Source organism: Euleptes europaea, chromosome 5 (genome assembly GCF_029931775.1).
Source record: "Euleptes europaea isolate rEulEur1 chromosome 5, rEulEur1.hap1, whole genome shotgun sequence".
Lineage (NCBI taxonomy): Eukaryota > Metazoa > Chordata > Lepidosauria > Squamata > Sphaerodactylidae > Euleptes > Euleptes europaea.
Genome location: NC_079316.1, coordinates 40,159,516 through 40,231,604, shown reverse-complemented (window position 1 = coordinate 40,231,604; position 72,089 = coordinate 40,159,516). Strand labels below are relative to the sequence as shown.

At 41.6% G+C, this 72,089-nt stretch overlaps 1 protein-coding gene across 2 annotated transcripts; it reads left to right on the top strand.

The window, feature by feature from the left end:
• The first annotated feature begins 17,479 nt into the window (after window positions 1-17,479).
• Window positions 17,480-61,457, top strand: PXYLP1 (2-phosphoxylose phosphatase 1). Of its 2 annotated transcripts, none has more exons than XM_056849682.1 (5): window positions 17,480-17,611; window positions 45,579-45,740; window positions 47,030-47,156; window positions 57,969-58,111; window positions 60,525-61,457. In XM_056849682.1, exons 1-5 carry the CDS (start codon window positions 17,533-17,535, stop codon window positions 61,454-61,456), a joined length of 1,443 nt encoding a protein of 480 aa, XP_056705660.1. In that variant the 5' UTR covers window positions 17,480-17,532; the 3' UTR covers window position 61,457. The 2 variants fall into 2 exon arrangements, with proteins under 2 accessions (XP_056705660.1, XP_056705661.1); XM_056849683.1 differs by lacking the exon at window positions 17,480-17,611 and adding an exon at window positions 44,290-44,336.
• Window positions 61,458-72,089: the final 10,632 nt, after the last annotated feature.

Sequence of the window (72,089 nt, the reverse complement as noted above, 5' to 3'; positions counted from 1 at the left end):
TAGCCATCACTACTTTCTCTGGCAATGAATTCCACATTGTAATCATTGGTTGAGTAAAGAAGTATTTCATTTTGTCCGTCCTACTGCCTGTCAACTTCATTGGATGCCTTTGAGTTCTAGTATTTTGGGAGAGGGATAAAAAGTTCTCTCTGACTGCTCTTTCGACCTCTTGCATAATTGTATAACCCTCTATCATATCCTCTCTTACTCATCTCTTTTCTAAATTGAAAAGTCCCAGACTCTTCAGCCTTTCCTTACTTGAAAGGTGCTCCAACTCATTAATCATCTTGGTTGCCCTCTTCTGTACTTTTTCCACCTCTGCAATGTCTTTTTTGAGATACAGTGACCCTGGATGGATTTGATTTACATCAAATTGATTTAAATCACAATTTAAAACACAATTTAAATCACTAGTTAGTAAGACTAGATTTTCACGATTCAAATCAGTAGCCAGTAAGACTAGATTTAAATAATAGTTTTCTACATAAACAGCACTTATCATGATGTTGTTTCATTTGGGCCACCAGGCCTTGCATTTCTTTGTTGCAGTGTTGCATTTTGCACACATCCTTACCACCCATAGGTAGAGGAACTTCATTAAAATATTCCCAAACTGGGTCTCTTTTACAGCCTGCTGCCATTATAGGTTTTCTCCACCACTCAAAGTTTATACACCCAAAGACTTGTGGAGAATTCTGCTCAAAATGTTTCACTATCATATTTATTGCTTGCCCCTCCTTCACACTTGGCTCCTTGTGCAGATCTATTCCATTCCAATTAGTCTTCTATTAATTGAACTTCTTGAAATTTACCACCTAAGATGTGAGGAGTTGATTCTGTGTACATAGATTTGCAAAGATCTTTTTCTCAACTCTGTATGTTTATTTTATAACATTTTTGCCATGAAGAAGAGGCGTATTATCTCTGCAGACCCTAATCCACAGTTTTGAGAACTGCAAAACCAAGCATCTGTATCTTCTAGATAGAAAAACTGCCCCCAAAATCTTACAGAAACCTCTGGAAGAGCATGACATTGTGAATGGATTAATGGAATTAATTTACCAAAAAATGTAAACATTGCATAATTATACAGCCTCATGCTACATAATTAAAAACTAATCCTTATTTCATGATGAATAACCTTTGGACTATAATGTTTGTTAATTAGATTACTAAACTTTAGGTAGCTTTTTCCTCAAAAAGCGTGTTGTTTAAAAAAAATTTTTTTTATTTAAATAAGAAAATCATTTTAAAAATCATTAATTTTTATCCCCCATGCGGTGACCAGAACAGCACACAGTATTCCAAATGAGGCCACACATACAAGGACATTATAATGTTGACATTTTACTTTCAATCCCTTTCCTATAATCTTCTGCATAACATTTGCCGTTTTCATCACTACAGCACACTGGGTTGACGTTTTCATTGAGCTAGCAGCCACGATCCCAAGTTCTTGTTCCCTCTCGGTCGCCGCAAATTCAGACCCCATTAGTGTATGTGTAAAGTTGGCATTTTTGTTTCAGTGTGCTTACCTACTTAAACTTACCTACTTTGAACTTCATTTGCCACATTGTTGCCCGCTTCCAATTTGTGGAGATCCTCCTCGAGCTCTTTATAGTCGGCCTTGGTTTTCACCACCCTGAATAATTACAGTTTTTACTAATTTGCCTGGGACAGACATTAGGCCAACTGGCTTGTAATTTAGGATGTAGATAAATACCAAAAGGTGTATGTGGTGCCATATATAATCTGAAACCTATAGTGTTCTCTATTTGTCTTATTTGACCTTAAACTGATTGACATCGATAACATTTTGTGTATATGTGACGAACATTCCTTTTAAATCACTAGAACGCAAATCTGTTTCACTGCAGTGTACATGTAGGCCTAAAAAAACTTATCAATTTGACATACATAAGGAAGAAGTGATATTTTAGGAACAGAACAATCCTTTAACTCCAAATAAAATTAGATACTGCGCTGCTGTTGGCATTTGGAGGGGACTCACTGACCATTACATTTTGGGAGGAGGAAAAGAAATGATGAAATGATCTGTGTTTTTGGGGTGGGTGTACACAGTTGAATTTGCTCCTCTGTTCTTGATAAGTCTCTTACTTTTCACAAGAGATAAAGAAAACTTTGTAACTGTTGCCTAAATGTTTGGCTGCTGTGAAATTGCATTTAGAGCAAAGGGTAACCTAACAGATAAGAAATGTTTGTCCGTATTTGTTATGACCTTGGTTTTCAGAAGGCGTTGTTTGTTAGAGCATTTGTCTAAATCCTCCTTTTCTACCAATGGTGACACTGATGATGAAACACAAAGCTTTAAAAAACAGTTTAAAACTAAAACGATGCCTTTAATAATAATAACATTGGAACTATAATGAGCTCAAGCTGCTACTCTTCCTTGTTACTGAAAACTGGCTGGTGAGGCACAGGGCTGACAGAAGACCTTGTACCAGTCCTCAGATGTGAGTGTGAAAACTGGGTGAACTTACTCTCCCTCCCATATAGTTACCAAGACACTTAAGCAAACAGGTTGCCAGAGACTTGGGGGTGCTCCCCGGGGAAGACACAGTTTGGAGAAGGAAGTTCAATTTTATGGCATCACAATTGCACTGAAGGTGCCACTTCCTCCAAGGGGACAGGCTGTAGTCTGGAGATCAGTTGTAATTCTGGGAGAACTCCAGCCCCCCCCCCCTTGAGATTGATAAACCTGTCAGCAATGGATGTCTCACTGTGGGGTGGGTCTTCTCTCCAGCAACCTTCTTTAAAGCAGCCTCATCAGTTCCTGTTTGTTCTGTAAGGTTACTAGGGAGGAAAGCTGAAGAAGACCTCCTAGTGTCATGGCTGCTGTTTCATTAGGGACTAAAATGATCAAGGCAAATGTAGCCCCCCATTGTGTTTTTCAAAGAGTAAGTCAATGCTAAATTGCACTACTGGACCTTAGCAAATTGTACAAGGGCTTTTGATGGACCTTGTGTCCTATGGACCATGGGTTACCCTAAGTCGTCTCCTTGAGAATTGGGATTAGCTTGGAGACTGAGCAAGAGACTGTGTGAGAAGGGGTAACCAAGATCAAAAAACCAATGTTTACCAACTCTCTGAATAAACCAGGCTGATGTTCGACCGAAAAAAACTTTATTGGAGAAAAAGATGGGCAGAGTGGCAGACAAACATAAATGCATACAAGAGCAAACTAAGGCAATAAGGAAGAGCTGGAATAGCATTAGGAGACGGGGTGATATTTACCAGTCCTGAAGACGATGTCCATGAAAGCAGAGCTGAAGAGAGAAAATGAGGGGAAGCCCTCAGAACAGAGTGGGGGTGTATGATAGATCCAAGAACAAACACACATAATAGGGCCAAAGGAACCCTAACATGGGTCCTGAGGCAGTATGAGGTATTCTGGCAGAAAGCCTGAAAACAAAGAATTGATTGCTTTTCTGGGATTTTGACAAAAAGGATACTAGAAACTTAATAGTTTATTAACTGTTCGGCTGGTAGGGTGTGGTTCCAAGGGAATGCCTGGACCGTTTCCTTCAATGCCGATTGATTAGAGGGATGGGTGCAGAAAGGGTGACTAATGGTCTGCTCAGAGCGCTGATTAAATCATCTTAAGGTGACACAGTGGGGTCTAGCTGGTCCCATTGTTAAGACAGGCACACCTTTAGGTTAAGGAAATAAAATGGTTGCCAGTCTCTAAGGAGAATCCATTTTGGAAAACAGTGCCCTACTTTGATGCCAAGCTTAGAGGCCCCCTTGTCTCCTCGAAGCCCTTAACAGGAGGAGGGGTCTAGCTGCTAACACATGGGCCATTGTCTTGTTTAATGTGGTGCAAGGTCAGTGAAATGGAGTGGCCTTAACCTTTCTAAAAAAATTATTGTTATCCAGCGACTGAGATATTTTGCATTTATACTACTGGAAGACATCTATTTATTTATAACAAAATCATATTTCCCTGAGGCACTGATAGCAAGTCAGAAGAAGGCCATGAGCCTAATCAAGCTACTGTTTATCTGGCTCCTGGTGGCCCGATTACATTACAATCAAGGTACAGTGAAATGCTTGCCCACAGTTTTCTTTTAAGAAAGAAATGCTTTTAAGGTATAAGAGATATCCTATACTTAAATGTTTGGGTTTTTATATATAAAATGTATCTTGCCTAGCAGAGTGAGGGGGCAGTTTGTGAGGCAGAATACCTTTCTGGCCCCTGGCTAGAGACTAGGGCTTCCAGACCAGTGAGGGGGACTTAAAGTCAGTGGGTGGAGGTCTAATTTTTACCCAAATACCAGAGCTTCCCTGCATTGCCAGTGATGCAGTGATGTTACTTCCGATGCAAGCGGAAATTATGTTGCCATGATGCTAGCATAGCCATCCCCTTGCTCCTGGTAAGTTCCCCCCCCTGGCCAGTTGCCAGGAGGGACCTGACAATCCTAATAGAGTGGCCACATCAGGACAGACCTTTGCTATGCCTGGCCTAAAGGATGATGGAAAACTGACATTCAAGTGTAATCCCTCCTGCTCTAGACCCGTTAGCTTTGCTGTCTGTTTCTGCTACTGCACTCAAATATACATAAAAATAGAAGAGCCTTGCTGGATCAGACCAGTGGTCCATCTAGTCCAGCATCCTGTGTCACACTGTGGCCAACGAGGTCCTCTGAAGGTCCCACAACAGGGCATAGAGGCCAAGTCCTTCCACTGATGTTGCCTTCTGGCACTGGAATTCAGAGGCCGACTGCCTCTGAACGTGGAGGTTCTCTTTAATCACCATGGCTAGTAGCCACTGATAGACCTATCCTCCATGAATCTATCTAATCAATCCCCTTTTAAAGCTGTCTGTGCCTGTGGCCTTCACTACATCCTCTGGCAGTGAATTCCACATTTTACTCACTTTCTGTGTAAAGAAGTATTTTGTTTTGTCCATCCTGAATCTACTGCCCATCAGCTTCATTGGATGCCCTCAATTTCTGGTATTTTGAGAGACTGGGAAAATCTCTCTTTGTCAGTTCTTTCAATCCAATGCATAATACCCCCTCCCCCAAATAATCTTGGTTGCCTTCTTGTGTCCTTTTTCCAGCTCTGCAATGTCCTTTTTGAGATTAGGTGACCAGAACTGCGCACAGTGTTCCATTTACAAATGAGGCCGCACCATAGATTAGGGTTGCCAACAGCTAGGTACTAGCTGGAGATCTTCTGCCGATAGAGATCAGTTCACCTGGAGAAAATTGACACTTTGGCAATTGGACTCTATGGGACTGAAGCCCCTCCCCTCCCCAAACCCCACCCTCCTCAGGCTCCACCCCAAAAATATCCTGCTGGTGGCAAAGAGGGACCTGGCAACCCTACTATAGATACAAAGGCATTATAATATCGGCTGTTTTATTTTTAATCCCTTTCCTAATAATTCCTAACATAAAGTAACATACTTCTTTTAAAATGTTCTAGCCAATCCTCAAGTTAGTTGCCTGTCATAATGATGAGGTGTTGACTTCAAAGGGCTCGCTAAGGCTGCTTCATTCTATTTAGTGAGCAAAAACCTTGGAAGAAATAGGTATTTAAAGTATAGTGTAAATAATGAGCTTCGCTGCAAGGTGAGGAAAACAGCTTGTTTGTATAGAACTTTTTCTGGATTCTGGATCATTAATGTACAGAGATGAGAACTGCTTTTGGTTTTCACGACAGACTATGAAACTAGCTTTGGTAATTTCAAAGGTTTTCACTTGTCAGTAAATTCTAAAACTGTGTCAGTAAAATGCATCTTAAATTAACTTCTAAATAGCAAAAAATAGGGGACCAAGGAGAACAAATGAGTATTTTGGCATGAATGTATTTGGATAGACAACAGTGAAAAGATTGCTTTTAGAACTACCTGCAGTTTTACATAAGAGAAATAATTATACACCTGTACAAAAGATCTAAAGTTATGCAGAAAATTCCTGCTTCCATGGCCAACGCATCAGAGTTTGGTCTAGCATAAACTCTTGAAATTACTGAAATGATTTCATAGCACATTACTCATGTGTATTTAGCACAGTAGGTTTGTAAATGTACAAATTATACTCACACTGGCCTTGGGGAGGATAAATAATGAAAAAGGGTTGAAGAAGCAAACCTGTCAAGGCCAAAATAAGCCCAGGGCCAGTGCAAATGAGCTAAAGGGTGGTCAGTCCTCCACTCAAATCTACTCCGAACCAGCAGGATTTCTCCCCAGAGGTGAGGAAGTGAGACAGAGAGGAAACCAGGCAGTAAGTTCTTGAATACAGAAGTAATGTTTATTAAGCTCCCAGCAAAGACATTCAAAAGCACCTAATTGCATTCCGCTCATACACAGACTTGCCTCCATACTCACCTAGTCTGGTTTTAGATGCAGCTGATACAATCTGAATTGGAGAATTCCGACAGGTGGTGAAGGCGATTTTGCCCTCCCTCTTTGCTGGCTTTATACACCTTTGAGTCTCAGGCCCCTGTGTGGTTTGCACTCGCCTCCTTTCTAGGAACGGTGGGAATTAGGCAAATCCAGGTGGGTGCTGCAACAGTTTTCTTGGGAAAATTGACCTTCTGTTTGGGACAGCCTGGTGAAAACTTATTCTTTCCCTCTTTTCAGAAAGTTTTGGTGGGCTGATTCTGGCAACTTGGTGAAGCCTAATCTAGTAGTGTCTAGAGTATCGTGACCAGCGGTTGCCTGGCACAGTAGCCAAGAGGCCACTATCAAAGGGCTGAAGTGGGGAAGGCAGTCACACACACAGTATCCCTTTGAGTTCACTGCAAACTGGAAAAGTATCTTCTGCTTTTTGTAGCTTTTCTTCGTGTGGCCTTCAAGTGGACACAATCACACCCAGCCACAGTCACGCACATGTTTATGCTTTCAGTCTAGCATTTCATAAAACAAAGATTATCATAAGAAACAATTATCATAAGAAACACTAATATAGCACATTTTTTTAAAAAGAAAGCATAATTAAATCAATCATGAATAATTTCAAAAGACATGAATTCGGTGTGCCCTCAGTTCAAAACTCTTTCTAGTTTCTCAAAAAGCTGGGTTGGACATGGCAAAATGAAATGGAGAAAAGTACTTATTGGTCCTTCTGTTGAGCTGGAGGACAAAACTTCTGTAGAGTCTTTGGCTAGGAAATTGGGGAAATGCGGCACATCCTTGGGGGAGAAAATCTGTGATCCTCCTAACTGACCTGAATTCTGTAGACACATGTGAAAGAGGCACTTTCAGGTACACTGGGAGTTAGAAACAGATTGCCCCTTCCCCCCAATAAATTTGGAACTCAAGAAAAGTACTCATACTTCTGAATAATATCTGCCACTAAAAAGGATGAGCACGGCAGTCCTTGAAGTCAATGGGCTTAGAAGGGTGTAACTGTGTAGGATTGCACTGTAAGGCTTAGATCCAGCTGAGCGATGCACAAGCAAAAAAGTAAATGGATTTAGTGAAGTTCTGTTTGCACAAGATCTTGTGCAGCACCTACCACATCCATCAAGTGGAGACAAGAAACTTGTGGAGATAGGTGGGCAGAGGTTCCCCTCCAACATTCCCTGCCCCCCAACGACACTGTGCTGTGCTGCTGCTGCTCACAATCTGGTGGGGGGGATTCAACCCCCTGACTTGTTTTTGTTTTTACTTTCTAGATTTTTCTGCAGGCCTACAGGGTCCCTCAAATGTGCAGAAACATCTGTTCTGAGTGAGTGTGACCCCCTATCTTCTGTTTTAGGTATCTGCAGATAGGGGATACACTTGGGAATTAGATATATAGATAGCACCCAGAAATTGGCTGCACAAGATCTTTTTCTGACATTTCCTCTTTCATGAGAGCTCTAGCACAAGTAGAAATTTTGTTCTACATCCAAACTTAAGTCGTTCCTACTCTACGGGCAAGGTTCCTACAGATATGGAATAATATTGTCCAGTAGTCAGTATTATTAACTAGGGACGGATTGGCCATTAAAGCCACTGGGAAAAGTCCTGGTGGGCTGATGGCCTGGGGACCGCCTCCTGCTAGGGCCACCCTTTGTCTGTACTCTCCACTTGAGCCACCCTTACTCCAAGGGGATGGGGACAAGGCACAGGGATGGAGGTCTGGCCCAGCCTTGCTTTCATGGTGGCTTGTTCTCTCCCTTGCTTTCACAGTGGCCAAGGTGGGAAGGACTCTTTTCCAGGGCTGTTTTTGCCCCCTTCCAGTCTGCTCCGGTTATTAACTCTTATTTTGTGTCACAAAAAGAATGTTTAAAGTTATTTTTTTAAGTAAGGGAATTATTATTATGATAATTAATTTTTTTACCGGCTGGTTAATTACAGTATTTTTTTTTCAAGGATATGAATTCACAGTGACTAGATACCTCAAGTTTCAAAGAGAGAGTTTAAAACCTGTCTTTCCTTCAGTATTGCAATAGTCAGTTCTTCCCCTGAAACCTGAAATGTTGGCTGTGTTAAAAGCCAGCAATTTAGTTTTGGGATTTTACACCCTATAATCTAGTCTACTTTATTTGGATACATGTATTTCCTAACATATACTTACTTCTGGTCATGTTGAAGAATATGTCCTGTATTCTGTTTTAGGTTCCTTCTACAACAATTTACCAGACAAATGTTGTCAAGTACATTTATTTATTTTTCTTATGTATATCTATGTTTGTGTATTGAAATAAAAAAATCTAATTAACAACAACAACAACAATTTACCAGTCAAGGCAATGGCAAATGGAAAGAAATGGCTCTTTGTGACAGCCCATTTTGGGCCCATCTTTCAGTTTTGTCGACAAACATAAAATGAGACAATGATACTTGCAAAAAAGAAAAATGTGTACCATAATGGGCAAAAACCAATAGCTGAAGAGTTGGCGACGAAGTAGTAAAGACAATGGGAATGCACCACATGTTCTAGGAGTTTGGGGACAGAGGTAGATGGGAAATTGGATGGTGGTTGGGAAGCGAGGATGGGTCAAGTGGTGGCTTTTTTAGAGCCGAGAAAATGGTGTGGTTTGTTTGAATACAATAGGAAAGAAGGCAGCAGAGGGAGCCAGCATGTATTTGATTGTGTGGTAGAGAGAATGGAAAAGGCTTATGATAGATTTCATATGCATTTTTCATAGCCTTCATTTAAAACCCTCCATAAAAGATTTTCATTAAAAAAAAAAACAATTTTGCATAAGGGTGCTTGAATTTCAATTAAAGCAATTTCTTGAGCAACAGAAAGGTACACAACTGTACATGCAGCACAGCTGGAAATGTAGGACTGAGCCAGTGCATTGCTATAATTGAGTTTTGAAAGTCCTCCTTTGTGCTTTTCATCATCTTTTTACAAAATTGTACTATGAATATACTATTCATGCTCTTGCTTGGAGCCTCTTTTTATCTTTTGCTTCCATTTCAGAACACGCACCAGAACTGTGTTCTGTTACAACACAGCTGACCTAATTCCAGCACCAGGTCCCCCCCCCCCCCATGTATGTTTGTAGGTAGCTAAATGCTAATCCAGGAATGTTTCCCATCTGTTTTATACGGATTCTGTCTCTGGCAAAGCTGTGGCAGCATCCATAGGATTTCTTTTTGTTTGGCTTCAATGTAAAAAGAGCATTTATGCATTTGGAGTCTTGAAAGGCACCAGGGACCTCTTGACTTCAACTCTGCTATTGGCCTCTTGGGGTGCATCAGTGAGAGAAGGAGCAACTTCTGTCACAATGCAAAGCTGTGCTGGCGTGTGCATTGCTGGGGGGGGGGAAGGATAAGGATGCTGTACAGATGCCTTTGTGCTTCCACTATCTGCATTGGTCACCGGGCTCTGTTTATAACTCCAGCTTTTGTTGAATACTGTGCTTTCCTTCTTACAATGGTGACTGTTCCTGTCTGCTGTCTCACTCACTCGTATCGTGGCAGTTTGTATCATTCTGATCTCCCACACCAGATACGTACAGTAATTTCACAGAGGCAGACTTTGAAGAGTGCTATTGATTATTATGGAGACAAGACATTTTAATCAATTCATTTAAGCTGTCGCAGTGATTCAGTGTAATGATGTGTTTACTCTCTACACGAGACAGGAGGCTGACTTTCTAAAGTGATGGTAAAATGGGCTGATTCTAGGGATATAGCTCCCTGTGGAACTAGCCAGACACTGGTGCTTAAAGTCTAAAAACTACTTACCCAGTACTTTGACTTAATTTTGTGGGGATTGTGCTTGCTGAGCTGCATAGACCTGGAGAGCGCTTTCAGGAAGTCTATTCATGTGATGAAGTCAGACTGCATTTTGGCTTTCAAACCTTTGTACTGCAATGTGGAGTTCCACAATACAGAAGAGATTTTTGGCTGTCTCTTCATGGGGCTGGAACACATGGAACATGCCTGACTATACAGGTCACTTTTGCCTCAATTAAAAAATCCTCTAAAATAATTTGATTAGACGAAAGCAGAGATTCTCCAAAAATAATTTATTGGTTTTGAACGACCTAAATGGTTTGTTTCCTGTCCACAGAACAGAAGTTCTTTACTTTGCTGTAACATTATCTAAAGCTGACATTCATTGTTGCAGTATGCACAGTGCTTCGTTTGTTTGGTTTTAAAAGGTACCAGTTGCCATATATAAGGTTGCAATGATTTTCCCAATTCCCTTCTCCCTCTGCAGATCACCACTAGGCTGTCCCTCAGGGTCCACTCCCTTTCTCTGGCTAAGTGGGATAGCCCACGCACATGGATCAGTATTTGGGAGAGCCCTGAAAAAAGTGGCAGTAGTTTTTCCATTGGAAGATACCAGAGGTGTTGCAAGATCCTGAATTATTCATGGAAAAGTAGGAGTCCGCAAGTAGCACAGATAAGTAGGAGCAGTTTTTGTCACTGCTGAATAACATAGTGATGTCACAAAACAGGAGTCTGTATAAATTTTACAGGAGACTTAAAGACCAATCCTATGGCCCAGTTGAAGGATTTTTGAACACCTAACAGGAATTTTCACAAACAAGCAGCACCCCTGCCAAGCAAAAGCCTTCCTCCTTGCTTTCCAGTTCTCACTCTCCCCTTCCAAAGCACTGCCATACTTTTGCAGAGGAGTGGGAAACTGGAAGCAAGAAATTTCATTACACGCTGGTATTTATTTAAATATTCATTTCCTGCCTTCCCTTGTGGAAATTATGATCTACATTATGTCGGGATTATGGGGTTCATGTTGCCAGTTGATAGTAGATTCTGTATCTAATCAGCATTCCTCCTCCCCTTTCACAAATGTTTGTCAAGGTGTGTGTGTGGGGGGGGGGAATAGCAAGACAAGGCTTTGTAGTGGTGAGGGAGGGAAGGAGGAGCGAAACTTGTTTTTAGTCAGGCTAAAACTTGAAATGGGGTCTAGGTTCAACTCACTTTTTTTTTAAGCTGTAAGGTTCATGTTATGAGCATTCCACTTTTAAATTTGGTACATACTAACAGCTACTCCTCAGTCTCTGGAAACTGTTCCACGGGGTAGCATCCTATCCTGCATGCTCTTCAATCTTTATGTAAGGCCAAATCGTTTGTAGTTTTGGGATTGGCTTTCATCAATATGCAGATGATACACAGCTCCAACCATTCATCCATCTCCTTATCCAAATATCTTGGTGCTGTAGTAAAGGTTCAATAGCCACGGTCTGGCAGCTGTGGTAAAATGGTTAAGAGTGAACAAATTGAAACTAAATTCTAGAAAGACAGAAGTTAATGCAGTTGCAAGAAATACTTCATTCCAAGTCAGCCTAGCTCGAAAAAGGACCCCTTACCTTGGTATGGTTGATCTGGCGACCTGGATCCATGCCATGGTGACTTCAAAACTAGACTACTGTAAGGCACTGTACATTGGTCTCCCCTCAAAATCAGTTTGGAAACTCCAGTTGGTGTAGAATGCTGTGGCCTGGCTATTATTGGGAGCTGGATGGAGCATGCATATTACTCCCGTTCTGCAGTAACTCCATTGGCTACCCATCAGTTACCAGGCTCAATTTAAAGTACTGGCTATCCCATATAAAACCCTTCATGGCTTTGTATCCTCGTGTCAGCGAGACCATCTCTCCCCCTATGCTCTGCCACAATAGTTTTGCTCATCTGAGCAAGGCCTTCTGCAGGTATCAACCTGCAAATAGGCAAAACCAACAAGTGCCCACACACGTGCATTCTCCATTCTGGCCCCCACCTTGTGGAATGGCCTGCCTGAGAAGGTCAAAAAGGCTCCTTATCTCCTGGTTCTCTGCAGACTGTTCAAAACTGAATTATTCAAGAGGGTTTTTCTATGCAGGCAATAGGGTAGCACTGATACAAAAGGCTTTGCAAAGTTACTTGGATAAATTATTGGGGACTGTGGTCTGTTCTACTGTGTATAGTTTGTTGTGGGTTGGCTCTCATATGATTCTGCATAATTTAATGTGCTATGTTAACACTTATGCTTTGCTTCAGTTCTGTTTTTTAGACTTCTGGTTGGATCTACAACCCAAATCCTATTTCATTGTTTATTGAATGTCCCATCTTGTTGATTTTATTGACTCACTCTGTGTAATCTACCTTGAGTCCTAGTGAGAAAGGTGGACTGTAAATAATGTAGATAAATAAATATCTACAGTGTTGCCCTGGATTATGTACCTGATTTAGGCTGCAATCCAAAGAACACTTTCTGGGAATTAACATTGCTGATTGTTCAGTGGCTAGACTGTGCATTGTTTGCAGGTCTCAGCCCCCCCCTCTCCCCACCCCCATTCTGAAGGCAGCTCAGATGAGTAGCACGTAGGGTTAGAGGTTTCCTTTCTGCCAGCCACCATGAGAACAGAAAGAAAAGCTGGGAGCAGTCACAGTTTTTATTAAACAGAATCAGAAATTAAATGTACTGTATGTCAGATGTTGAGATAAAACTGGTATAAAATGTATTTTAGATGGTATATAACACCTAAAGACTTAGCAAAGGCTAACAAAGGTTTTGAAGGGAAATGTTGGAAATGCCAAAATACTGATGCAACATTCTATCATATGTGGTGGACTTGTAAAAAGGCAAGGCATTGGAAAATGATACATAATGAAATGAAAAGAATACTGAAAAGTAAGTTTGTGCTAGATCTAAAAAGTGTTTGTTTATTTAACTTTTACCCCGCCCTCCACCCCGAAGGCTGGGCTCGTGGCAGCTCACATACAGAATTACACTAAAAACAGTAAAATATTAAAATACAATTTAAAATACACTTTAAAATAGCCTGATCCATTTAAGTAATAGGGCAATAATGCCCCTGATGGTGCTAGAATAAAAATATAACTGTCTGCGGTAGGGCAATTAGGTGTAATCACCTCCAAGTTGTTGTTAAATATCTTGCCAGATAATATGGCACAAATATATATTTAAATATTTAAGTATATGATGACAGCGGCAAGAGTGGCGTACTCAAGAAAGTGGAAAGCAGAAGCTTACCCAGATGTAATTGAATGGTCAAAGTAGCAGAATATGCAACTGTGGCTAAATTAACACCTTTAGTGCATAACAGATCAACCTCTGAGTTCTATGAAAAATGGAAAGTATTCTTTCATTATATAAAAGTAAAGTTCCCCTGTGCAAGCACTGGGTCATTCCTGACCCATGGGGTGACGTCACATCCCGACGTTTACTAGGCAGACTTTGTTTACTGGGTGGTTTGCCAGTGCCTTCCTCAGTCATCTTCCCTTTACCTTCAGCAAGCTGGGTACTCATTTTACCGACTTCAGAAGGATGGAAGGCTGAGTCAACCTTGAACCAGCTACCTGAAACCGACTTCCATTGGGATCGAACTCAGGTTATGAGCAGAGCTTCGACTGCAGTACTGCAGCTTCCCACTCTGCACCACGGGGCTGGTAACTAATAAAAATAATAGAATGTAAGAATTTAAGTGAGGAAATGCATTGGCAGATATGCAAATATAATTACTTAAAGAAGGTATAATTGAATTGCAATTATAAAGTAAGTTCGAGTACAATGTAAGAATTTGGTGTCTATGTTTGTATGTTTTGTTTTGTTCGTTTGGAAAAAAGGAAAAAAGAGAATCACTGGCTGCAGAGGTAATGCTCTTCTGACATAAATCCAGTACAGCAGTATAATCCAGAGTTTAGGAGCCAGTTAGGTCCCTGATTGGCACATGTAATTCACGGATAACATTGTTCCATTAATGTATGGGTGATCTGCTAGTTTAAAATCAGTGTAGCTATAGGAAGAGGTTTAAAATGTATTCTGCTTTTTAGTACCTTCGGCTTTTGTGATGTATCACAACCTCTGTCCATATATGCTTCAGCAGAGTTTATTTTCTATCATGATTCCATGATTCTATGTAAGAAAGTTGGGTTTTATTAGAGGCCCAGTATGGCGAACATTGAAATATGGAAAAATGGGGGGAGGGTTTCATGCAAATATTCCTTTTAAACCTTTTTCGTTGTTGTTTTCATTTTTCAACCCTTCCTCCTTTTGCCCACTTCCCAAACACTATAGGAAAGTATCTTAGGGTCCAGCAGTTTTCATCTTCAATTCTAACCATGGGTATCACTTTTAACCATTATGATTCTGAATCATGACCCAGGAAAGTACAATTCAAAAAATAAATATTGACATCTGGAAATTTAAAACTGTTGAGCGGAGATAACACAGCAATGGCATGCCCTGTACTCTGAACCCATAATGTGATAGAAGAAAGATCAATAAGCATCAAGCTTTCGCCCTAGTGAGGTATAATTTCTAGGATTATAATATTTCAAGTACTGAAATCTTATAACTATAGACACACTTCTCGGTGGGCTAGTACAAATAAAATGCTGTCCATTCTCTTAACCATTGTGAAGGGACTAAAAATGAGCTGTGAGACTATGTGATAGAGATGGTTGGTAGAGGATTGTATTCTCTCATTCCCTTCCCTCATAAATTTCTTAAGGTTTCTCTGTGCATGGTTGACATTGCATTGACTTGGCTCAGATGTAACACAGGACCATGGTTTAAACTGGTTGATCATTTGAGTGCAGGACACTCTCTGACTGTGGTTAGCTAGAATATATCAAATCAGAATCCAACACTGAGATCTGAAATTGGTTAATCTGAACTGGTTTCGTGGAACATATGAATATGAAACCCTAGCTTAATCTTGATGTTCTTCCTGCTGCCTCCCTGCCTTCATCCTGATTGCAGAGGCACCTTGTAAGAATTCTATGAAAACAAAACCTCTCTCTTTCTCCCCCCCCCTTTTCCAAATTTGCTAGAAGTTTTCCAGTCACACCCTTGGATCCTACAATGCTAGGCAAAAGCTGCACCAAGAGCAGTCAAAGATTCTCCTGGAGGACTTCCTACCTTCACGGAGTGGCTGGCTGACAGTAAGGGAGCTGGTGATGCTGAGAGACATTGACCCTTGAATGAGAACCTCAGTCTAGCAGCTGGGTCTCTGTGGGGTAGGTGGGGGGAAAGTGCAAAGATGGTTGAAAAACAGGATTTAGGTGGTCATTTAACAGCAACAGCTGGTTTCACAAACTAATTATAATTAAAATAATCCATGCTTTTGCTCTGCATTTGAACCAGCTTGTTTCTTTAATTCATCCTAACTTAAGCTTGTAACTAGCTTCTAACCATGATTTCAGACCCTGGTTAGAAGTGAACCATGGTTAGATTGACACCTGTTAATTATCTCTGCCAGCATAACTCTTAATCATATTTAAGGACAGTAGAAATAATGTGTGAGGGGGAGGAGCTGGGGAATAGGAACATACGACCTTGTGGCATCATTTTTTGGCTGTCAAGTGGAAGCTGATTTTTTGCGACCCTTCAAGATGAGATGTTCAGAAGTGGTTTGCCATTGTCTGCTTCTTCATAGCAACCCTAGACTTTCTTGGTGATTTCCCATCCAAGTTCTAACCAGGACTGACCCACTTAGCTTCAGAGATCTAACAACATGATACCAATCCTTAAAACGCAGATATGGGGAAAGTGTTGTTGCATCTGCAGTAGCCCTACAACTTGTCTGCCTGGCATTTTAAGTTTCTGAAGATTCCCCCACCCCACCCCCAGTTGCAGTAGATTAGGAAAGCTTGAAAGAGCTAATTTGATTTGAATACCTAGGCACTATGTCACTTTGGTCTCTTGTACATAAATAACTTTTATTGTGCCATTATTCTGCAGTTGTTTCATATTATGGTAGCACTGACACCTGATCGTATGAAAACTAATATAAAGTGACATTTGAAAACAAATTGTATGGCAGCCTTTATTTAGCATAGTTGCTCATTGGGAGCAATACCAAAGCAATCACGGATGGTGTAATTACTTTTATTTGTTAGCATGCCAGATTTCATTCAAAATGCAATTTCTGCCTTGCTGCACTATTTTAAGCTATTTAAACACTTAATTGGGCAAAACCAGAATTCATCCTTTTCCAATATACTTTCAGATCAATTTTTGCTTTTTTTTTTTATTATTATTTGGCACTTTGGATTTATCTACCATAATATTATTTAATAACCCTTCTAACTTGGGAGAAAGACTAGGTACCTGTGATATCAACAAATAGGGGATTGTCTAAAATTTGCATCCAGGTTTGTTATGTAAAGTAATTGGTATGTTTCTTATTTCTCTCACAGCTAAAAACATGGGAAGGGGAGTGAGACACACTTAAATAAAACTGCTGCTTTCCATCTTGTCTTTACAAGGTGCCCTGCCTCATAATCGCATCTGTCTGCCTTTTCCTTCTTCTTTAGGTACCTTTCTCCTTTCTAAAAAGTTGTACAACAAAAAATAGAATTGCTAATTCCTCCAAAACATTTTTCTTTTTTTTGCCCAATTAACTGCAGTTCTGAAGGGGGGGGTAAAATGGGTGAGGAGGAGGCATGACCCATATGGCATGGACACTGGCGCAGGGGAACATACTGGCATGGACACTGCCACAGGGGAGCTGCCTGGCAGCACTAACCATGGGTGCAGTGCAACCTCGCTAGCAGCGTATCTGCGGTGCAAAGGCTTATGCCGGCGCCAAAGGAAGCATTCCTGGGGGCGGAACTGCCTTGAGGCAGCCTCCAAAGCCCATTTGGCCTGAGAACATCCCTTTTTTTGCAGGCACTTAGTTACACCTGCAAAAAGGCTTTCATGTTGTTGTTTTTAATACCATTTTTGACTTGCTGTGCCCGGCAGCAAACTGATCAGGGGACGGCATGGCTGTGCCGTCCCATGGCACGACACAACTACCTGACACTGTGTTTCCTAATTTTAAGACGGGCAAGTATTTGCCCTAATTTACTTGCACAAGATTTTCAAGGTTTTTTAGAATGGTAGTCCTCAGTTCCAGACAATGAATATGATTTTGATATGATTTTGATTATTGCTGAATATTCTGATTTGATAACTTACCTGACAAAACACTGTGCTTCCTATTGAATTCCTATTGAATTTGTCTGTTTTTTTTGTTTGTTTTTTTGAAGGTTGCTTAATATATTGAGGTTCATCTCTGATGAATGTTCTACATTCTGTGTTGACAGGAAAGATTTGACTATGGAGATGAAACCATGAAGAAATAACAGAAAGAATAATAATGTTTTTCCGAAATCGTTTTCTGTTGTTGTTGGCCTTGGCAGCCTTATTAGCCTTTCTGAGCCTTAGCCTACAATTCTGTAAGTATATCTCATTCTTTTTAAAAAATATACTTTGTGAGAATTTAAAGCCATTTGGCTCTGTCTTTGCCATTTACAAGGTTGCTATTCATTAGGCCCACTTTGTGTTTGGCTCCAAACTTCGTAGGCCATATGCAGTTTAAAGGAAGTGCCAAGCTCTATAGGAATAACATCAGAAATTCTTTCCACTTTCATTATTTTCTAGTTCTTTGAGAGAGATCTGTAACAACAAACTTCAACCAAACTAATTACTTATTTATGACTTTTATATCCTACCTACCTTCGGTAGAGCTGAAGGTTATGTGCATGGTGTTCCTAGGAGGTACTGATCAGACCCAGACTTGCTGAATTTCACCAAGGTTTCTGCATTAGCTTTCAGACTATGAGCTGTCATCAAGTGCCATGATAATGATGTGAAGAAAGGATTACTGACACAGTGTCTGTTCTGTTTGCGTGCTTGTGGATTGACCACTTACATTTGACATAGTAATTCTCAGATTAGAAAGACCCTCTCTTCCCACATCCCATGACCTGCAGTATGATATGGCATAATGAAAGCTCTATAGTGGGATCTTTAAAGCAGTTTAAGAATATCTGTTTATGTTCTGAATAAAGACTAATTCTATAAATATGATTGTTTACATTTAAGAGCATTCAACTATCTAAGAAAAAAAATGAAATTTCCATATTATTCTCCAATACCTGTGTATTTTTGCAGACTGGAATAACAGTAAATGTGAAAGCACATATATAGGAAAAGTGTATCCAGAATGCTCTTATTAACTGCCATCACCAAGAAGCAGCAACCTCTCAGCTACCGTACTCCTGCATCTTCAGGAATGTACACACATCACTCCTGCTTTGCCAGCCAGCCAGCTTGATGCCTCTGACTATTGCTAGACTTCTGCCAGCTGGAGCTGCCCGCTATAATGTCATCCTTGGTTGCCCCCTTCCCACTCAACCTACCTTGAGCTTTTGGAAGCCTACTCTTCCAGAGGGCTCCCAACACTCGCCATTTGCATGCCTGCTGTGCATGGTAGTTCCATGGCTCGGGTGGAAGGGTCCTGCCAGTCATGAGAGCTGTCACTGTAGATTCCTCTGGGTAGACGGTGGAGGCAAAGTAATAATCTTCAGTATCTGGCACATTTGATTAACCAACAACCTCTATTTTTCATGAATCCTAGATCAGGGCTTCTTAAACCTTTTCCACTCGCAACCCCTTTTCACCCGAGAAAGTTTTATGTAATCCTAGGTATATAGGTATATAAACTACCGTATATACTCGTGTATAAGCCGAGTTTTTCAGCCCCCAAAAAAGGCTGAAAAATCCCAACTCGGCTTATACACGGGTCAATACGGTAATTGGGCAGTTTCTCCTTCGGAGCCGCCTGAATCGCACTCCCTCCGGCCAGCTGATTCCCCACCCCACCCCCCCAGCGCGCTCCAGCTGACCAGCGCGCTCCCCCCCACCCCCCCAGCGCGCTCCCCCCCACCCCCAGCACGCTCCAGCGCGCTCCAGCTGATACCCACCCCCCCAGCACGCTCCCCCCAACAGCTGATTCCCCCCCACCCAGCGCGTTCCAGCGCGCTCCAGCTGATTCCCACCCCCCCACCCCACCAGCGTGCTCCAGCCGACCAGCGCGCTCCCCCCACCCCCCAGCGCGCTCCCCCCACCCCCCCAGCGCGCTCCCCCCACCCCCCCAGCGTGCTCCAGCTCACTCCAGCTGATTCTCCACCCCACCCCTACCGCACGGCGTCTTCTGCTGTGTGGCGGCAGCGGCAGTTTCTTCCCTCCCACCTCGCCCACCTCACCAGGGCTGGTCCTCCCGCTCTACAGCTGATCCGCGGGCCTCCAGCGGGCCTTCTCTGGGCCTCTTCCTCCCGCTCTAAAATGGCGGCCGCCATTTTAGAGTGCCATTTCGCCGCCTCTCCCAGTGAGTAGGGGGTTCAGGGGCTCTTCCTCCTCCCCCCCTTGGATGGCACTGGGGTTGGGGTGGGTTGGGAGGGCCCGGGAGGCCGGCAGGAGGGTGACCTGGGGCAGGGGCGAGACCATCCCTGCGCTCTAAAATGGCGGCCGCCACTTTAGAGCGCAGCATTACCGGTAAAGGGAATTTCTTATTGACCCTCGGCTTATATGCGGGTCAATAAGAAATTCCCTTTTCTGGCCTCAAATTTGGGGGGTCGGCTTATACTCGGGTCGGCTTATACCCGAGTATATACGGTAGGTATATAAACTAGGTATACAAATCAAACATTTACTGATAATAAATTATAAAGAAATTAATTTTAAAACAATTCTTTGGTATACATATAATTTTACTATTAAAGACGAAAGCAAATTTTTTGTGACCCCCAAATGCAGTTATGTGATCCCATAGGGGGTCGCGACCCACAGTTTAAGAAGCTTTGTCCTAGATAACAAAGCTTTTACTGTACCTAGCTATATCGAAACCTATATAGAATCTGCTTTTATACTTACAGTGATGCTACCTTACTGTCTAGCATTGCTTTTTCTTCATGTCAAGTGATCCTATGCTGGACAAAGTGTGTAAAAAGAAACATATTTAACTCAGGATAACTTTGATCTCATAAGACTTTGCTCAGGGTTCAGTTAAAACAATGATAAATGTTGCTGCTCTGAAACAACCAATCTAGGTTTTCTCTAGTTTTAACAAAATTACACCAGTTATTAAAAGTCGTAATTTTTCTATTCTATAAATTACTATAATGGAGGGGGGGGGGGAGAAGATAACTTTTAAAAACATTCTCACCTCTGCTTTCCCTCTTCTGTGCAGTATGAGTCAGCACCTCAATTGATCAGACCAAAGAGGGTACTATAGCAATCAAACTTGGGTCAGGGAGTCTCACCTGACCTTTATTTTGACCATTTAATTCAAAACAAAACAGAAGTTCCTTAGAGGTTGACTGTAGGGAATCTTTTATATACAGACCTTATGCTTTGTGCCCCAGAACCTGGTAATGTAGACATGTTGTCTCTCAAAGAAAAGGAAAAGATTGATCTTCCTGCCCTAACCTTAAACACTTTTCTCTTTTATAAGATATGATGTACTATCCTATAGGATTGGTACTAGGATCTTTGGATTATACAGACATAAGAAAGAGGATTCTCAGTATAAAGAGTTTTTTCAGTAAACAAGATGCCATCTTTATGCTGGATCATTTCTTTACAACAGCAGTCTGTATAAGGTAATTCCAGTCACCCACCATTTTAGATGTGTGAGGAGATTTACTTGTTTTGCACACTTTCTGTTCTAATATATTTGCTGAGCAGAGATCCTACAGAAAGTTTATACGTTCAGTCATAAGATGCCCTGTCCTAGCCATGAGTACAGTCTTCAGAATTCAGACTTCACACTACCAAAACAGGAGTGGCTTGCATGTTTCTCCTTGGCACTCTCCCATCTGCAAATTCCATCCTCATCTCTGCTCTGGTTAACTTTTAACTATAGCTCATTATTATATTTGAGCTGGTATAACAATAGTTGGCTTCTAAATTGAAGACTTAAATCAACTTCTAATCCTGTTTCACAGTAACTGTATGCTGTGAAACCATAGTTTAATATTATCATTGAAGAGAGAAGAAAGGACCTTGTGAGCTCGATCAAGTGGAGGTAAATAGTGTGAAAGAGTACAGATTCCTTAGATACTGGCCATTTCGGCATGGGAAGTGGACCACTGATAACTCCTTACAGTGGCTTGCATCCTGTGATAAATCTTCGCTAATGGAAGGCATTTCTGTTAGTGGAACAGGCCTTTCTTAACTCCCTCTGCAGCCCAAAATGCTTTCTGGAGAATAAGGACCGTAAGGAGAACAGTGTAAAGGGGGAGTTGGGGGTTTATGGTAGGAGGGGGGGTTGGTGAAAATCATTTCACCTTCTATTAGAATAAATTTATTGTGGGATCCAAGCCAGCAACTGCAAATTCTGTAGACATGTAAGCTTACTGGATTTGTATTTCAATATACATAATTCGTTGAAATCAATTGGATAGATCATTTTAAATCTCATTACTTTGGCTTTAACTTAGTTCTGGATCAGTAAGGCTGATATTACAATAACATTTTTTTGTCAGTTCATAACACACACACAAAACTTTCACGGTGTTTTTTGAGTTCTGTCATCTGAAAAATAATTACTAGATTTGTGAGGTGTAATGTTTTAAAGAAAGTGCTAAAGGATTAGAAGTCAGATGCATTTTTTACTGACAAAGCACCTACTGTTAAACTGAAATCAGCTGAGCCATAAAATAGGCTCTGCTGATTCATAAAATAAAATTTTATGAATCAGCTGATTTTAATTTTATTCATAAAATAAAATGAATCTCAGTTTATTACCATGCTGCATTTTTCAAGTACAAAAAAATAGAGTTGGTATTAATCTGTAATTTTTTTTAAAAGCTCTTGTATTAAAATACTTTCCTTTTGTGTTATGTTAATTCTTGCCGTCTCTCAGCTGAAGCTTCCATGGTGACTTGCTCAGTGTAGAACCAATTAAAAACACATCAAATAAGTAAACAATTAAGACGAACAAAAATAACGAATTTAGACTCCATTAGAATCAAAATCAACAGCAGCAAATAGAAAACGGCACCATTGCAACAAAATAAATACCCTGAATGAATAGGAAACTTCTCACCTGATGTTTGGAATGTAAAAGCTCCTGTGCAAACAATTATGGGCAGGGAATTCTGAAGATCAGGTAACACTGCAGAGAGTCCCATTCCCTGGCATCCATTCTTTGTACCTCTGAAGTGGAATGACAAAGAGCTTCCTCAAAGATCTTAACTGGCCAGCTTGTCCATATGGGGAATGCGGTTCTTTAAGGATCACTGCCGCAGACTATTCAGGGTTTAATAGTAATAGCCAGCATCTTGTTTGGAAGTTAATGGGCAACAGTGTATCTCTTTCAATACAGGCAGGAAACATTGACCAGGATGCAGATGTCTGTGATCAGATCATGCTGAAGCTGGCACACCAAACAAAATTTGGTTAAAAGCAGTATCTGCCATGGAAGAGAACTGTACATCTGTCTGTAATCACAGATCTAGTAGCACCTCAAAGTATGAACCTTCTGTGTGTGTGTGTGAAGTGCCGTCAAGTCGCAGCTGACCTATGGCGACCCCTTTTTGGGGGTTTTCATGGCAAGAGACTTAACAGAGGTGGTTTGCCAGTGCCTGAACCTTCTAGGGGAAGTTAAACTCTGTCCTGAAAAGGCTGGCTCATTAATACCTGACAGACAGTATTGTTGGGCAATGACACCTCAGTTGTATCAGGATTAAGCTTTATTTTATTGGGAAGCTACACCTAGAAAAAAGAGAAGCATTTACAGATGAGTAACAATACAACAGGTATGGAGGTGCCACAGGGCTCGGTTCTGGGGCTGATACTTTTCAGTATTTTTATAAATGATCTGGATGAGGGGGTGGAGGTACTACTCATTAAATGTGCAGATGAGACCAAATTGGGAGGAGCAGTGAACACACCAAAAGATAGAGATGGAATTCAATGAGATGTGAACACACTGGAAAAGTGGGCAGATGTGAACAAGATACAATTCAACAAGGATAAGTGTTGAGTTCTACATCTGGGTAACAAAAATGAGGGACATGCATACTGGATGGGGGGGTACACTTTTGGGTATCAGTGTGTGTGAACAAGATCTTGGGGTATGGGTGGACCATAAGCTAAACATGAGCAGCCAGTGTGATGTAAGAGCAAAAAAGGCTAATGTGATCTTGGAGTGTATCAACAGAGGCACAACAACCAGATTGCAAGATGTCCTAGTCCCGCTGTATACTGCATTGATCAGGCTGCACCCTGAGTACTGTGTTCAGTTCTGAGGCCTCACTTCAAAAAAGATGTGGACAGAATGGAGTGGGTGCAGAGGAGAGGGATGAGGATGATCAGGGGCCTGGAGATCAAGCCCTGTGAGGAAAGGAAAGGCTGAGGGATTTGGGAATGTTCATTCTGGAGAAGAGGAGGTTGAGGGGGGACATGATTGCTCTCTTTAAGTATTTGAAGGGCTTTGCTCAGAGGAGGGCAGGGTGTTGTTCCTGTTGGCAGCAGAGGATAGGACTTGCAGTAATGGGTAAAAATTGCATGCAGAAAGATACTGGCTGGATATTAGAATTTTTTTTTTACAGTGAGAGTAGTTCAACAGTGGAATTGGCTGCCATGGATGTGAGTTCCCCCTCACAGGCAGTCTTCAAGCAGCAGCTGGACAAACACTTGTCAGGGATGCTTTAGGCTGATCCCACATTGTGCAGGGGATTGGACTTGATGGCTTGTATGGCCCCTTCTGACTCTGAGTCTGTGATACTTCTTCCCTCATTCCAGTTGCGTTCTTTTCATGCCCTCTCTGCTAATGATGATCCTACAAGCAGAATGGTACTTCAAAGCAGTAGTGCAGTTAGATAAATCTGACCTAAATGGCCTGATGCCCCTTCAAATGCAAGCCTACAGCTTGCCCAAGTCCCCCTTTCTGAGTTTGTGATCCAGATCTGCCCAGAACCAGCCCTGGTGTCACCACTGTTTCAGCAATAGAGTAGTCTGTTATGTGTGTCTAGTAGAGTTTGGGCCAATACCTGTGGTGTAGCGGTTAAGAGTGGTGGTTTGGAGCGGTGGAGTCTGATCTGGAGAACTGGGTTTGATTCCCTACTCCACATGAACAGCGGAGGCTATTCTCTCAGCCCCACTTACCTCACAGGGTGTCTGTTGTGGGGAGGGGAAGGGAGGGTGATTGTAAGCCGGTTTGAGTCTCTTAAGTGGTAAAGAAAGTCGGCATATAAAAACCAACTCTTCTTCTTCTTTAAACAAACCACATTGTGATGTCTGAATGTAACCAATATTGTACTTACGTCAGTGTGTTGTTTGTGTCTGATATACTATGTGGTAATTATTTCACAGGTATAGTCTGGCCTTTTTATGCTGCTATGACTATCTAATGTTATGTCGTTGTAAAGTAGTGTTCTGATTTAAAAATTATGCTAAATTTTAATGTAGTCATAATTTGCATGTTAGCTATGTAAATTGTATACCAAAATCCAATATTTGTCAGAATATCACAGAGCCTAATTTGTGTAAGTCTCAAGACTCCTTTGATTTCCGTATTGCAGCTGTGTGTGTCACACGTGTCTCAGTTTCTTGAAAGGGGTAGGGGTGAAAGAATGCAATAAGGGATGATTGTGGATAGTTATGATAGTTTATTGGGATATTCTCAGCCTAATTTATAAATCAGACTATAAACTGTTTGCAAATTGTTTCAGAAAAGCAGAGTAGTAGATGAAGGAAAATAGGAATAGAGATCAGTTAGTAGGAGTTGACTCTGTAGCTGTTGGGTTGCCCATTTGATGCTACTGCAAAGATTAATTGGATGCTCATGTTACTAAATAAAAACACAATGCTCTGTATTTAAGAAGCGAATTCAGAAACTTTGAAAATCATACAACCTATAGTGAATTTGATACCATAGTTGCTTTCTTGTTATATTACATTACTTCTTTACGTTGTTTAATTAGTACTGTGAAAGAAGAAAGTGAGTGTTGCTTTCCTTTATATTGATAAACACATGATTGAAATATTATGAATCATCAAGTCATGAAAATAATATTGTCGAAGGCTTTCACGGTCAGAGTTCATTGGTTCTTGTAGGTTATCCGGGCTGTGTAACCGTGGTCTTGGTATTTTCTTTCCTGACGTTTCGCCACAGCTGCTGGCGAAACGTCAGGAAAGAAAATACCAAGACCACGGTTACACAGCCCGGATAACCTACAAGAACTCATGAAAATAAGTTTACTTTTGGAGCATTAGAAGCACTTTTCTTTATCCAAATCAGTGTTTCATTTCAGCTGCTTAAAGCCATGAAACTATCCAAACCATGAAAATGCAGAGAAGGGATGCGTGATAATGAGTGAACTGAGAGAAGTTTATTCTTCCCTCTTCGCCAATGTGATGAGCAAATTAAAAAAAAACATTTTCTGGCATCTAAGCAAGGCTTGTGAGCTCTTGACTGCAATACTCAAGGAACCAACCCATCAGCTGTTCTGATGTTTGACAGCCTGTTGCTATATGTTTAGCATATGCTTTGATATTGTCCATTGAGTACCTTCAGCACCATCCCTCAGTTCTTCACTTCTCTAGCTTTTTTGAAGGGGTTGTGTCGTATATTGTGAGGATGATTTCTGCTTGGGAGGGTCTGAGATGAATCTTTTCTGAACCATTTTTATTCATATTTCATGTTTTAGTTTTTGGGATAGGGTGATTGCAGAGCTTCTGTGTTGCCTTTTCATGTTCTTTGCACCAGAACTGACTACATATTCTCTTCACCCTTTACAGGCTTACAATTCCTTTTTAAAAGTTCCTGCCAGTACTTGTTTCGAAATATTTCAATCCTGCTTTTCAGCCATGACTTTCAAAGTGACAACAAAAGAGGGAAAAATAAAATAAAATACAGACAAATGCAGTACAACAAATTAAACTAGCATCAATATATCAAAGATTACTAAAGACTTCCCCAGGGGGTGGGGGTGGAAGAAGTGGCCAGTTTCTCTTCCCTGCTCTGTCCTCACACTACTCAGTCTCCCCTTGCCCTTAAGGAGGAAAATAGAGGTTTCTTCCATACACATGTTAATATGAATTCCTAGTTGCATATGTAAAACCCCATAAAACTAGCAGATTGTACCATGCGAGGAAGGAAAAAGAGAAGGGCAACCCGGGGTCTCTTACTCCTAATTTCTCAGAAACCACCCACTATCTAGAAAATCCCTACAGAAGAAACCTGTTCAAGATTACGCTTGCCCTTCTATAGAAGTCAGTAGCATAGGGGAAAGTGTGTGTGTGTTTAATGTTGTGTTTTTCTCTCTATAGAAAGTACTACCAATTGATGTTCAAACCTAACAACTTGTGTCCCTGGTTGGGTTCTTGAAAATATTCCATGTACTTCCGATTGAGTTATTCAGGGTCCTTGCTTGAACATGACCCTCTGTGCTACAGCTGTCTAGAAATTCAGCTGATGAGCTTATCTCTTGGCAAATCTTGTTGATCACCATTTTGGCCAGATATTTGCAGTCCCACCAGAAACCATACTTCAGATGCACATGTTTATTGATGTTGCTGTAAATTAGTGCAAGGGATAGGAAGAGAGCAGGTCTCATCAGCAGTGATAAATTTTGTAAGGGGCCAGATACACCTTTGCTGTATGATCTGTTCCTGTATAAGTACAGAACTTCATGTTCAGCAGATACTTGAAAGAGCTAAACACCCTTCTTACTTCCACATTCTCCTCTGCATATGACTGCCCTGCACTGATGTTAGGGTGAAAAGGATGGGTACGACATGTTTGCCTCAAAGTAAGCTGTAACTCTACCCAAAAGGAGATAGGGATTCAAACAACAGTTTTCAAAATCTTTGGTGTCCAGTCATGTGTTGGATCATTTTTTAGATATGTCAGTTTTATTCAGATTTCACATCTTGGCTACTACAGTTGATTTACATAAAGGCTAAAGATTTTTTTAAATCTCCATGCAGTTTCTTCTGCCCCATGGTAAGAGATGTTCTTACCATTTCTGTAGCAGCTTTAATGAACTCACTTGGCTCCTGTTCTAATCTGCCTGTTGCCAGGCACCCAAACCTTGGATTTGAAACAGTGTTTAAGTCTATATCTGTGTCTCTCTTTCTGCATTCATGCTTCAGTTTTCCCTCCTCTCCCGTTACTTCATGAATATGCTCTCTGCTGTCTGCCTTCCATCTCTGCCAGCAAGGAAGAAGAATAGAAGCTGAATGTAGACAAGCAGATGTTCCATCAAAGCCAAGAATTAGCCATTGGTTATATTATAAAAAGGTACTTATATTTCAGTAATAAATGGTGATCTGGTGCACTGAAAACAATTGCTTTGTGTCACAAGTCCAACATTTGGCTGTCCCTAAAGAAAAAGGGAGATTCTTATTTTAATTTCCAACATAAGAGTACTTAGCTGATTCCTCTTCATTCAGATGTGGATTACATATACAGGGGATCATTCATAGTATAGTTGTGCTTATTGAAGATTTCCCTGACACTGCAGTGAACAAGGAAACCCATGTGTATCTGAAGCTCAATTTGTATTTCAGGATACCTACTGATCTATGGATTGGTTGAAACACTGTTGACAGTACTTAACAAGCTTCTCATGAAATTTTTATTTACAAATGTAATAAGATTATGTAGACATTTTCAAAAGGAAAAAGTAGGGAGGCATTTAAGGACTATATTTTCACTAAAGTGAATAACATTATCATGCAATTGCAGTTGCTGTTCATGCCTTCTATACCCTAGAAGAGAACTGTTCAGGCTAAGAAAACAGCCTTGGACACTGTAGATAAAAGGCAAGAGAACTAGGTTTCCTGCCACAAAAGCCCCAGATAACAGTCTTTAAATACTGTTACAGGAACTATTTTTATAATATTCAAAGATGACTCATAGTGAGAAATGTCCAGATATTAAAATGTGGCTTTGGGGAAACATCTACAGAATGATTGGTGGTTAAGATACTTTCAGAGCCATCCTAGGCGGAGTCACATCCTTCTAAATGCATTATTGTCAATGCAGAAGGGTTTAACTCTGCTTGGACTTGCACTGTTTATTTCCTTTATGGGCTCTGAAAAGAAATGAAGGCTCAATTCAGATAACACATTAGAGATCCTCCAAATCATGGTTTGGAGTTGAATTGAAGATATGCAAGTTAGGTTGTTCCTCATCTGTCATTCCCTTCTCCCTTTCCTGATTTGCCCTAATCAGTTTGAGGTGGTGGGCAAAAAACAGTGAACACTCAACATAGCCTTCAAACTGATTTGAAACTATGGTTTGGAGTGCTCCTAGTTAGCATAACCCTTGCTGAGGATGAACAGGGCCCAATCCTGTGTGTATTTGTATATGTGTGTATGCAAAATTAGAAACACATACGGAAACTTTAGAAAAATTGAACACATAAGCAGGAAGAAGGGTCAGTGAGAATCTCAGAGTGCCAGAGAAAGCAAAGTCTTCAGTTGCTGTAGAAGACAGTGATAAAAAGGGACAGACTAATTTCCCAGGGGAGGGTATACCATAGTTTGTGTGCTTCTGCATTTATTGGGATAACTCCTGCTTTTTCGTGATTATGCAAGATTGCTGAATATTCTCTTCAGACTCTCCCCCCCCCCCAATTAAATGTTATTGGTTATAAAGGTACAGCCACAAATTACTCTTTGAAGTAAATTATTACATTTTCTGTCTCCTTCATAACACACAGCCTTTCATTTGTTTGCGTTATTTCAGGTGTTCTTAGAAGTCTGCTGTTATTCTCTTAATTCTATTAAATTGGCATAGGGTTTTTCTTGCTTGCTTTTAGGAAATAACAGAGGTTTTATAGTATTCCCAACTTTAGCTTAATTTATTCCCCTTAATTTATTCCCACCCATCAATTCATATATTTTGTTTGAGAGCCAGCGTGGTGTAGTGGTTAAGAGCGGTGGTTTGGAGCTGTGGACCCTAATCTGGAGAACCGGGTTTGATTCCCCACTCCTCCACATGAGCTGTGGATGCTAATCTGGTGAACTGGTTTGGTTTCCCAACTCCTACACATGAAGCCAGCTGGCTAACCTAGGTCTAGTCACAGCTCTCTTAGAGCTCTCTCAGTCCCACCTACCTCACAGGGTGTCTGTTGTGGGAAGGAGATGGGAGGGTGTTTGTAAGCCGGTTTGACTCTTCCTTAAGTGGTACAGAAAGTCGGCATATAAAAACCAACTCTTCTTCTTAATTCTAGTTGGTACTAGGTTTTTTCCTTCTTTTTTTTTTGAAAGATAATCTTCACTCATACACCAAATATTTCTTTCTATGATATTCACTTGTACAGTAGAAACAGTTCCCTGTCTGTTGCAATCTGTGTATGACATTTCCCTTCTTTGATACCTGTCTATCAGCTCTCAAGCACATACTACACTTTTTCCCCTTTTCATATTTTGACCATCAGATTACTTCCTATTCTCTTAACTTTACCTATTGCACAGACCAGATCCTGTCGTCCCACTACACCAGAAACCTGCAACACCAGCATAATGGTTCTGTGTGCTCCTACCAACAAAGTCAAAAGTGCAGCAGCTACAGAACAAGTGCTGATGTAAAAACATAGACAGAAATTCATAGGTTGTCCCTGGTAGTTTTGCCACCCCCTATCAATCACAGGATTGTTGGCCACTAGCACATCCTCATTAGTCATGCATCATTATGGCAGCCCCATTTTATTTATTTATGAAATTTATATGCCGTCTCTCCAATGTCTTGCTCGAGGCAGCTTAAAAGTCAAAACAGTAAAATTAGAAATTATCTATTTATAATTCTTGTATCTTTGGTGGAGTGAAATCCCAGACTGCGACATTTCCTTGCCTACAGGGAGGTCACTGTCAACAACATCACTACTGTAGGAATAAAAAACCAACTAATCCTGACAGGTTCTCCCAACACATCCCAGAGGAACTTTGCCCCCAGTCCCAGTGGTGCTTGTTGGTGATAATCTCTGCACCAGCTATGTAGAAATGGCACCAGTCAGCACATGACAATGGGCAGTCTCTGGGCCTCACCCAATCTAGTGCATACACAATGTACAGCCAGAAAGATGACATGGCCCGCCCGTCCTTGCACAGGGTACTGTAGGTAGGAAACCAGCACCCCAGTGCCTCCATATCCTGGCCATGACACTGTACCCAACATGGTTGTATCCTTGGTTATGTTGGGGAACCAGCATTTTGGAGGGGGGCACATATACAAATAAGAATGAAATGTATATCAGCAAGCTTGCTATATTAGCTTACTGGATAAGGAAAGAGGAAACGGGTTCAGATCTTGCTCCTTTTCACAGTCAAAGTGACCTCCACAAGGCAAAACCCAAGTGGCTAGAAAGTTTTTAAAGGTGGGGAGAGAACCCTGAGGTGCTGCAGAGTTAGAATCTAGGACTTTGCTCCAAAAAGTACCTACATGAAGAAGATAGTTCATGACATAACCCCCATACCATGATGATGCCGCTCTACCCAATACAAACACCCTTCTACATTCCAGGCGTGGTGCAGTAGTTAAGAGGCAAGAACCAATATTGCCTGTCTTGGCTATTTGAACTCGGGGCTATCTTTCATTTTGCCCATCTTCTGTAATCCCATCCAGTCATTTCACCTGTTTGATTGTCACAGGTGGTGGTTGGTCTCTCCCAGTGGATCTTATTATCAGCTTCCCCCCCTCCCCGGTGTAATCAAGGAGGCTTCTGCTTGGCATGGTACACCATCAGATATCATGCAGTGGAGCCTCACTCAGAGTGATGCTGTATGTGGTAAAGGCCGAAAAAAACTGCAGCCCTCTAGCCTTGTTTGGGTGATAAATCAAGTGTCCCTTCTTCCAGATGTATATGTCTTACAGTGCATTCCTGAGAGGAATGCCTGCGCCAGTCTTTGGAGGCAACGCGGCTGCGCTGCCTCCAAAGGAGGTTTCAGCCCCACCAAAACTTCCTCCCAGCGTTAAAAATCTGTGCAACCCTATGACGGTTGCACAGGAGATACACCACAGGAGATATGCCACCTAAAAGGTGGTGTATCTCGGCAAAAATAAAAAGGGGTGTTCCCAGCCCGAAAGAGCTTTGGAGGCCACCTAAAGGTGGCTCCTTCCCCAGCCTGGTGCCATAACGCCCCAGGAGCGCCTCTCTGGACCCCGGCACAGCCTTTGACGACGTTCGGACACCGCCAGAAAACCCCGTTGGCTTCCCAGGGTGGCGCTGCTGCATCAGCACCCTGCAACCGGCGTCCGGGCTTTCCCACTGGCGTTCAGGCCACTAACGCGGGGCGCCTGGACTTTCCCGGCCTTCTAAGGGCTTTCGCCCATAGATCTCAGGAATGTGCTGTTAATGTGAAGATGGTTGAGATGAGTAGCAAGGTAGTATTCTCTTTTAACTACCACTAGGCCAGAGACATTTTTGGTCACGTCATGAGATGACAAGAGTCACTGGAAAAGACAGTCATGCTAGGAAAAGTTGAGGGCAGCAGGAAAAGAGGAAGACCCAACAAGAGATGGATTGACTCAATAAAGGAAGCCACAGCCTTCAATTTGCAAGATCTGAGCAAGGCTGTCAAAGATAGGACATTTTGGAGGACTTTCATTCATAGAGGCGCCATGAGTCAGAAGCGACTTGATGGCACTTAACACACACACAGGCCAGAGAAACAACTGAAACATTCAGATTATCAAATAATGTTGGTAATAGAAGGAGTTCTGCAAAATGCTGGTCTTTAATATTTTTTTTCAAGGCCCCTGGGTTTACCACAACATAACAAGAAGCAGGGTTACTAGTCAGATTTCTCCATTACTTTATAATTTATTTCTGTGATAGTTGTTGCTTTCCATTGTGCACACTGGAAAAGCATAGGAGCCATGGAGAACATCTGGCTTCACTTGCTGCTACACTGATGGCATGCACAATAGCGGTGCTCTACTAGGGTGGATATTCTGCCATGATTTGGCTTCAGACTCCACTAGAAGAAGAAGAGTTGGGAACAATTCTGTATCTGTCTAGTGGGCAGAAAACCACACAAAATCATACTATTATGGTCACAATTTTGCTGGATTTTATACGGCTGTTTCCTAAGGGCCATGATTAAAGCAATTTAAGGCATACCCCTTTTTTAAAACCTATTTTTAGCTCTCATTTTATGTTGTAGAAATGTGCCTGCCTTTTACGTTTCTTGAGCTGATTCTTAGGACATTATCTGTACAGGCAGCTTTTTTGCTTTATTTTCAAGGAGAGTCCTCACCAATCTGGTTTTTGTTTTTATTTTCACTGGTAAGCTTGGAATATGAGTAGAGAAAGACTTGTTTGTGTTACAAAGGAGGATTGGATGATAATGAGGCATACTTAAAACCATCCATAATACTGTGCATGTATATAGATTTAGCTCTTTTGTTTTCAAACCCAGCCGATGTTACTGAAAGGATGTTTTTACAAGTAACACTGAGCAAGCCATTTCATCTAGAATGTGACAATTAGAGATAAGAACGCTAAAGAGCATTTTTGAATCACCACTAGGTGAAATATACAGTTGATTTATCATAAATACAAACATCAACTTCTGCATAATTTAGGTAAATATCTTAAAGCAATGGGTCTTAAATTTATCAATTCAAGAACCCTATTTTGGTTCAAAATTTTTGGGGCCCACCAAGTTCTCCGTCTCGTTCACTGGCATTTGCCATGCTTCTGTCAGCTCTCTGTCTGAGTGCACAGCACATAGTATGTGCCCCATGAAGGCCTCCATCATAGCATACTCAAAATAATAGATGGAGGATTATACCCACAAGCAATTGTAAGTACCACAACAGGGCATAGAGGACGAGACTTTCCCCGATGTTGCCTCCTGGTGCTGGTATTCAGAGGTTTACTGCCTCTGAATGTAGAGGTCCCCTTTAATTCCAGGTTGTGTTCTTGGCTAATTTCATACTGAAATGTTCTGCTAACTGTCTGGGGTTTACATGAGCTATGTTCCCTGGGTTCCATATTGCATCTTCTGTCAGCAGAGCAGAGAGAATGAGTGACTGATTTCTTACTTGGTTAAGTGAAAATGTTGCTGGGCCCATGCCTCACTCTTGTCCCCTCCTGAGACATACTAATGCAGGTGCAGAGTTAGTTTTTACCCTTGCTAGAAGGGATCCTAAAGCAGGCTTAGAATCTGCATTAGTGGACAGAAATTGGTTAAACAGAATTAACATGCCTGCATTTTTACATCTTGAGTAACCAGAGTTCATTTTAAATCCAGTTCTTTGGGCTAGAAGGGAAGGATAAGGAGCGAGCTATTCATAAGAGCCAGGCAGCAAGCCAGGTGCACACACAGTAGTGGGATTCATTTGAGTGCAGCCTCATTGCATCACTTCAACAGCAGCTACCTTAGAGAAAACAAGGTGCTACAATAACCTCTGCCACAGTGAAGTGCTAGAGCTCACATGCATTAGGTCCTAGATAAGAGTGCAGAGGGCAGGATAGCCTGCTGTGTGACATATCTGGACACTGACCTGCTTTGTTCTGATTTTACATAATAGTCTGCTTTTGCCTCCAGGGGAGAAAAAGTGATCCATATGCAAGAGCTGGTAGAGTGTAAAAGAAAGTCTTTAACAGCGGAACGTGCAATGTGTAGAGAAGAGAAGCTGGTTTTGCAGAATTGAATGTGTGTCCCACTTAAGACTGATAAAAGAAGATGAACTCGTAATTTGACAGTGAACCATTGTTTCAGTCCTTATCACTGACGCTTTTAGTGCACTTCAAAAAAAAATGTGATAGAATGTGATAGACTTCAGCGCTGCAACCCTAACCTATCTTTTGTTCGTACAACGATTCTGCAAAGCACATTGTTATATCCTAAGCTCAAGTGATGGTACGAGCATGTGAAACAGACATTCATTAAGCAACGATAATTGTCAGTTATACTTTATGATCAGGGCCAGCAAGCCAAATTAACTTTTGCTGCTGGCAAAATCCTGGAATATATAATCCTTTTACTATTTGCTGGTACTGTGTGTGTGTGTGTAAAGTGTGCATCACCATTAAATATACAGGTATTCACATCTAGTACTAATGTTGTATTCACATCTCCTGCTGCTAGCATTCAATGCACAGAGCCTATTTGTGTGTAACCAAAATATTCAGCTTTCATGATCCTCTCATTTGTTTCAGTTGCATTTTTGGCATCTAGAAATGTGCTGTTATGCATATTATTTGCAAGCCTGCGAGATCTGTCATAAAATGAATGCAGCAGTGATACAGGAAAATGTAAAAACGTGAAAGTGACAAAATAGGGGGGAAATTGTAGTATTGAACTTCCAGCTTCACGTGTCTATTGATTTTCAAGCTTGTACCAAGTTGTCACATTTATTGAACTGCAATTACATTTCTCTATCTTTTTTTGGTATAATGCATGAAAAGCAGGTGCAATTTTTGATTGCCGACTGTGTTACAGTGATTGTGAGGAGGAGAGTTAGTAGGCAGAATAATACCATCTACATTATCTTGCTATAAGAAAACCCGCAAAAATAAACTGGATTTTTCTTCTGTTTTATAGAATAATCCACAAAGTATAACACAAGTGTACTTTAGTTAGATGCATATATTTAAAGTTAATGCCAAGTTTAATTGTGCTTGCAAAACAGTTTGGACCATCCACTGTTCTGTCCACACAGGCTTTTGTCCACATATGCGTTTAGTTTTTAATTTGTGGAAAACATTATCCTTATACAAAACACTGTCTTCATGTAAAACCTTGAATAAAAGGTTTTTTATTAAAACAAACTTTTTGAAGGCACATTCTATGGGAATGCCTATAGACAGAAACTAACATTTCCCTCATCCCCCCTCCTACAGTTTTATGTCTCAGAGAAATGTGGCTTGTAAGTATAGGCTGAACAAAATCTTCACAGAGAGAGATCTAAGTTCCAACTGTAGTGTCAGCTCTACTAAAAGGAGTTACCGTATTTTCCGGCGTACAAGACGACTGGGCGTATAAGACGACCCCCCATTTTTACAGTTAAAATATAGAGTTTGGGATTGTCCCGAGTCCGCGGCCTGGGGCCAGCCCTCGGGACTGTGCCCCAACCCTGCGGCCACCCCCGGTCCTCCTGGGGCGGCTCAACCCCCGGGGAAACAACACCACTTACCGGGGCGGGAGAAAGAGGGGGCGGGGGCAGCTGGACGAGCTGACAGCGCGCCGGGAGGCGGGGCTGGCGGGAGGAACAGGAGGAGGCCGGGGGCCAACCTCCCGGCATAGAAGAGTGTGTGCCGACCCGGAGCGGCGGGACGTGGCTCTCAGGGGGAGTCGGCGAGGGGAGAAGGGAGCGGGGAAGAAGAGGGGGACGGGGGCGAGAGTAAGGGCCCTCGAGAAGGGCAAGGCTAAAGGCGAGGGGAGGACTGAGCCGACGGCCCGTGGAGGGCGGGGCTAAAAGAGGGTTTGGAGGGGAGGGAAGCCCATAAAGACAGAAGCTGAAGCGGAGGCTGGGGAGGAAAGGGGGCATGTTGGGTGTGCTAGGCGGCAGCCAAAACACCCTGTGCCAGGAGAAGAGAGTGGCCACCCTAGCCCCGGCCAGCCAGCCAGCCAGCCGCATGCCTGCCTTGCGCTGCCGCTGGAGCACAGCCGAGCACTTCCCTCCGTGCACCCCGGCGCACCTGGCTCCGACTCCGAGCTGGGCAGTGAGCGCCCTCGCCGGGCTCGCCTCCCCTCCCTCCTCTGCCGGACATGGACAGAGCGGAGGCAGCTCCCCAGGCAGATTCTCCAGTCCGGCTAGGAATTCAGCATCCGGTGTATAAGACGACACCCGGCGTATAAGACGACCCCCGACTTTTGAGAAGATTTTCCTGGGTTAAAAAGTAGTCTTATACGCCAGAAAATACAGTAGTCAATTTAGGGAACGTTCAAATTGCGGATCCCAGGCTTCAGTGGAGACTTTTAAGCCTTCCTTGCTGTCAGTTTTCTCCTCCCCTGCATGGTAAGTTAGTACAAGAGGGTGGGGAGGAAGGCATACCTGCATCTGCAAGTAGGCAAGGCTGGAAAGAGTGGAGGCCTGTTTTTCACCCACGACTGGTTTTTCCCCAAGCTTTCAGAGAACTGTTGGAAAGTTAGTACAAGATTTTTGGTAACAGTATTCTGAGCAAACTCAGAAAGATTAGGCTCATTCCAAATTCAGTTCACCCATCACTGGCTTTTAAGTGTTCCAGAAAAACATATTTTGACAATCATTTCAGAGGGTAGCCAGCCGCGTTGGTCTGCAGTAAAACAAATATGCTTTGTTTTGCAGGAAATCTCTGATGCCTCTTTCTCTTCCACCCTAGGGGGTCAAGCTGTGTCTTGACGCGGGGGGGGGGGATTAGTTTTGGATGATTGTACAGAATATGTTTATAGGCTGATTTTTATTGTTTGGGTCTTTATTATTTTATGGTGTAATTGTGCTTCCTCTGTGTTGCAACTATGTTTTGTGCTTTAGTGACTTTCAATGTTTTATTGAATTGTATTGTTTTTAAATGTTCTACATTTCCTGTTGTGCCTTCTGGCAGAGTGTGACTTACAAATATACCGTATATACTCGTGTATAAGCCGAGTTTTTCAGCCTAAAAAAAGGGCTGAAAAAGCCGGCCTCGGCTTATACACGGGTCAATACGGTAGAAGGGGGGAGGGGGGAGGAGGGAGGAGAGAGGGGGGAACTTACCGCCGCCGCCAAGCCACCGCCATTTTCTCCCGCCAGGAGGGGCCCTGGGCAGCCTCTCTGCAGCCGCAGGGAAGCTGCCCTGGCCCCCCCGGCCCCCGCCGCCATTTTCTCCTGCCGGGAGGGGCCCTGGGCAGCCTCTCTGCAGCCGCAGGAAGGCTGCCCGGCCCTCCCCGGCCCCCGCCGCATTTTCCCCGCCGGGAGGGGCCCTGGGAGGCCCCTGCCTGTCCCGCCGCTACCGCCCACGCGCCTGGGCGCCTTCCTCCGGTCGGCAGCGGCCTGGAGGGGCCTCCTGCCGGCCCAGGAAGGACGCGCCGCCGCCGCTTCGACGCCTCTCCAGGTAAGTAGTGGGTTCAGGGGCTCTTCCCCCTCCCCCCCTTGGATGGCACTGGGGTCGGGGTGGGTCGGGAGGGCCTGGGAGGCGGCGGGAGGGCGACCTGGGGCAAGGGCCCTGCGCTCTAAAATGGCGGCCGCCATTTTAGAGCGCAGCATTGCGGGTAAAGGAAATTTCTTATTGCCCCTCGGCTTATACGCGGGTCAATAAGAAATTCCCTTTTCTGGCCTCTAATTTGGGGGGGTCGGCTTATACTCGGGTCGGCTTATACCCGAGTATATACGGTATGTGTTTTTTATTTTTCTAAAGAGACAAATATCACTAAACGGAAGCCAAAAATAGAATGGAGGAGAGTTTTGGATGGGAGTAAAATAGCAAGTTAATTCATGCTATAGTATCCCCCATCACTGTGTATGGGGTTGAAAGTTGGACAATAAAGAAAGCTGACAGGAAGAAAGTTGATTCATTTGAAATGTGGTATTGGAGGAGAGTTTTATGGATACTGTGGGCCAACAAAAAGACGAATAAGTGGGTTCTAGATCAAATCAACCCTGAATTCTCCCTAGAAGCTAAAACGACTGAGGCTATTGTACTTTAGTCACATTATGAGAAAGCAAGAGTTAACTGGAAAATACAATAATGCTAGGAAACATTGAAGGCAACAGGAAATGAGGAAGAGCCAACGTAAGATGGATTGACTCAACCAAGGAAGCCATGGCCCTCAGTTTGTAAGACCTGAACAAGGCTGTTAACAATAGGATGTTTTGGAGGACCGTAATTCATAGGGTCGCCATAAGTCGGAAAAGACTTGATGGTACACACACACAAAAAATAGCAACATGTACTGTATATGTGAAATGATTAAATTTCTGGCTGTGTGAGCGTATTTTTAGTAGACCCTATTGTGGTGTCACACAACTCTTTGTCCTCTCTTGCTTTGGCAGAACATTCTCATTTATGGTCCTCTAGCTACTCAATGGCTTGCAATGCAAAATCAATTTTGCAATGTAAAACTCTCACTATGAAGAATACTTGAGAGAGGTGGACACTTAAGAATGTGAATTATGTTTGAGAGAGGAGGATGTGTATGTATGTTTATTATGCTTTGTTATGCTGCGTCCTTGTAAAGTTTCCTCTCTGAATAGAGAGCAGGATGGCCCCACATTTAAAGGGAGTTTCCACATGAAGCTGTGCTTATTCTGAACATGACTTGTGAGCCTTCAAGGGCATTCCTCTTTGAGACAAATCCAGCTCAGAGGATGAACTAAGTTCCACTTTCCAAATGGCAGAGATGAGCGCTGCATTTCCTCCCTTCTTCAGCTTTAAAAGAGTTCCTTTAATATTTTTTTTAGCTTAGCTTTGGCTGGTTTTAAAGGAAATGGGTGTGCCACTACATCTGATCGTTTTGATGCGCAACCTGTACTCTGGACAAGAGGCCACAGTTAGAACAGAATATGGTGAAACGGAATGGTTTCCAATTGGCAAAGGTGTCAGACAAGGATGTATTTTATCTCCCTATCTCTTCAATCTATATACAGAACATATAATTAGGAAAGCTAGATTAGATTTAGATGAAGGTGGAGTGAAAATTGGAGGGAGGAACATTAATAATTTGAGATATGCTGATGACACTACATTATTGGCAGAAAATAGTGAAGATTTGAAACGACTACTGCTGAAAGTTAAAAGAGAAAGTGCCAAAGCAGGACTACAGCTGAACATCAAGAAAGCAAAAGTAATGACTACAGGAGAATTATACAACTTTAAGGTTGACAATGAAGAAATTGAAATTGTTCAAGACTTTCTATTCCTTGGTTCCACCATCAACCAAAAGGGAGACTGCAGCCAAGAAATTAGAAGGAGATTGAACTGGGAAGGGCAGCCATGAAGGAGCTAGAAAAGATTTTGAAGTGTAAGGATGTGTCACTGGCCACCAAGACTAGATTAATTAATGCCATCGTATTCCCTATTACTATGTATGGGTGTGAAAGCTGGACAGTGAAGAAAGCTGATAGGAAGAAAATAGATTCCTTTGAAATGTGGTGTTGGAGGAGAGTGTTGCGGATTCCGTGGACTGCTAAAACCAAATCAGTGGGTTATAGATCAAATCAAGCCTGAACTGACCCTGGAAACTAAAATGACTAAACTGAGGCTATCATATTTTGGTCATGTCATGAGACGACAAGAGTCACTGGAAAAGACAGTCATGCTAGGAAATGTTGAGGGCAGCAGGAAAAGAGGAAGACTCAACAAGAGATGGATTGACTCAATAAAGGAAGCCACAGTCTTCAGTTTGCAAGGCTGTCAAAGATAGGACATTTTGGAGGACTTTCATTCATAGGGTCGCCATGAGTGGGAAGTGACTTGATGGCACTTAACACACACACACACATGTAGCTTTAAACCACAGCTCAGCTGGAAAGTAAAGGAAGGTGAAGGGGGTGTTGCCAGGCCATGGGGGCTGAGTCCAGTTCAATTGTTGTCACTGTTGGCAGGAAGCAGTGCAGAGACTGGCAGTGTGAATTCCATATCTGCCCACTACCACATAGGTTGCTGCTGCTGCAGGAGAGGCACATTTTTGCATTCCCATATGGATCCAGCCTTAGAGAGGCTTCCCAAGGCTGAGTCATCAGCCACAAGCCTGCTGCCTTGTCTGGCAAATTTTGGTACCCTTTTCAGGCTGAGGAAGAATGTTTACCTGATTGCTGCAATTTCATTATTATCACAGCTTGATGTTTGGCTCTGTTAATGGGGATGACGTCAGCATGGTAAAAGTACATGAAGAAGTGAGGCTTTTGGAATGTTGCACATTATTGCTGTTTGCAGTAGAGCCTTCTAGATCCCTTAGTTGCAAGAGAATTAGTGTTATATGGTTATCATTGAACTCTTAAACCAAGTTCAGCTGTGGCAGGATAGACATTCTTTTCACCTCTTATGGGTTCTTCTTTTCATTGTTTCCTCCAAACCTAATTAGAAGCCAAATTTTTAGGTAAATGGGAAAGAGCTCATTATTTACTGTGCATGATTGTTACTTCCGGAGTGTCTGCTTCCTTGTTACTTCCAGATGTGTAATGGTAGATTCAAACTTTCTTAGGAAAGTAATGTAGGTTGTGAAAACAGTCGTGCTGTGTAAACATCGTGGTACACAAGTTTATTGTTAATATCTTTCAGAAAAGGGGGGGGTAAAAATAAAGGGTTTTATATGGCTGTTAACATCTTGCTTTAGATGTGTTCATAAAGATAATTAAAAGAAAACAGTTGAAAACAGATCAGTTCTTCCTGTGTTTCACAGTGAACATTCTTACTGCTTCCATGAGACTAGCCTTGTTTGTATTTTCATGACTGTTCTTAATATCAAAGATAAGAATGTTGTTTCAACTATCTTGGGGAAAAAACATATGTGTTGATAGAAATGCCGATATATGTTCTATTGTAGCTAGGTGGAAATTCCATATTGACATAGTAAAGCAAGCAATGGCGAAAAAGGATATCTGTTCTCTTGTCTGTCTTCATCACGAAAGGTTTCACTTTTTGTGGGATGGGCGATAAATATAGGGCACCAGTCCTTTGGCTTCTTCATTTTTGGTCTTGCCATTTTCTTTCTTGTCACCCCACATCACCCTTGGTATGAGTTGCCATAGCTAGCCAAACGTGACTTTCCTATCTCCTCGCTCTGCTGCTAACCTTGTCATGGCTATAAAGATGTGACTGGATGCCTAGAGAAACACACTGTTTGCTTGCTCTGGGACGACACTATCTTTTCCAAGATGCTGCTGCCCTAGAACATACGAAGCTGCTGTCCTAGTTCCGCAGCCATGTAACTTATTCTCTTCTATCAGCCAGGAGTGGTAATAGGATGATTCTGTGAGAAGGAGAGGGAGAGTTCAGAAGATGGCAAGGAGCATCAAATCCACACTTTGCTGATCTAATTTGTACTTCTTTTCTATTTGTAGAGTATTTTTAACTTAGGGGACCATTTCTCCATGATCAACCTGCTGTCTGGAGTAAGGCAGTCAATTCTACCGTATTGGTATTCTGGCACCATGTTCCCATCTCCCTTCTAGCTTTTTCTAGAACAATCTTTGTCACAAAGGAGAGAATACCTCTGTAAACTGTCAGCTACAGTTATTACATTTTAAAAAAAAAAGAAAAGAAAAAATCTGTTAGCCAATATGACCATCTTTTTAATTGATCAAAATATTTTAAATCAGATAATGCAATTGATTTGTCAATTCCACATTGCAGCCTTATGGGTTAGGGCTTTGGCTCATTTAATGAGGACAATAATATTGTCCTACCTTAGTGAACAAGTGAAACAGCTTAATAGTAGGTGAGACCATTGGTCCATTATTGCCTTCGCTAACTGCCAGTGATTGTCTACCGTGTGTGTTGGCATACACGTATCTGAGAAAGAAAGCACTGACAATTGCAATTAATATCGCTGTGTTTCCATTTCTTACAAAAGATATGGGAGTTTGTTGACTACTAACTGTGGATTAGCACTTGTTATGTTCTCGCAATATTGTGACATTTGTAATGATGTGGTACTGTAAACTGGGAGGTTTTTATTTAAAGCTGTCGGAGCAAGTTTTTCACATTTCTGTTGCCCGAGAGCTTTGCCTGTACAAGAATGCTTGTTCAATCTGCTACTTCCTTATTACACATTTACAAGTGTAATGATTTTTAAAATTTGTTTTAGTAGCTATAAGGTAGTGTGAAATCTTCTGCATTTCAAAGTTCCTTGAAAATTACATGCCATACAGTCGTGTTCTCAGATTGCTGTTGGGAACTAATATAATATTTTCTTCTTTCCAAGTCATGTTGCATCATTTCTGGTTTAATTGGTTCTCTAAATCTTTTGGAAGATTTACTTAATAGATCTTGTATAATATTTTTATCTCTATGTGAACCACATAGGGTTATGTTGACCACAAAATACATAGGGACAGTGTATAGGAAGGTATTTTGCTGCTGTTGTGATGATATTGTGATCAAGAGGACATTTATCACAACCCATGTAGAATTTTGTAGAAGTTTGTTACCAAAACAAACCAAAACAAAATGTGGTTAGCTACAAAGGCGGAAGAGTTTACTGTGCATAGTGGCATCAGATTTATGGCAAATCGTGGGGTGGTTCAAGGCAAGAGATGTTCAGAGGTGGTTTGCCATTGCCTGCCGCCGTGTCACAACCCCGGTATTCCTTGGAGGTCTCCCATCCAAACACTAGCCAGGGTCAGGGCTGAGAGTGTGTGACTGGCCCAAGGTCACCCAGCAATCTTCCATGGCACGAGTGGGGATTTGAACCCTGGGTTTCCCAGGTCCTAGTCTGACACCTTAGCCAGTACACCACGCTGGCTTTCAGTTTCCTTTTACTGAAGTCTAATTCCCTGTACAAAAATGCCCTCCTGAACAATTCCTCTGCATACCAACCCTGGACTTCCTTGGAGGTCTCCCATCCAAATACTTGCCAGGGCCGACCCTGCTTAGATTCTGAGATCTGATTAAATCATGCTATCTTGGGGGTATCCAGGTAGGGCAGTGCTGGCATAACTGGTGTAAATTTATAGTGGGGCTGTTTTGTCCTGCCAGTAATTTCAGAGGGGTAACCGTTTTAGCAAAAATGCTGTGGTACCTTAATGACTAACAGCTCATTCCTGAGCTGAGGCGTATGGGGACGGTGGGGAAGAGGCGCAGTGGCTCCTCTTCCTAAGCCGATCCCCATACGCTGTTAAACAAAAAAACCCACAGCCGTTTCATGGTTGTTGTTTTTGTTTAACCAGGGCCTTTCTCCCCATAGGGAATAGCGAGGCTGCGCCTGCTAAAAAGCAGGTGCAGCACCGCCATTCCCGGTGCTGGCGGAAGTGGCCGAAAGGGGATATGGAACCGCCTAACTGGTGGCTCCTCCCCCCGGCCCGGCCCCGGAACACACCCCTGCGCTGGCGTGGCCTCTCCACGCTGTTGCCAGCATCACGGAGAGGCATCGCCGGTGGAGGGGGGAGGCGCAGTCCTGTGGCGCTCGGCCGCCGGCGGGACTGGCCTCGCCGCCAGTGTAAGTATGTGTAATCATGCGATTACATGTACTTACGCTGGCAGTGAGGTCACGCCGCCTCCTATAGAGTTTCGGCCCAATTCTCAGGAATGGGCTGTAAGTTTTCTGCACCTGGAATGCTATTGGATATATGTCTTCGCCAGGTCTCCAGAATAGCTAATAAAGATGTGACTCCCTGGAAAAGTCTTATTGAAAAATTGTATGTCTCATATCTGCTTGCTGACTGGTCCATGCTCAGAAATTCAGTTAGCATTCTGAACTGGAGAATAATTCTTCAGTGAAAAAGGTGCTTAATTTGTAATGCAGTGAATCATTACAAGCTAGAGAAATTCATATTGTTAAAATAGGTAAATATACAGGTCAATAATATGCTCAGGACTTATTGTCACTGTCCATGACTGGAATTAGTTGCAGTTGTATGTGAAGTACATTCCCCACTTATAATGAACAGAAAAGATGTTAAGTGGTTGTAGGGAAGTAAATTTAAGAATGTGCCCAGGATGGCAGCAGTGCTTTAATTGGCTCAGCAGATGGCAAGATTTCCTTGTTTCTAAACTGGTAGTACCACTACACTAACAGCTCTAATCCATATGCACCTTATCTGTCTCTTCCAGGCAGTTTTTTGTATATCCTCCAGTAGGTTTTCGTACCCATTGTATGTTTCTCTTCTCAGCCTTGTGGCGTATATCTACCTTTTACTGCATTTCTGTGTTTATCAGTCTTTTACTTCAGTGTTCTACCTTTTTTTTAATATAAAAAATGACAATTACCATGTGGATTTTAGAAGCAGTAAAAGCCCTTTATTTGGGGGCGCAGAGTAATTAACTTTTTCCTGGTATGCATTTTAGTTTTTCAAGCTGCTGAAAATTTGCAGTGTGGCTTTTTTTTCCTGTGAGGCTTTCCATGTCAGTGAAAATGGCTTTAAATAGTTTGGTTGCACAGAACTCAAAGAACCTTCTGTGTTTTAAGGTAAACGTTCAGAAGAGAGAGTCCAGGCTGAAACGGCATCTTGGTCCACGAGCTCTTTTCGTTCTAGTTGTAGTTTTAAAGGAAAAACAAATTGGGAGATGGATTTGCTTTTTCTCCTAATTTTAGGTAAATGTATATGATAGCATCTGCTTGATGATTTTGCTGTCAAGTCCTTTCATTTGGTTGGGGTATTTTTTATTGCAGCAAATTTTATTTGTATTCCAAATAAAAAGAAAATAACTTGTAATTAATAATGCTTTGTGCCTGTTGAAAGTATATGAAATCTAAAAATCATTTCTTCCAGGTTCTGTAGTATATTTGCTGTTTACATTCAAATTTTATTATCGAAAGCTCAATACTTCTATTGTTACAGAATTTTAGCATGTGTAATGTGGTAGCTAGTTTCTGATAACTTCTGTTATAAGATGGTGGGATAGGATGGGAGTAGTAACCAGAAAAAGGTTTTGAACATACCTCTGAAAATGTCGATGTTAAATATTCTTGTGGTGGGAAAATGTTTTCTGGGATAGAATGTGGCTATTTCCTTATATCTTCTTGTCTTCCTGCATACTAGTTCAACTTGTGCTGAGGTTCTTCCTGCACATATGTCAAAAATAGTAGGGATCCTCTGCAAAGAGGTGGCTTGCTTCCAAAAGAGTCTCTCCTTTTGGAGGAACAAGATTAAATACATTATTGGGAGAGGGGAGAGAGCAGAGAGTAGAGGCAAGCCTTAAGTTTGTTTTTGTTTTTTAATGTAGGAAATAGAGGCCAGGCTTGAATAGCTGTACTAAGAATCAGAGGTGTTAATAGAGCAGTTGCTTCAATCTAAGACCACTAACGTCTAATATTTTTATTGCACATTTAGTTAAAGTATTGTGATTTAGTATTTGTAGGGACTCTTCCTTAGTAATCCTTTCTCCATGTGATTAAAGACATGGAGAAAATGAGCAAGGCGTAAGCATGAGGGTGGGGGACCATAAGAGGGTCCAGTAAACCATGCTATGGCTGACTTACGATATTTCAGAAAACGAAAATCTTTCATGACTTATAGAATTGTATCTGTGTGTTGAAATCGCGGCGAAGATGCATGTTTCAGGTTTGTACCAGCCCCAGAGAAATGATGCTTGAAGCACAGGAAATTATTGTATGAAGGCAAGTAAAATCAGTGATCTAAACAGATTCTCTACTTCAAGAATCTGTTTCCTTGTTCACTTATGTATATTTACATGATTGAGTTTTGCAGGTAAATACTAACTTGTCATGAATACTCCGTATTTGATTTTATGTGGGTAATTCCCATCAATAATAGGATTTTTTCCCAGTCGCTTGTGGGCCATAATAAAGACTGACTGTTTGTATTTATTTTAGTTCACTTGATCCCTGTTAACCCAGTCAAAGAAGATGGGTTGAACTCCAAGAACCGAAAAAGAATAATGCCTGATCCTTTGACAGAGCCCCCTTCTATAGATCCCATTTCTGAAGCTCGGTTTTATTGTAACATTCCCAGCATACCTGAACGCAGCATGGAAGGTAAACTTATCATAGTACATGCATACCTTGGAGATTTTATGGGTTCCGTTCCGCAGTAAATCAAGTCACATGCCTTTTGTTTTGTTCATATAAACGTTATGTTTACACTATAGACTATTAAATGTACAATAGCCTATTAAATGTGCAAATTATGTTTACACTATACTCTAGTCTATTAAATGTGCAAATGTGTGACCCAGAGAGACGAAGTGGCACATGCTGTTGGAAAAATGGCATCGATAAACTTGCTTTAAAAAGTAATATTTGCGAAGCACAATGAAGCGAAGCACAATAAAACAAGGTGTGGCTGTATTGCTGTTTACACTTTCACTCCTATGAGATTAATGGTGATTTGACTAGACTTTCTAGCCTCCATGCAAGGTGTGCTTTTCAGTGGGTATCATGCAGCATTGGCTATTGAAATTAAGGTTAAAAAAATTAAAAACATCAACAACAAAAAACAACTCCTTATTCTTTATTTTTAGCCCTAGAGAAGTAGCCCAATAAAGTCTGGCATTGCTTATGAATATAATGTTGACTCAGTGTGGGTTAGCATTAAAGGGGGGGCAAATTCTGTGCTAGGCATGATTAGCTAAGGGATTGAAAACAAGAATGTAAGTATAATAATATCTTTGTACATATCTGTGGTGTGGTCATAACTGGAATATTATAGATTGCTGTATCTCAGAAGCAATACTGTAGTGCTATAGAAGGTACAGAAGAAGACTACCCATATGATCAAGTGGTTGGAGCATCTTCCCAAGAAAAGAGTCTGGGGCTTTTAGGTTCAGAGAAAAGGAGATAAAAGAAATATTAGATATATATAAAATTATGCATTAGATATATATAAAATTATGCATGGGTGGAGAAATTGGTTAGTGAGAGCTTTTTGTCCTTGTTCTATAATACTGGAATTCATAGGTTAATTAGAAGTTTATCAGGGCAGATATACTTGCTGCTGTGATGATGGCCCCTATTAGCCACAATGACTAAATGGAACTTCCATGTCCAGAGGCAGTAATACTTTGAATAGAGTTGATGGAGGGCAGCAATAAGGGGAGGCTTAGGTCTCCATACCATATTGTTTCATATAGTGACTTATCAGGGGGCTGGACTATGTAGATGAGTGGGTTGTTACACTATGGCAACTCATACATATTTATGATTAACATATGGATCTCTCCACCCTTCCATGCATTCACCACGTTCCAAATGTGCGTAAAGAGCTTATGCTTCTTGGGTCAAATTGAAAGTGATGTATTGCTGTTATCTAAATTTGTGTTTTATAGGTCATGCACCTCATTATTTTAAGTTAGTGTCTGTTCACGTGCTGATTCGCCATGGAGATCGATACCCTCTTTATGCCATTCCCAAAACAAAAAGGCCAAACATTGACTGTACATTAGTGCCTAACAGGTAAGTACTTGGATTGTGCCATTTCTCTATAGGTGTTACCGTAAAGTTCAACAGAAGATAAGGATACAGTAAAAGTCTATAAGTATCAGTACCGAGTTTCCTTATTCTCAGACATGAACTTTTGCTGAAAGGATTTTTTTTAAATCAGTATCTGTAGTGCTGCCAAATGCGCAGAACATCTGTTCTGTTCCCTCTTTTCACTCAGTATCAAGAATCTTTCTGCATATGAACGTAGATCGGTAGAATATCCGGCATGGATCTAGAGACAGTAAGGGACTTAATTCTTGTCTCCCACCCCCACTTCAAGATTAAACTTCCCTCCTGTGGGGAGGGGCCATGGCTCAGTGGTTGAGCATGTTCTTTGCATGTAGAAGGTCCCAGATTCAATCTCCGGCATCTCAAGTTACTGGTGATGTGGAAGACCTCTGCCTGAGACTCTGGAGGTCTGTTGCCACTCCGAGTAGACAATACTGACAGATGGATTGATGGTCTGTTTCAGTATAAGGCAGCTTCATGTCTTCAAGGAAGGGTATGCTATAACAAACACACTAGGGTGTTTGAGATAAGCAGAACCTCAACTTCTCCTGACTCATGCGATTCAAGAATGTTTTCTGTATTGCTTGTAAGGAAGACAGAAATACACCACATTTTATATATATTGCCTTGATCTAAGCATTGTTAATTTCTGAGGTACTTGATGGGGAGGTAGCTGTATTTCCCCCCTATTTGGAATTGCACTTTTTATAACTCTTCAATAAGCAGCAAGGCCTATCTATGTGATATAAAGAAACCTTGAGTAGTGGTTCTGATTTTGGCTTTGGAAAGCAGCTGTTAGTAGTGCTATATTTTCCTTATGTTTTTTTCTGGATATTTTCTTTGATACTAAATGGAAAATCAATCATAATGTGCTTCTTGCTATCACTGTTTGACTCCAGGAATCACAGTTTAGTACAGTTCTAGATAGCCAGTCAAGAAACAAAAACTGGTCACTTTTTCTTCCGCTGTGTGTGTGTGTGTGTGTGTGTGTGTGTGTGTGTGTGTGTTAAGAGCTTTTGGGGGGGATAGATTGAAAAGCCTGTTTAAAGGTTAATTACAATTACCAAGTGTTGAATTGCAATTTTGAAGAATGCCACTGAAGATCAAACTTGTGAGATCTGGTTTTAATATCCCACAGTGAATGCATACTGTTCTGTAAAGGTCAAGGATTTTAACATGATCCAATCTTGCAGGCCTTTGTTATCTCTTTATTATAGCAGATAAATATATAGTGAAGTCACCATTTGGGGGATGATACAAGAAAACAAGACAGCTAAAATTAGGTTGTGGTGTATACCTTTCAAAATCAAGTTTTAACCCTTTAAAATAGGGCACATATAGTCAGCGTTGATTCTAGATTATACCTACTCAATTCTACCAAATTGCATTGGCCATGGGTAAGCAATTAAATTTTGTAATAAGATAAGCAATGAGTAATTCGCTAATTGCGATTATAGGATTTTTAATGAACTTACTCAAGGGAAGGAAACATTAATTGAAGAGAGATAATTCAAAGCCATTTAGAAATCCTACAGGGCTTGACAATCTAAGCTCTAAAAATGTCTGCTGGTATATTGCTAAAGAAAACATTTTGCAGATTTGGCAAGTGAATGTGGTGATGGCAGAGAATTAAAAAGCTATTTTCCCCCAACTGCTCCAAACATAGATGTGGGGTGGAAAATTTTCCGGAATGGAAAATCTCCCAGTGCTTTATTTTGCTATGGAAATTTTCCACTTCTAAACATTCATTGTTTCATAAAACTAATAACAATAAATGCGTGAATGACATTGCTACTACACTATTAGGCAGTCTTGGCAATTTCAAAGTAATTAATGTGTTGGGTTTTTTCGAGGCGATTATACCTAGGAATTGTATGATGTATGTTTTCAAAAGGGAGGTGGAGGATAAAACCACAAAACCTTGTAATCCAAATAAAAAAGGGAGTTGTTCAATTCATCTGGTTGGTTGTGTAGGTAAAATCAGAGGCAAATCTAGAATTATTTATGTGTCTTCCCTCACAAGGTGGAAGGGATAGTTCTATTTCAAATTAGTAATTATAAGCAACACGTAGTGTAAGTGAAGAGGTATCCCAGGGACCTCCGTGAATGAGAGTAAGAGATAAGTGGACAACCACATCCATGGTATATCATACATACTTCTTTGTGTGTGCTAAATTTAGTGTTTCAACAGTTTTCAGTACCTTCAGTTTTTCCTAAAATTTAAACCATGTGAGAGAAGTACATGCTATATTTTCTTTAATTGTTCACCGGTTGTGTGTGTGTTTGTGTGTGTGTGTATGTGTGTGTATTTTGCCATCAAGTCACAACTGACTTATGGTGACCCTGTAGGGTTTTCAAGGCAAGGGATGTTGAGAGGTGGTTTGCCATTGCCTGCCTGTGCATCACGCCCCTGGTATTCCCATCCAAATACTTGCTAGGGTTGAGGCTGAGAGTGTGTGATTAACCCAAGGACACCCAGCAGGTTTCCACGGCAGAGTAGGGAACCTGAGTTTCCCAGATCCTAGTCCAACACCTTAACCACTACCCCATGCTGGCTCTCCCACTAGTATTATCCCAATAAAAATAATTTCCTTGTAAAGCTTTGAATTCCAATGAAGTATTTCAGTTCAACTATTTGTTGCTATTGGGTCATACATTTAACAAGGTACTTTGTTTACTAACTGTAAGATAAAATAAGCATGCTAAATCGGTGCACATTCTTTCTAGGGCACTGGATTGTTTTCTGGAAAGTTTTCTGCTGGTAGTGTTTCTGGAATCTTTTTGCGATCTTTTAAAGTTAACAAGTGAGTAATTCATATATTAAAAAAAGGAACTGGTAGAGTGGGATAGCTGTTCCAAGACATGGTTGGACATGAGGCTCAAAGGATATAGCCATGTTTATATGTTTGAATGCGTAATATTTCATTGACTTCATGGCTGCCACATATGGGTCAGTGGAGGACTGTGCATACTGTCTTCAGTTCACAAATGAAATTCTGTGTGGCTGCCCGCATGACGTTGTAACAGTAGGTGGAGGAGAGCAGCAGTTGTGCAGAAAAACGGAGCAACTTGCCTCCCTAAATAAATGCAAGACTATTTTAGGAGCGCTTTTCAGTAGGGCTTCCAGTGCAACACAGTAAGTCCATACTAACCCTGTCTTTTAATGGAAGTGTATTTTTCCCAATGAGATTTTAAAAGTAGAAGAATTGCCACACTTCTTAAAATATAGATTGGCAGCTACTTCAGTTCAATTATTTTCTCATTGGAATTCATATTTGTTTAATCTGTTCAGGCTTTGCTTTGTGGTAAGTATCCTATTTGTATTCAGTTCCATTCTTCGTTTCATTTAGTATTCCGCAGATGGAGTTCATTAATTACACAGATTATTCTGCAGCCCTATGGTCTTTTAATGGGGAGGTAGGATAGTGTAGGGGTCATTCTTGAGCTTTATGAATTAAGAGTTGTGGCATATAAATAGTGCGGAATGAATGTAAGAAAATAGATCAAATCCTTGGAGATTTCTGTTGTCAAATTTCAATTAACATTTTCATTTAAAAAATCAAGGTAGATTTCCATAGGGAAAACATGCTTTTGTGATTGTTCATCAGAATAATTAACTTTTTGTATCACTGTTTGTTTTTAAATGCATATAATACCTTATGTTTGTTTTGTATATAACAGTCATAGTGGTTGATTAAAACCTTGCAGAATATCATAATCTAGTTTCATAAAAATATTGCCAAAAGAAAACAAGACCTATATCTATTGTATATAGATAAATAGATGGATGTAAAAAACAAACAGAAAAAAACCAAGCACAAGACCTGTCACTTACAAACAAACCAAAACAAAATGTGGTTAGCTATAAAGACAGGAGAGTTTAGTGTGCATACAAGTGATAACTTATTGCTGCAGAAGGCAGATATATGGAGTCTAATGTTGTTGTTTTTTGCCATCAGGTCACAGCTGACTTATGGTGACTCTAGGGTTTTCAAGGCAAGAGACATTTGGAGGTGGTTTGCCATTGCCTGCCTCTGCATCACCTCCCTGGTATTCCATGGAGGTCGACCCTGGTTAGCTTCTGAGATCTTTTGAGATCAGGCTAGCCTTGGCTTTCCAGGTCAGGGATATAACCTGTCATTAGGGATGTAAAAAGGGATAGGAAGTGGTAGTCTAGTATCAAGTGCCAGAGTACTTGCAGTGGGGGCAAGTTAGAAAGGGAAAGACTCCTTGTGATTAAAGGGTATGGAGGGTAGACTCTGTGTTCCAGAACGGGAATAGGATATAAGTAAACAGTTGGTTGTGGCCACAAGATTATCAAACATTAATGCTGGTTTGTATTTTTGTAGAACTTCTGTTTTTGCTAGTTGTGTCTCAGAAGGAAATAGGAAAGTCCTGTGTAGACATGGTACTCTGGATCAAGCCTCAGTATGGTGATTCTGTAGTAATTACCCTGTTGCATGGGTGGATGAGGGGAAAACATTTATGCTCAATGAATGCAACATTGATGGCATATGGTGGCTGAATTTATTTTTAAAAAACTCACTGTTCATGTATGGCTTAACATAATTATGAAAGAGTGTTCAGTGGCATACAGAATGACTTTGGCACATGCTTTAAATAGCATTTCAAGATGCTGAGTTAGTCAAATCCAGACTAGGAAGCAGTGTGTTCAAGAAACTGAAGGCAAGAAACTAAAGCAAGTAGGATATTATTGTCCAGAAGATGTGCCTCCAAGAATGACATTTTGTTCCAGCCATTGGTAGCACCTTCGAGACCAATAAGATTTTCATGGTATAAGCTTTTGAGAATCAAAGTCCCCTTCATCAGACATGAATAGGAATGGAGATCTCTGAGTAGTTTATCCCAGCCAGAAGGGCTGGGGTAAAGGTACAATACATGTAATCAGCTAGATTACAGCAGAGAAGCAACAACTGAAGGCAGAAAATTAGCATTTGTAGTGAGATAAGAATCCTGTGTCGCTATTCAGGGGGGGTAGAGGGGGGTCCATTGTTCTGAACTTTTGAATGAACTCATATGCAGAATAGCCATTGATAGTAACAGCTAGTGCATTGGGAAGGGGAAGGAATACACACACACACACACACAAACACACTGAGGACTCTGATGTTAGAAAGTAGGGTATAAATGTCAAAAATAAGAATAAATAAAATGGAGCAATGATGAGTAAGCTTGTATGGAGCAGAAGGAATGAAACAGAGAGATGAAAAAAGATATAGCTGGGGAAAGAGCGGTGGAAACAGTTGAAAACTGGTAAAACAGACAGATCCAAATGTAGGTTTATTGCTTCAACTTTAGTCAGAACATAAAAGCTCCAAGTTCTTGCATAATAAACTGGAATTTGTTTTCTGTTGTGCAAAGGGACATAAAGAGTCCAGGGCCTATTAATTTTTACTTACTGGGAAGAGCTGAACCCACCGCAAGTGGTTGGAACCTACACCTCCTCTCCTACACCTGCAGAGAAAACCTCTGCTCTGCAGGGCCGCCTCAAGGGCTTTAGGCATTCTAAACCAGTCCTTGCATGGCACCCCCTCCTGCTACTTGCATTGTGTTCACAGCCTGAGCACACTCTGAACCATACCTACCACAAAGCCAGGACAGACCAGAGCCCAGCACAGGGGAGCAAGCAGCCGTCTGCTCTTCCTTCCTCCCACGCTGCATCCAGTTGTGCCACCAGCCACTCTGCAGTGAGCAGAGCCTGGCATAGTGACACTAGTCATCACACAATGCATAGTTAAATTGTGGAACTCCCTGCCCCAGGGTGTGATGATGGCTGCCAACTTGGAGGGCTTTAAGAGGGGAGTGGATATTTTCATGGAGGGTAGGGCTATCCATAGCTACTAGTCAAAATGAATAATAGTCATGACTCATTATGCATACCTATTCTCTCTAGTATCACAGGAACATGCCTATTATATTAGGTGCTGTGGAACACAGGCAGGACAATGCTGCTGCAGTTGTCTTGTTTGTGGGCATCCCAGAGGCAGACTGCTGGACTTGATGGACCTTGGTCTGATAATGCATGGCTTTTCTTATGTTATTAGTGGCTGCATGCTCTTCCTCTTGTCATTCCTCTGTCTGAGGAGGTGGAAGACAGAGCAAGGGTCTGAAATTCATACCTGGTTAGAAATTCTCTCTGGAAAATAATAATTGGATAGGACTCATCTGTTATTAGATAGTTTAATCGGAATAGTTTCTATGACATTTCTTAACCTTAAATCTTACACCTGAATTCTACAAAGAGCACAATCCTTTTAATAATTGACAGCTTTCATTTTGACACATAGCATAGGCTTCCTGCTATTGAAAAAGCATAGCCTTCCTGCTATTGAAAATAGTGATATAGTTCAAGCATGCAGAATTTTTTGAGGGAGGGTGGATGAAGTCATGTGAGAAAAATAGATAGTTTTGTTTGGACTTAGAAATTCTTTTATGCTTCACTGAGTGCATGAAAACCAGGCAGTAATACTAACAAGAAATTAACGATACAGCCGCAGCTTTCTAGTAATTTACTCTCAAATAGACCTCTTGGCTCTAGTCGGTAGAGGATTCTAATGGAGGTTGTGCTCCTCTGTTTCATCAGCTTCAAACAACGTTTGATACATTGGAAATGCTGTAAAATGTAAAGGCAAACCAACCAACAAATAACAGTATGTGTACAGTTTTAAGAAAGGCAGTTAAAGTCCTTGCAAATAATGAACGTCATGCTGACAATTTGTTATCCAGATTTTTTTTAAAAAAATAATATTTTAAAGATTAAAAAAATGAACCATCACTGGCACATCCCCAAATCTCTGAATTATCAGAAGGTAAGGGTCAGAATGTATAACTGATAACTTGCATTTTTATTCTTCCATGATTTTATGGATATTAAATTTGAAGAATCTCTCTGGGGGCTTAATCCTTCAAACTAAGCAGAGTAATTTCTTTCATTCTTCTCAGTCCCAGCAACCTTCACAGTGTTGCCTGGATACTCAGTCTCCTGTGGCATCTGTAAATTGGCCAATTCAACAGCAAGATTGCTAATCTGAATAAAAAAAATGCTTGGGAAAAGTAATTGGCCAGGCAGAATCTGAAATACAACTTGCCTTTCAGCCTTTTTTGTGTGCCTCCGGATGGATATTGGCACGCAGGACACTTTCCTTTAAAGATGCCAACACCTTCATCTCTAGCCTTTTAAAAATACATTTTCATAAATGTGTTTCCACGCTTCCATTGCCTGGACATCATTTGACAGTCTACCACTATAGATATTGAGCTTTGAAAATAAACATTCTCAGCGTGAACTGTAAATGTAACTGGTTATGGGTACAACAGAGCAACCATACTATTTAAAACATTGTTAGATTTTTGCACAGTATACTTGGGAACACTTCAGTGGAAAAAGAAACTATGGATCCTAAGGAAAAATCCTCTTGCAGTAGGGAAAATTATATACAAATGTATCACCCTGCTCCATGGACAATTTATTTAACAAGAAAAGCCGATTCAACAGGCTGCAACTTAGAGCACAGAAGTGTCCTTTTTATATTCACTACATTCCCCACCCCACCACCCAATTCCAGGTATATGTTTGCAAGGATAAATGTGCATCTGGAATTCTAGCAGTGAGAAAAACAGCTTGAGGGAAAGGGCAATTGGGAGTGGGAAAACTTAAGGCAGAGATAAGATTAAACTTCCTCTTCTACTACTATCTGGGCAAAGTGGTTAAGAGAGCAGTAGTAGACCAACTCCAGATCTTTTTTTAAACAACTCATCTGCTCTGGATCCTTTTCATTCTTGGCCTTGGATCCTCATATCTGTGGGGACCACCTGCCTCTGCCCCCTCATGCTCTGCCGTGTCATCTTTGCTTATCTGAGCAGGACCTTTTGCAGGTGCCGGCCTGCAAATGGGCAAAATCAACAACTGGACCTTCTCCGATGTGGCCCCTACCTAATGGAATGGCCTGTCTGGCAAGGTCAGGAAGGCTCCTGCTCTTCTGGCTTTCCGCAAACTTTGCAAAATCAAATTATTCAAGAGGGCTGTTTTAACGCAGGAATAGGACTGTTGCCTGCATCTAAAAAGCCCTCTTGAATAATTTGGTTTTGCAAAGTTTGCGGAAAGAGCCCCTTGGTGCAGAGTGGAAAGCTGCAGTACTGCAGTCCAAGCTCTGCTCACGACCTGAGTTCGATCCTGACAGAAGTCGGTTTCAGGTAGCCGGCTCAAGGTTGACTCAGCCTTCCATCCTTCCGAGGTCGATAAAATGAGTACCCAGCTTGCTGGGGGTAAAGGGAAGATGATTGGGGAAGGCACTGGCAAACCATCCCGTAAACAAAGTCTGCCTAGTAAACGTTGGGGCGTGACATCACCCCATGGGTCAGGAATGACCTGGTGCTTGCACAGGGGACCTTTACCTAATAGGACTGTAAAGGTAAAGGACTGTATACTTGGGTAAAGGGTTGTGGTCAGTACTACTATGTATAGTTCGTACTGTCTGTTGCTGAAAGTAGGGTTCTGCTATGTAATTTTGGATCGTTGAATACTTCACTTCAGCTCCGTTTTAGATTTCTGGTTGGTTTCAGATTTCTACAGTCCAAATTCTATTGCACTGTTTGTTGGATGTCCCATTCTGTTGACTGTACTGACTTAGTCTCTGTAATCCGCCTCTAGTCCCAGTGTGAGAAAGTTGGACTGCAAAACAACATTGAACAAATAAATAAATAAAACTCTTCACTCAGAATTCCAGCCTCTTAAAGCTCTGTACTCCCTAACAAAAAAACCAAACAAGGCTGTACTCATATCACCACATTAGCTCAAACTGATAGACTCTGACAATGTTTTCATGCAATTACTAGTACACAGTCATTTAGTGAATAATTGGATAGGCCTCTTTCCTGTTTCCCCAGCACTTTCACTTACAAGGGGAGTAAAAAAAGTAGTGTGTTTTGCCATCTTTGCAAATATCTATGAGTAATCAAAGATTGCCTCCAAGTTCCATTCTCAAACCTGTTAGGAAATCTTTTGAACAGCATGAATTCAGTCTAGTGCATCAGGTCCAGGAGAGTGAGCCGTATAATAAACAGAAAGATTAAATGAAATCTGAAAGCCTGTCAAAGAGTCCATTTCAAGCAATCCCAATCATATTACTGATAAAATGGTAGAGGCAAAACCTGTCCGTCGTTGCTTCGTGACTGCTTGTTCCACTGGTAAGAATGATGGCTGCAGAGCTGATTGAGTTTGTTTGTATTGTAGTAAATTAGATCAGGGGTCTCCAACCTTTTGCGCCTATGGGCACCTTTGGAATTCTGACACAGCATGGTGGGCGCAGCCACAAAATGGCTGCTGCAGCCTACCTTCAGACACACAGTGAAGATTGTTGTAGTGTGGTGGCAGCTGCTGCCAAAGCAGTGTTTTTAAAAATCTGCACAGCCAATCAGATCTCCGATGGCCAGTCAGAAACCTTCCTGGGCAAAAGCTGCATCTGTCCCCACCCACTTTCTAAAATTACTTGGCAGATGCTAGGAAATGTGTTGGTGGATGCCATGTTGGGGAACTCTACCAGATTGTACTGATAAATTATCTATGGTAGAGTTAAACCTTGCTTATTTGGCCCCTTCAGATTTTGGAGGGAGAGAGTAAGAACAGTGCAAAACAGTAAACGTTCTCTTGGTTTTGCTAGATTTGTTTGAGGTTTGAGGCATTGTGTTGTGCCCAAACCATGACTTTTGTCTTGCAACCTAGACCATATGGAGTGTTTTAGCATTTCTGATAAGCATGTTAACAATTATAATTGCTGGGAATATTTCCCCCTATTTGTGTGGTAGTACAGTTGACACTTGCTTTGCACTGGCTGAAGATGTAGTTTGACAGAATTAGGTTACCACTTGCTAGGTACAAAGTAGTCAGTTACATACACATTAAGCAAGGTTTGTGTGTACTGTGCCTCCCACTCCAGGTCTTTGACGTGAAGATTTTGGGGCTCAACCAGACTTGACATGAAAAACCTGGGTATTGGGATTTGAGTGTGTGTGTGTGTGTTTTTTTATTGCTAATTTGCAGTGTTGGGCAGCTGTTCAGATGATCCCAAAAGGGTTGCTGGGAAAGAGTGCATTTAATCTTTCCCCCCTCATGGCTTGCTTATGATTTAAGCAAGCCAGCATAGTGTAGTGGTTAAGAGCGGTGGTTTGGAACGGTGAACTCTGATCTAGAGAACCAGGTTTGATTCCCCACTCCTCCACATGAGTGGTGGAGGCTAAACAGGTGAACCGGGTTGGTTTCCCCACTCCTACACGTGAAGCCAGCTGGGTGACTTTAGGCTTATAAACTCAGCTCCACCTATCTCACAGGGTGTCTGTTGTAGGGAGGCGAAGGGAAGGTGATTATAAGCTGGTTTGATTCTTCCTTAAGTGGCAGAGAAAGTCAGCTTATAAAAACCATCTCTTCTTCTTCTTAAAAGGCCTTTCCTGAGCTGCAATTGGCTCTTGTGGGAAAATCAATTGATTCAGTTTCCTGAATTCAGTTTCTAATGTCCCCAGCTGCTCTTGAGGTGGGGCCTTTTTGAATTACAGCCTCAATTTCTCTCACATGCCACACACTCTTTCAGGCATTGGTGGCTACCTGCATGGCTACACATTTCATTTCTTTAGAAGTAGATTTTCCCCAGCATGTGGTACCCCTTCATCATGAAATTATGTGAAATGACATAATTAGAGCACTGTAATGTTTAGAGCTTTTTTCATGCACTTAGAGGTCTTGTGTTTGGTTTATCTCTTTAGAAAGCCTTCCCACTCTCAGCTGGAAGCTTTTATTGGCCATATGTCTAAACTTGGATCAGAAGCCAAAATGGATAGCACTCTGAGCAGCATGCCTCATTACCCCAGCCATTTACTCTGTGAAATGGGAGAGCTTACACAGACAGGTGAGTGTATACAGCTGTTTTATTTCTACCTCTGGCTAAAATCAGTATGCCAGAGGGCTCTTTGGTTCTCTCTTAATTGAAACTACTTGGGCACTTTACTCAGTGTTTACAAATGATTTTGCTAGAGGACATGTTGGTAGATTCCAGGAGAGCCTCCTTGAACAAGTTTCTGGAAAGATGGCATATACATCTTCTAAGTCATCATAATAAAATACAGTTATGATAACAGTGTGATAAACCACTATGTTTTTTTAAGCATATTCTCTCTGGGTTTTTTTCCACCCTCATACTCCTGTATACCTAAATGGATAGCCATTTTGAAAAATACATGTCTTCTCACTCCCTCCCCCAACATCTTTTAGATGAACTCTTGAAACAATTCAATCTTCCCCTGAAAAAAATGAGGAGTGGACTACAGGCTTGTAGTAAAGCACTGTATCTTCTGATTAACCAGCAATAACATACCTTGGAAAATTCACTGCCAGTGCATAGAGGAAATGCCCTCACCACTTCCATGGAGAGTTGCATGCCCAAATTAATGTAATGCTGGGCTATCTGTGGTCACCTCTTTATTGCTCTTACCATAACACATTGTATGGGCAAGTTGTATGGCCCAATGTCTTACCAGTTTACTACTTCTTCCCATGGGATCAAGGAAGTGTGTATGGAGTTTGGGTAGTCTCCTACCCAGGCATTGATTAGTCTTGGATCTACTTATTTTCTTCAAAATTATTGCATCATGTGCTTTCAGACAATTCCCAAAGTTAGTTTTATGCATCAGGGCTAAAACCGGATTTGTTTTCATTTTCCTAAAGACCCCATAAACATCTTCAGTATGAAAATTAAGTTGATTTAGATTAATTTCATATTGTGTGTGTGTTTTGGCATGCTACTTTGAGATTTTTTGGTACGGTGACTCAACTGTGCAGAAAATAATTTAAATAACTAGAAGTTATCTAAATTATTTTATACTGTTTTCTTTCAAGCCTGTTCAGTTTCAGGACATAGAAGCAAGCCCAGATATACAGCTGTGGCTGTGTATTTATCGAAATGCTCTGTAGCAGCCAAGAAATCATGGGAAATATCTAGCCAGCACTTAAAAACCATTTGTTGTAAAAGGCCCATCTTTTCATTTCAGCTAACCAAACCCTGTCGGTCATTTCTTGACATCTTATTTTCTTAAATCTTATCTCCTTGGGCATGCCATTGAAATGAGTGTGTAATTGAATTGTTCTGTTTACATAGACTTCAGACAGTAAATACAAAATTTAACCTGTTCTGTACACCAAATAACCTTTAAACAAACAACAGCCATCATGGATATAGATTCTGAGATAAACTAGATTTCACCATTCTTCATTGGTACCAACCCCTAAGCAAAATCTGCTTCTCAGTGTTGAGTGACCTGAGAAATGTAGACAGGCACTTGAGTCAACCCTCACCCAAAAGCCTGATTTATCATTAGAAAATGTTCTGTTGGGACTCAAAACATGTAGTCTCCAGCTAGAATTTGAATATGCAATTCCTGTGGGTCTCTGGGCTACACAGTGTTACCAGAATTGCTTCTTAGAAAGTTGAGCTATCATATCTGAAAGATGATCAGCTTTGGAAAATAGAAGTTCATTTTATTTTGATTTTGCCATTTAGTACCTCTTAAAGTACCATTCTCTCATAAACTGTTTATCATAAAAAGTTATTGAACCAGCTGTTCCCCTCTGCCATTGTAGTAAGCAACATAGAGTGCTAAATCCTAATTTAGGTTTTAGTAATATATGCTTGGTTATATTCCCTTTTGTTGTACTGTCTTTGTGGATGCTAGTAAATGGATCCAAAATCTTATTTTTTAGCTAAGTAATTTGAACCCTTAAATAACAACTGAGAAGCCCCCCTCCTCCAAGCTTCCAGTTGGTATTGATGGGACCACCATAATGAAGATATGAAACAGCAAGGCACAAACCTTCTCCATTGGACATTTTATTTAGAAGAGTAGGCCTTTATACCCCAATTTTCTCTACCTTAAAGAGTCTCAAACCAACTTACAATCACCTTCCCTTTACCCTCCTCACAACAGAGGTAGGTGAGGCTGAGAGAGTTCGGAGAGAACTGTAACTAGCACAAGGTCACCCAGCTGGCTTCATGTGGAAGAGTGGGGTAACAAATCTAGTTCCCCAGATTAGAGTCTGCCACTCGTGGAGGAGTGGGGAATCAAACCTGGTTCTCCTGATTAGAATCCCCCGCTCTTAACCACTACACCACGCTGGCATTTATATTGATTTTTTAAATTCCTGTGATTCGTTTTGAGAGTTGTTTTTTCTCTGGAAAAAATGAAAACAAACAACTGCCACTAGAGTGGGAGTCCCTCTCTAAAGCATGATTATGACAGAATTCATTCTTTCTTTCTTTTTTTATAAAGGGGTTGTGCAGCATTTGAGAAATGGACAGCTACTACAGGATATTTATATAAAGAAACATAACCTGATACCAAGTGACTGGTCAGCAAAACACTTGTATTTGGAGACCACTGGAAAGAGTCGAACATTGCAGAGCGGACTGGCATTACTGTATGCCTTCCTGCCGGATTTTGATTGGAATGAAATTAATTTTAGACACCAGTGGAGTGCCATTTTTTGTTCTGGAAACTGCGTTTGCCCAATAAGAAACCACTATCTTGGAGAAGATCAGCGTCGACAGTATAGTTTACGCGTGACAAACATACACTTGGAAAAAACTTATGCGGATATGGCAAAAATCATTGGCATCCCCACAAAACAGTTGAGGGCTTCCAACCCTATAGATTCTCTGCTGTGCCATTTTTGCCACAATGTCAGTTTCCCATGTACTCAGAATGGCTGCATTACCATGGAGCACTTTAAAGTCATTAAAATGCATCAACTTGAAGATGAAAAAGAGAGGCAGGAGAAGAAGTATTATTACTTGTATGCACTACTGGCGACGCATCCTCTTCTTAACCAGACTGTGAATCGTATGCAGCGTATTGCAGAAGGCAAGGGGGGAGAATTATTTGTCCTGTACTCCGCTCACGACGTCACCTTGTCACCTGTCCTTAGTGCCTTAGGCATTACAGAGGCCAGGTTTCCAAGATTTGCAGCTAGATTAGTCTTTGAGCTGTGGAAAGATGGGAAGAAGAATAAAGAACACTTCATTCGTATCCTTTATAACGGTGTTGATGTCTCATCGCAGACTTCCTTCTGCCGGGATTATAACCAGCGTTACAACAAGCCAATGTGCCCTTTAGAGAAATTTGTTCACTTTGTTAAGCAGGACATGTTTTCACCTTTTAACACCACCAATTATTATGACGCATGTCGCAGGAGACTCTTCTAAAAGAGGAAGACATAAACGTTAATGTTTTGTAGTGTCAGAAAGTTCGTCTCTGAGGAATTGACACTGTCAAGTTCTTGTGTGCCTATGAAGTGCAAATGAAGAAAGCTTGAAATGGTTTTAGTTTTGCCAAAACTCAGTGGTTTAAAGTAGGAAAAAAATGTCTAATGCCCATCGCAGGATCTATGTGCTTTCTGGTCAACTTTGTCTCCGAGCTGCTGTAAAATGGATATGGCTTGAAGAACCGAGTGTGTATTTTCTAGTTCCTAGATATGCCACTGCAATGGTGGAACAAAACAAAAAAACCTCGAATACCTGGAATATTAAAAAAGTATTTCTCCATTCTTATAGAGCTAAAGTATTTCTGAAGTTGGAATCCCGTGAAGTCATAGGGCGTACATTTTTGGAGATAACATGAATACAAATGTGCAGATGTTTTTTGCACCCACAGCTCTGTAGCATGTGACTTATAATTACTATGAGGAAAATATAATGGAGGCCCCACTCTACAGAATGTTGGCAGCACTATTTCTGCTGAAAAGTATTCCTATACAGTGGGACCAGTATGGGAGCTGTAATATTTACCAATGTAGCCGGGTTGCAAATTAAGGGAAGCCCGCTCGCCAATATGCTGTGACTTTCCGCAGGGCACCGTCATCGTCGAGAGGACCTTGTGCATAATCAGTGCAGGCTGACCTGTATGGGAAGCCGTTTAAAAACAGTACAGACTCCTGGGGGAGCTTCCTCCCCCAGCTTGGCAGGGACCAGACCACACCATATCACACACAAAGACAGCTCCCCCAGGACAGGTGGAAATAAAACGTTCCGTTCTTTGCACTTTTAGCACTTTATGTGTACTTCGAATACAAATTACAATTTTTCGTGCCAGATGCTAGAAAAGGATTAACCAGAGTCATTAGATGGGAAATGGAAAACTTTACGTCAGACTTTTAATACAGTAATTTTAGGACCTTGGTTTACTTACATGTTCAAATCAATGTGCTGTGATGAAAAGCAATGTGTTTAACAGTTGGTTGTATTGGTTGCATGTAGCCAAAAAAGAATTTGACTTAAAGCTTGATTTTGTAGTCTATTTAGTACTTTTATAGACTAGGAAGACATTTTATAAGCTTAGTCTTGTTTTTTTTACTGTACAGTGAGTATACTAAATGGTTTTTTATCTTCTTTGTAAAAGGGATGCCAAAAGCTGTTTTCAAACATTATCCCTTAATCACGGTAAACGGGTTTATGAATAAATCGTCATGAATAGTTTTACCTTGATAAAGCATTAAGATGTCACAACTCCATTTTTAAACATTTGTGTCATATGGGATTTTTTAAAGTCATCTTGGAAAAGGTTTTCTTTATTTGTGGAATGCTAAATTTTATACTCCTGGAGTTTTAATATGCTGGAACCCTAATTTAGTGTGGGGTGTGTGTTGAAACAGTGATAGAAATTCAAAGGAGCTGTAATTTCATTTGTGGTTCTAACTTTATTGGCATGTTAGCCTCCTTTGAAATGGTGCATTTGAATGTTTCTATAAATAAAATTTGGAAGAATTCTTGGTGGTAGTTGTTCATGAACCCTTATCTTGCTGTATGTGGTATTCCGAACAGAGCTTGTAAAATTGATCTTTGCAGTACTGATTGTTTTATGTGTCTGTTGCTCTAACGATTGTTGACTTTGCCACTTAATTGGTTTTTCAGTGGGGATGCAGGATGCGTTGCAAGAATATTAAAAGCTTGGTATTGTCTCAGAATAGGGCTGCAGTCTTAAACCATTTATACTGAAGTAATTCCTGGAGTAGCCTCATAGTTTCCAAAAGGACTTTAATGAGAGTTCTTTGCAGAAAGTGCTTCAGGGACCCCAGCCAGGAATGTGCAAGTACTTATGCTCTAGATCCCTGAAATAAATCTAGGTGATCACAGTCTTTATGGTAGGATTCCGCAGGTCTCTGTACAGTGTACACTCTGGTAGTAAAAGGCAAAAATTTATACACTCTGAAGAGAAAGCAGAATATCACTCTGGTGGTATATTTGTGCCCTGCTTCCTGTAGCCTGGTACCCATGACCCCCACCCCTTGCACATTGACTCATCACTCCAGGATAGAGAGGAGGCATGAGTTCACTGGCTCTGCCCCCTGCTTCTGCACAATTGTCTGGCCATCTGCAGAGTGCAAGGGTGAGGTTGTACTCTTTAGAAGACCAGGCAATCTCACAGAGGCAGAGGAGGAGGCCGGTGCGTTTGTGATTGCTCTCCCTTCTCAGGGGTGGGGTCAGGTGGGGTTGGATCATCTGCTCCAGGAGAAAGGCCTCTGCTTCACAGAGAAGAGTTCCGTACGTAGGGGTCCTATATCTGAGGTGAGTTTGAACATTGAAGGAAGTGACGAAATTGATAACAGAAATAAAAGGAAACATCTGATTTTGTCGAAGCCATTCAAGTGTATTGAACTAAGACTGGGAGCCCTGAGTTCAAATCTCCATTCCTCCATGAAGCTCACAGCGTGCCCTTGGGCCAGTTACTATGTCTCAGCATAACCACAGTTGTGAGAATAAAGTAGAGGATGGGAAATTAACACAGCCCTGAGATCCTGGGTCAGATCCAGCATTGCAATTCTCTGAGCTTAAGGACTTTTGCCTGTGGAGCATGACTATCTCAGCTTCTCCTCCTGGGGCAGCCTGAAATCTCTGCAGTCCTGTTGCTTGGAAACAGAAAATGGGGCTGCTGATGGGGGGTGGGAATCCAAGAAAGTCATGCACCATGGCACAATTCTTTGTGCCTACAGCTCTAACCCGCTTACTGGAATGGCGGTATCAAAATCTGATAGTTTGCTAGACAGTTATTGACTGAACATTTTTTCTTCTTCTAACAGTTCATCTAAAGATTGGATAAAGTTAATTAGAACATCATTTACGAACGAAGGTTGGGTGGTAGGCCTCAATTTGATCAGGATTGTTAAGACTGGTCATTCTGTGATCCAATCCTCTGAAGGGACTATGCACCCTGTACATGCAACTGGCCACAGGCTGGCAAAATTCAGACGCTGGCTTTTGCATCACACCCATGTAAACCAAGGGCCAGGTATTGCAGAAATTCAAAGCTTTGTGGGCAGTGTAGAAGGGAAGCTGAGTAACCCTATCCACACTTCCAGGTTGTGCTTTGCACTGGTGAAGTGCTCTAGACAGCAAACAACACTTAGTGTAATCTGCCTGAAAAATTACTTCACATCCCTGAAAAATTACTTCACATCCCGATAGGATAAAAATACTCTAATGCCATAGTTATGCCTACAGATGCACAGCCATGGTAAACTTGTGGAACACAGACACCAACACCTCGAGCGAGAAAAAGACCTCACCTGTGCAACACTTCCCAATTCAGAAAATAAGGGAATGGATCCCTTGGAATGGACAGGGACTATTCTCGTGTGAAGATACTGGAGGAACAAAGTGATCAAAACCTGTATATTAATGCAATATGGTTCATGCCTGATTTGAAGGATAGGTTCATGAGTAACTCCTTGCGCATGAACAAAGCACAAAAATGTCACTATTTCAGGCTAACCATAGTCATTTCCCCAGTATAAACTGGCTGTCAACCAAAAGTGGATTTAGAATTAGATTAGGCTGTTTGTGGTGCTTGTTTTCTGAGGCATATGTAACTTTTGCCTTACAATGTATAAAATCAACATTTAGGTTGCCATGCGACTTAGACCCAAATGCAGTTATGTTTTAACTGCAACAACAGATTGTGAATACACTTTGACACAATTGTGTTTAAGGTTTTTTTTTTCTTTCCAATTGGCTGCACATTTCCTACCTCCGGGCTTGCGTGTAAGTATGTTTTGGTGCCTACGCTGAATTCCTATATATTTCAGTTGTCTTGCAACATTGAGAACTTGGATAAACACATCCCTAGAATGTCCATGATGGGTGTATATTGTGGGTATGTTCGTGGGCTAACATGACCTTATATTCCATCTGATGTAAAAGTGGAAAACAAGTACTTATGTGCACCCCTGTTATTTGGGTATCTCTGGGGTCTTTCGGTGGAGAAAGGAATCATTGCTAATTGGTGACAATATACCAGAAGATTTGGGGTGGTGGAATGAAAGGTTGCAGGGTATGGAACTTTGCTTCCTCAACAACATGTGCATTCGATTCCGAATTTGCTCAGGCTCTGCTTCTGCTCTCTGCTGACTAAGATCGCTTTCTAGAGTATACACCAGCCCTCTGCAAGAATGCAAACCATACTGCCACGCTGTGGCAATGTTTTATTCTCATGTTTTCCAAATAGTACACTTTCTGCAAAGAGAAGGCTTAGACTGACATCTAGTGGCCAAACATAGTACAACAATTACTTGTACTGAAAAGTTTCCCCCAAGAAAAAATAGGGAAATAAGTGCCTGACAGGGCAGTCCTAAGCAGAGCGACACCTTTCTAAACCAGTTGACTGCACTGCTAGGTTGCTTTAATAGATTGATCCAGATAATCAGAGTTTCAGCATTCAGACTACAAAGCCCAGTTCAGGATAACATTTGTTGAAGGGAAGAGACAGACAATTCTGTATCTTGAATTCTTGGAGAATACTCTGCCTTCCCTCAGAGCATCCAAGGTTTTTATTAAGCAATATTACAATGGATAGCAAAGGTCAGTCAGTGATTACACAATGGAACTAAAACAAGGCATACCAAGATCAATGATTAATGAGATCAAAAAGAAAGAAAGACAATGACACATTCCATCTTGAAGCCAGCATCCTTTGAGCAAACATTTGGGTGTCTGGTACATAGGATGATGAGCTTAGTAGATATTAATCCTTTTAGAGTTGCTAATCCCTTTAAGGCTGCTCCACTGAGGTCATTTGGTCACTATACAGTCAGTAGACTGGACAGTATATATCAAGAGAAGGACTCATTGGGGCCAAGGCCACCAGCAACAACCAGGTGACTTGCTACCACATGTCTTGTTACTGCTCAACAGCAGCAATCCGATATTAGCCAGTGGATACCATTTCAAAGTAGGATCTGGGAGACCCAGGTTCAAATCCCCACTCTGTCCCAAATGCCCAATCTCAGCTAGACCTACTTCACAGGGTTATAGTGCTGATAAAATAGAAGAGAGGAGAATGGTGTTTGCAGCTTTGGGTTCTCAATGGGGAGAAAGGGGGGATATAAATGAATAAATAAATGATAAATATAGCTGAAAATAGGAGCAGTTAAAAGGTAGTTTGGTGGATGGGAGGGAGGTAAAGAAGGAAACAGGGAAAGTTAAGGATATGGGATCTGCCAGGAGGAGAGAAGTAGTGTGGGGAGAGGGATACAGGGAAAGTATGGTGCTCTTGGTGCTCTCTGCAAGTCCTGGCAGATTCCTTGCCTTGTGACTGGGCTGAGCTCAGTGGCTGGCTCTGTTCACCTGGGCCATCGTTTTCCCATGTAGAAATTGCCATGGGGAGGGAAGGAAGGAAAACTGAAGAAGGGGAAACATAAAGACAGGTTGGCTGGTGGGTGGGAAGGAGAGAAGGAAGCAGGAAAATGGGCGACACTGGAAGGGGCTTTCAGGGAAAGGAAAGAGGAAATAGAGGGGAAGAAGAAAATGAGATGTCCCTTGCTGGTCCCCCACTTGTAATAGTATAACTGGCAGACAATTGTCACAAATGAGACAATGACATTATCCTGCCCTTATTGTATGCTGATGACACTGCTCCATCCTAACAGACCCATCTAAACTGGCCAGATTACTTGAACATAAATGTTTGTATCAGCTGTGTTTTGAACAGGTTAAATCAGCTGTATTTCTCAGTTGCTTCTGCCCAACTATTGTTGAGGGAAGTCTGCCCAAAGCAGTGTTTTTTGAGCTATTACTTGGGCAGAGATCCAATGGCTCTCAAGTAATGCTGGGAACATCTATTCATTTGTGCTGTGTGGCCTTCTCAGCAAGTGGTTGTCATTAACATTCCTTGTGCACTAAGTCAGGTAACATGCAAAATATCTCTGTCGTGTGAGTTAGTTGACAATAAATGCCAATTGAAAACAGTCAACTCAGTGCAAGAACAACAATGAGCAGTGTTCAATGAAGCCTTGGGCTAACATCTGTCACACTAAATATTTGCAAATAAACAAACCTATTAAAGTCAAAGTCTCCTTATGGATAATTTGCAAACATGAAAAGGGAATAAACTAATTTGATAAACAGATTGCTTTGAATGGTTATCCTTGATGTAAACATGTGTTAATCACTTGTTTTCTTTCTTTCCCTAAAACAACCCTGGAGGAAAAAATGAAATTGAACTATAAATCAAACAAGGTTTGAAGTTTTTGTATTGTTCTTCGTGAAGATCTGTAAAGGTGCAGACCTAAACGTAGGCAAAATATTTGCCCAGACGAATGTCAATAAAAAATATGCTGAAGAACAAGTACTCCAAGCCAGAGTTCTTATGTACTCAAATGTGTGCACAGACAACTCTTCAGAGTGGAGGTAAGAACTTATGTATATAGAATTTGTACATGCAGAATTATCAGCTATTAAAGCAAAGGGGCCATCTTTTATGGAGAAGACCAACAGAATAAAACCTGTCAATGTATGCATGTAGTGTAAAGGAAGCATTTTTAACATAGTATTCTTTTATAAATGAGCTGTACATTTTTTCACCTTTGTATTATCTTGTATAAAGTATTCAATATATGATGCGTGTTTCCATCTTTCCTTCAAACGGTTTCTACTTGAAATTTATATGGCCGTTTCTACATATTATTAAGGAGGCCAAAGGTATCTCCTTATTTACATAAATAACATTGTACATATTCTGCATTTTAAGGAATAAAGAAAGGGACTGGTGCACTTTTTAAAGGAGTATTTTTCTCTCTATCCAAGGAAATGTTGCAGGCAACTGCTTAAAAATATAGCCGTTTCTTCTTTGTGGTCTCTGTACAGTCACACAGATGGGAATTGAACTGCACAGAGTACCATTCGGAACCTTCAATCTTGGAAAGATTTTTGGCACCTGCCCCACCCATTCTGGAGCAGTGGGTGGAAAGTGCATGTCCAGAACAGGGCATCAAGCTCATTCTTCTTCAACCTTTGCAGGAGGCAGTCCCTGGGAAGAACCTCTCTCTCTGGAGATTCCCCCTCCCCCATGAGCTAGGACTACAAGAAAATAGTTGTTCATCATTGTCTTTTCTTCTTCCTCCCCCCACCCCCTTTCCTTTTTGTCCTGTTGTAGTACATGGCACAACATACTACGACAGGGCCATAATGTTTCTCATCTTACATAAATGCCTAACTCAGTCACCGCTTCCTGCTCTTTTTTGAAATACATTAGAAGAAGAAGAAGAGTTAGTTTTTATACCCTGCTTTTCTCTACCTTTTAAGGAGTCTCAAAGTGGCTTACAATTGCCTTCCCTTCCCCTAACCACAACTGACAGCTTGTGAGATAGGTGGGGCTGAGAGAGTTATGAAAGAACTGTGATTGGCCAAGGTCACCCAGCAGGCTTCATGTGTAGGAGTGGGGAATCAAACCCGGTTCTCCAGATTAGAGTCTGCTGCTCTTAACCACGACACCATGCTGGCTCTTGTACATTTCTTGTACATTGCACCTAGTACATAGCACATTTATTTTACACTGCACCTAGTAATCACCACATTCCATCACTTGCCAGAGTATCAATTACTAATATGATTCTAACATTTCCTCAACCTGGATTGGGGCTGTTGAAAAAAAAATTGGTAAAATTTGGATTCGGCAAAATTCGGCTTGTTTTTATTTGGGAAACACCGAAGTCTGAACTCCCCTGATTCGGATCCATGCAATTCGGCACCAAGGTCGGAGTTCGCGAATAAATTCGGCTGTTTAAAGCCATTAAAAACACATTCGCGCCTTTCCACGGTTCCGGAAAGGCATTTTTGGAAGTAGAGGCCCCAAACTTTCAATGTAGCTTGAGGGGATCCTTTTTGCAAGAACCCCCAAGTTTGGTGACGATTGGGGCAGGGGGGGCGAGGTATGGGGCCTGGAAGGGGTCCCCCCCATGTTCAGCCCATTGGAACAAATAGATCTTTTGGAGTTTGCTAACCATCGCAATGCAAAGCAACACGCAAGCGGCCATGGGAAGGAACAGAGCTGTGTGGTGGATAACTTTCAGTTTGCTGAGCTGCTCTTGCACCCAGCCCAGTTACAACCACATTCACGCGACTTTCCGCGGCTCGGGGGGGGGCTTTTTGGAGGTAGTTCGCTATCCAATGCAATGCAAAGCAACACGCGAGCATGGAAAGGAACATGGAAAGGAACAGAGAGGCGTGAGTTAGCTATGCATATGCCATGAAAATGCCAAATATAGAGTGCTCTTGTTAGGAGGACCCCTGCCCCACCCCCGAGCTCCCGTGCCCTCCTCCTGCTCGCTCACTCCAGGAAAATGGCAGGGAAGGTGCGTGAAACTTAGCCTCCCCTCCCATTGGAATTAATAAAAATAAATAGATCGATTGGACTCGGAGTTTGCAAAACCATGCAAAGCAACATGTGACGTGACCTTGGGAGTTTGCAAACAATGGAAAGGGACAGAGGCGCACTAGCTATGCATAAGGAGCAGGTGAGGGTGGAATTTCCCCTTTTGCATTGGACTCGGGAGTCTCGGGACTGGGCAAGTGCATTGTTTAAGTCACCATTCGAAAAGCAGTTTTGAACGAGCATCAAAATAGACCATGCAAAAATGGCCAAAAATATATATGCAAAAATAAAGATACTTTCTTGAACCACCTCAGAAGCTGTCATTATGAAAACAAACAGTCTCTGTTAAATCAGTGCAAAGCATTTTTCTCACTAAGGTCTTTGTAATAGAGATAATGCAGTAGCAATGCACACAAAGCCGGCAGCATTTTGGGATGTCGCACTTGCAAACTCAGGAATGTTTGTGTGCTTATGCAGACTAAGTGTATTGAAAGCAAGAGAAGACAAAGAGGGGGGTTGATTCTTGACATGCATTTATCTACATGGGTTGTCATTGTCACACATCTAAAGGGAGGATTCCTGCACCTGTTCAAGTACACAGAGGCAGTTAATAGAGCCACAGGTGAAATACCTTCATTGTGGGCACTTCATTCCCCCCTTTTCATGTTAATTGACATTATTGTCAACTCCAGGATGATTCTGGGAGATTCCGGCGCACCGCCGCACGGGCTCTACTCCAGGCGAGGACTGGTCATGGCCACAGGCCACGAGCAGAAAGAAAGCATCAGAATGCAACCTCCTGCAGAGGCCAGTGGGCACAAACACACGGCAGAACCGGCACACCCCCTCCCCCTCAAACCAGCACAGCTCGGCTCAACCCCAAATAAAGACGAGCGGTCATCAAATCCCCCCCTCAAGCCTCGGCTCGGCTCAAAGCACCTACAAAAGCACAATGCTAACTCCCACACAGGCAAGCAGCCACAAACACAAACCCCCAGCAGAACTGGCAACCCCCCCTTTGGCTTCCCCCCCACCCACCGAAACTGCCCCCCCCACACAGAGAATCTGCTTCACCCCCCCCACACACACACAAGGTATAGAGGAAAACCCCCAAAATCAAACTGTGTGGATGTCTTCTAGCAGGAGCAGGGACGAGAAGTAAATCCAATCCAGTCCTATTCCAGTAAGCAGGAATCGGGCTCTCTCAAAGTCAGGACAGGAGCAGCACCACCAAAATGGAAGGAATTCCAGACTCGAGTGGGGGCGGGACTGGAGGACGGGAGTTTTTAGACTCTTCTCCTGGCCAATGCAAAAGGGGGAATCCCTGTTCTGATTGGCCAGGAGAAGACTCGTCTTGGCCACCATTGGCCGCGGAAGAATGTTGCTAGTTGCTTACCAACTGATGGTTATGCTGCTGCTTCAGATCCCCTGAATTTGGTGAATTTATTCGGCAATCACCCTGAACTCACCGACTTCGGCTCGTCGTTTTCCCGCCTTTTTTGAATTCATTTCCATCCAAACTTAAAATTGCCAAATCGGGGGAAATTCGGCTGTTTTTCTTTTCGGGATGAACCGAATCGACAGCCCTAACCTGGGTTTTTAAAAATTATGTAAATGATCTGTTTCTTGGGATATGCAAATGACCTGTTTTGTTCCATGAGAGGTTGTGATGTTCCATTTGTGAAGCGTTACTCCAGTCTATGCCCATTGAAATCAATTGTCTTAGGCTGGAATAATTCTTTTTAGGATTGCACTATAAGAGAGTAATCCTATGCAGGTTTATTCAATGGAGATTACTCCTAGGAAAGTGGTGTTGCTCTGTTTGATACCTTGCATTTTATGATCTTCAAGACCAGGTTACGTAATTCCCATTTACCACTGATAGTCAATCAGAATTGTTGTTGTTTGGAATGTTATTGTGTGTGTGTGTGTGTGTGTGTGTGTTGTATGTCTGCCTAAACTTGTTGCACTTTATCCTCACAACAACCCTGTAACGTAGATTAGGCTAAGAGCCTATGATTGGCTTGAGGTCACCCAGCGACCTTCCATGGCAGAGTGGGGCTTTAAATATGAGTCCTAGTCCCTCTGATATCAGATAGTTAAACACTACTGCCTCTCTATAAGAGTTTCAAATCCCAGCTAAGTACCACACAGTAAAATAAGCACAGGTGTGCCAGCAGTAGCTCTGCAGACAGT

What these genes read in the sequence shown, in the direction of transcription:
- PXYLP1 (XM_056849682.1), top strand. Translation starts at nt 17,533, where the DNA reads ATGTTTTTCCGAAATCGTTTTCTGTTGTTGTTGGCCTTGGCAGCCTTA. An exon ending in TGTACATTAGTGCCTAACAG is followed by an intron (nt 47,157 to 57,968) that starts GTAAGTACTTGG and finishes TTATCTCTTTAG; the next exon opens with AAAGCCTTCCCACTCTCAGC. An exon ending in GGGAGAGCTTACACAGACAG is followed by an intron (nt 58,112 to 60,524) that starts GTGAGTGTATAC and finishes TTTTTTATAAAG; the next exon opens with GGGTTGTGCAGCATTTGAGA.